Consider the following 72,089-nt stretch of genomic DNA (forward strand, 5'->3'; position numbering starts at 1 on the left):
TGTTTTAGAAAAGTTACCAATTCTCAGTTCAGTCACTGGATAATTGAGAGCCTTAAATGCAAATATATGGAATTCCTCTGAAATGGTAAATCCCTTAGACTATGAGACTTAAACAGTAAAAACATGAAAAATAATTTGTTTTTCTTACATGAGAGATGAGGACAATAATTTTATGCTCTTTTTCCCCTCCAATAAAGTGACTTAAAGGATGTTTTTTAATAGCTGTTTTTGCCTTGCACACCCATACATAAGTTTTTGCAAAAGATTCCCCATCAGAAAGAAACTGGAACAACCACTTCCTTGTATTATATATGTGCAAGTCTTTCTCCTTTATCGGATCATCAATTCCTATCATGGTCCCTGACCAGTTCTTGTTCATCATTGTATCTACTTCTGCCTTCCCAATGTCTAATGCATGGTTTACACTTAGTGATTACCAAAAAAAGTCCAACTATAAATAGTTTAAATTAAAATTTGGAAAAGAAGCTCCCAAAAGGTTAGAAATAATATGTAACTATTGCATGAGAAAAAATCCTGGTTTCTAAAAAAAAAAAAAAAAATCCCAAGTTCACTGACTCCCAGGGGTGTGTACAATAAACAGCCCTGTGCCTTTTGACAGAGGAAGACCATAACTGAGATTTGGAACTAATAACTGTTCCTCATGGCTGGAGAGGTTCTGGACCTCCTCTTGGGTGCAGATGAGGCTCCCATTCAAGGATAAGGAGAGAAAAGAAGTGGAAGCAGCTAGTGACTGTAATAACATGTAAGTGTGACTTCATCTGCCAAAGAGCTAAGGATCAGAAAAGTAGCTTCAGGCAAAATTAGCTGATGAGCAGGTACTGTACAGGTTCTTTACAAGCTCATGTCATGGAAGAAGATGATAAGAACTATGTAGGTTGATGGCTTAACTCAGAAGAGATAGAAAGGGAATTATGGAATTTCAATGCAATTTTCTGGGGTGTAAAAACAAAAGTGAACAATAGGATCCCCAAAACGGGATCACCAGGAACAAGTCATAGCAAATAACTTCAGTTTCAAGCTTGAATAGGATTCCAGGCTTGGAACATTGGAGAAATATCTAATCTATTGAATTAGTTCATAGTTGTTTCAGCAAAAGTCCCTTATGGTATCTTTGAGTTGGATGCCGTTTAAGATCCTACCTGCTCCTCCCAGGTTGAGCTGACTGTGTTCTCTTCTGTGACCTCTCCACTAGAGCACACTGGCCGTGAAGCTCTTTACCTTTTAACATGTTGATTGTTCCTAAACTGACAAAACTCAGCTAATTTCATTTTCCATCATTGCATCTAGCTTCGAATAAGGTATTCATTAAAATTTACAAAATGAATGAGTTAATAGAAATTCAACTATAAGCTTAAAATATTGAGACTGGATAGACTGTTACTGTGTTCTGTGTATGAAATTGTTCAGTTCAAGATTTTCATCATTAACTTAGGAGATGTTTTTATCATTAACCATTTAGCCTCATCTGCACTGTTTTTATCATTGACATATGATTATCTAGCATTCATAATGCAAGAGAAAGATAGCTAACCTTAGAAATGACAGAATCAAGATAAGGACAATCCTAAAAGATGTAACAATTTGTCCAGATGATGGAGTGAAATTTAATGGGAATGCATTAAAGTCCTGCATAAATGTGAACATCAAAGTCTTGAGTAAAATATGGAAGAGATTTGCCTTGATAGTTATCATAGGAAGATTGTCTGATGGTTTTAGTGAATCACATGCCAACAGTGCCATGGGAAACCAAAATAGATATTGATAACCTCAAGGTGCACTCATAGCATTCAACCTTCATGTCGTCTGAGGTCATGGTCTCTAAGACCATATTGGGAGCAGAGGTGTCAGTTCAAGGTTCTAGTCCTTATGTGAGAGGCTGACAAAATAGAGGGTGTCCAGAAAAAAGTGATAAGGCTGACAAATGACTCCAAAATCCCTGGCCTGATAGGAGTTGTTGAAAGAATTGGATATTTAGTTTGGATAAGAGACACACAAAATCATGTGATAATTGAATGGCTGATGTGCAGAGGAAGGAATATACTTGCTGCTCTGTGTTATATCAAAGGCTAAGAGTAGAGCTTTTGGGTAGGTAATTGCTAGATTATTAGCTGCAGGAAGACCAGGAGTGTGTGTGTCCTATTCACCAGTAGATCCTCAGCACTTAATATAATGACCAGTAGATAGTAGTGACTAAGTAAATCAATACTGAATAAACAAACAACAGTTTGAAAGAGAGCTTGACTCGGATCTCATTAGTCCTGAATTCAAATCCACTGCTCCATCTAGGAATTGTGCAACCTTGCACAAACATAGCTAGCCTTTCTGCAATTTTGTTTGCATGCATGCATGCTAAATCAATTCTGTCATGTCCGACTCTGTCCAATCCTTTGGACTATAGCCCGCCAGGCTCCTCTGTCCATGGGATTCTCCGGGCAAGAATACTGGAGTGGATTGCCGTGCCCTTCTTCAGGGGATCTTCCTGACCCAGAGATTGAACCGACGTCTCTTGCAGCTCCTGCATTGCAGGCGAATTGTTTACCACTGAGGCATCAGGGAAGCCTGCGTTTTTGTTTGTTGTTGTTGTTCAGTCACGTCCAACTCTTTGTGACCCCATGGACTGCAACATGCCAGGCTTCCCTGTCCTTGACCATCTCCAGAGCTTACTCAAACTCATGTTCATTGAATCGGTGATGCCATCCAATTCCTCTTCTCCTCTCACCTTCAATCTTTCCCAGCATCAGTGTCTCTTCTAATGAGTTACCTCTTTGCATCAGGTGACCAAAGTATTGGAGCTTCAGCTTTAGTATCAGTCCTTCCAATGAATATTTAGGACTCATTTCCTTTAGGATGTACTGGTTGGATCTCCTTGCAGTCTAAGAGACAAGAGTCTTCTCCAACACCACAGTTCAAAAACATCAGTTCTTCAGTGTCAGCTTTCTTTATGGTCCAGCTCTCACATACATACATCACTACTGGAAAAACCATAGCTTTGACTACACGGACCTTTGTAGGCAAAGTAATGTCTGTTTTTTTTAATATGCTATTTAGGTTAATCATAGCTTTTCTTCCAAGGAACACCTTTATTTACACATGCTTAAATAAGGATAACAGTAATTCAAGTGGTTCACATGATTTTTATGATTATCAAATCAAAAGTGATGGTGTGAAATCTTTTTAAATGTAAATAGCAAAGTGCTGGGTAAAAAGCATGTAACGATATTAAAATATGGGCTTCACAGGTAGCACTAGTGGTAAAGAACCTGCCAGTTCAGGAGACGTAAGAACTGTGGGTTCAACCCCTGGATGGGGAAGATCCCCTGGAGGAGGGCATGGCAATCCACTCCAGTATTCTTGCCTGGAGAATCCCATGGACAGAGGAGCCTGCTGGGCTACAGTCTATAAGTTTGCACAGAGTTAGACACAACTGAAGTGACTTAACATGTGCAGTATTAAGAAACAACCCTATTAAGTTCACTGTGAAGAAGGACATTCTAATTGCCAAATCTATCCAGCAGTGGAATGGGTCTCCTTAGGAATTAACCAACTCCTAGTCACTGTAAGTTGTCAAGCAAGGTTGGGTGACACCTCCTAAAAATGTGATAGAGGTCAAGTTTTGCTTCTATGAGATATCCAACTGGGTGACCATTAAGGTGCCCTCCAATGTTAAGATTTTGTTTCTGCATTATCCATCCTTTCTAGACTAACCTCGGCAATCCCCTCATTGTCCATTTCAAAATTCTAAGCATTCTGATTCTGCTTTGGTTGGATCCTGAGAAGATTCAGGCATACTTTTCTCAGCTGGTTTCATAACCACCATGTTCGTAGCAAGTCTCTTTTAGGACTTCCAAGTAATCAATTTGTTATGGGCCTCCCTGGAGCTAAAGTCCCTCACTTTTTCTAACACATCTGAGGCAAATGACACTCCTAGCAGTAAGAGGGGCTCTTTAACTTATTCAGTACCAGTAAGTACCAATGAAAGAAACACCATATCCTGATGAGCTAAAATGTTCCAATTAGTCTTACCACCTTATCCAATTTAAACCTCCCATGTTCAAAAGTTATTTGAATTATGGAAAGATTTTATAAAGATACCTCATATTTGTAAAGTGCTTTCTAATTTTTGTTAATTCTTTAATATATTTTGTCTCACGTGAGCCTTCTAACAATGCTCAGCGTGAGTATTTTTATCTTCATTAGATGGAGGAAGAAACTGAGGATCTGAGAGGTAAACTGACCTCCTCAAAAACACACAGCTAGGTAATAGGAAAGCTAGGACTAGAAGTGAAGTTTTCTGATTCCCTGTTTAAGTGCCCTCTCTGCTAGCACAGTTCAGCTCAACCGTGGACTTTTTTCGGTCTTCCTGGACCTTTTTTGGCTGTCCAGGAAAGCCTTGGAGATAACGAAGGCACTACCTTTTCCTGGGATGTGGTATCGTCAGAAGCAAACTATTTTTATCCTTTTTGCTTCTGATTTCACAGAACAAACTTTCCATTTCCAAATCACACTTAAAAGTTCACTGCCCTGATTAGGAACTATATTTGTAAGAAGTAATGTTGTGAAGTAAATCAACTGAATTCAAAAATTCCCCCTGTATATTTTTGTTGGCTTGGAACATAAGCTGTGGAAATTCCAAAGCTTTCATATAAAAAATTAGAAAAGCCTGCCTGTGATTTGCCACATTATAGCTAAAATTGAACTTAAGGAGAATATCCTGTTTTTGAAGACTTTGTGCCAGAAGAAATACAATAAATACTAAGTGGTTAAACTGTTTAAAAAGAAAGTTATAACAAAAATTTCAATGTCCTTATGGAAGTTAAATATATTTTCTATAAATTTCCTAAGTACGTTTTTTAAAAACCCAAAGGGAAATAAACAAGTAGGGAGAAATGCTGAATGTGAAAATGAAAGTAGATAGCTTTAACCTGAAAAATTTTCCACTTAAAGGATTTGGCCTCCTAGGAATCAGTGGGCTCCGTCTTTTCCTCTAAACCGGGACCGAGGCCATTTTTGCTTCAGATGACAATCTTCTTAAGCCAGATGACACTGGCAGCCTGACATTTTCCATGCCTCTCAGGATCCTGCAGGAGCAGTGATGAAATTGGCAATTTTCTTCTCAGGGATGTTCTTAAATTTTTTCAAAGAATTGCTACAACAACTTTTCCTTTTAGATTAGCAAACTGAACAGAATTTAGAAGTAATGGTGCTGTGTAACTTGTCTTCCAAGCAATCAATCCAGAAAGACGACTGTGAAAGTCTGCTGGACAAAAGTTTCAAGGCCATAAAGGAGAAGTTTGTGTTGGAAGAGATCTGAAAATCATCTCGTCCTGTGGTTCTCAACCAGAGTGGCGATCAGGTAAAGTGCTGCTCTTTGGAGATGATTTTTTAAAAAAATAGATTAGATTGGAGATAATGCCTATGATGATCATCAGGCTTACTCACTTGCTTTCTGAAATGCTTTCCTGATTGAGAGTAAAAAGGTGGAGTTACAGCAAGTTTCCTGTGAATTGCTTATAACCCACAGTCTATCTTATCTGCTACTGGTGAGTAAGACAACAGACATTCTGTTCATTATTATAGTTGTTGTAATTAGGGAGAAAAAAGGCGGGCAATCATTTTTCCTGCATCCTTGAAAAATATTTATGGATTTCTCTCAAGTCTGGGTTTGTGAAAATGAAAATCATCCATCCTATATTGTGGTGGAGATAAATTGGAGTCCCTCTGATGAAGTTCAACACCATCCAATGTTAAATGCAGGAAACAGTGACCACCAGAACCACAGATAGCACCTGCAGGACTGGAGTGGAACTCGAATTCTAAGTGAACTAAGGTCTCTGGTGACCTCAGAACATCTGCCTTTAGGATTGGTTGCACATTAGAAATAAAGTAATTTTGAGTAGTTCCATTGAATATCAGCAAGAAAAAGGAATGCATGACCATTTTGAGAAGTATATAAAAATAATTCTTTAAGGATCAGACATACAAAGAAAGCAAAAGAGATGATAAGTTTACAGAACTTAGCCATTTGATTCGTTGTAGAAAATAGAGTAACATCTAAAATATTACAAAGTGTAGTATCTTGTAGGCATAATGTATCCTTTCTCTGTGGCCCCTGACAAGTATATTGTCTCATTAATTCCCACATTATCTTTGGGCAGCAGGACCCATTTTATAGAATGTAAATGGTGGAGTGTTTCATTTTTCCAGAATTATATATTTGGAAGCAAGATGCTACTGCAAATCTTGATTCCACCACTTCTTTTTTGAGTAACCTGTGGGAAGTCACTTTGCCTCTCTAGGTAAAGCTTTCCCCATCTATGAAATAGGATAAAAAATCACTCATCTAATAGGATTGTCTCAAGGGTTACATAAGATCCTGCAAATAGAATTCATAACACCTTTCACAGCAAACAGAAAATGCTCAGTAAATACCGAGAGAGAGGGAGAACATATCTGAACTCTGATTTGTGACGTTTCTGTTGAATTCTTCTATAAACTGATGAGACACCATCCAAAATACACCAAGCATTTGAAATAATTTTCGGCCAAATTGTAAATCAGAGTGTCTACAGTTTTGAACCATGAAGAGAGGAAGAGTGGAGAAATTGAGTGACTGTACATGAATTTGCCCTATTCTCCATTTTCTGTGTTGATGGTGTGTGTGTGGTGATTATTACAGGAAAACAGTCTTCTGGAATCTGAACTAGAAGGTCACGATATCATCGCAAAGACTGCCCATCACACATTGTAACCTGGGGAGAGGTTGACATGGAGGGATCAGATCACTGCCTCAACACTGGGCAAATGATATTCTAGAACCCTGTAGTCCCAGACCAGCAGCAACACATCACCTGAAAATTTGTTAGAAATAAAGTTTTCATATCCTGCCCCAAATCTCCTGAATCAGCAATTCTGGGGGCGGAACTTAGCAATCTGTGTGATTGTGATGCTGCTAAAGTATGAAAACCACTGTTCTCCAAAAGAGTCCAAAAGGGCCCAGGACCATATCCCCATGGCCTGATCTGCTTCTTAGCACAGTGCCTCCATAGGTATCAATAGTTCTGTTCTGGGGAATATTAAATCATAAAAAGAAATGTCAAGATGACAAAAAACGTTATTTTACATACTTGATCCAAAAAATTAAAAGGTGAGGGCAAGCAGAGGCATAATAGTCTAAGTTCCTATTGTAATTTGACTTTTCCTCTAGGCTTAATACTTTAACAGCTTATGAACTGGACAACATCTTGGCATTTGTCTAGTCTAACTAAAGCCCGCCATCATGTGCCCAAATACATAAGACTGCTTAGAGTAAAAAGCGTAATTACTACCCAGGCCTCTAGCCTAAAATTAGTTCAGTTTTTTCAGTGGACTTTTTGAAAAATAAAAATATCATGGCATTAGAGAGAACTTAAGAGAAATTTTTTTCTGAAATTCTAATCTGGCCTATCCGTACACCTAGTTTCCTAGTGTTTGTTTTACAAGTTCTGTACAAGACATCTGCTCAAGTGACTGGTGACGCTGCTATTGTCCAAAGAGTCAGAGGAAATTTTCCTAAATTACATGGATGAATAAAAACCATTGAGTTCGAGATAAGAATCTCTTGGGAAAAGGATTACAGTGTTTAAAACCTTCAACTCCCCAAATACACACACTTGAATCCCAGGGGACTCTAAAAGACGCCTTCTCTTCCCTCTCCCTGAGTTGAGATTGAATCATTGCTCTTAAAGTAAGTCTCACTGGTGAATTATAGGATGTATTCTTCCTGGCGAGAGGAGTCTTTGATTTAGCATGAAATTCAAAGTCCCTGTTAAAGATAGAAATGTCCACTAAGAATGTCTGGAATGACTGTATCAGGTTTCCTTAGCGGCTGAGACCTCGCCTTGATAAGAGAGGTGTTGCAGTGTGCTCACTGGGGCTGCCACGGACAGTATCAGAAGAATGTGGCAGGTCTGTGCGGAATAACGTTAAAACAATATGTACAAAATGACTGAGTCAGCTACAAAATCTAATCGTTCTAACACTCAGATTATTATCACTAAGTATTTATGAAATACTTCTGAGAAAGACGGCTTTATTCTCTTTTCTTTTCCCAGTAGATTTAAACCTAGTCTCCCCCTCACAACCTGTGGTGTCAGGCTTTCCATGTGTCTCATATACAAGGGGTACTAATTAAAAAGGTTATTACCCTTTTTTGACAGATCTTCAGAAGTCAATCATCTTAATTATCTTAAAAACTCACCTTAAGACCTTTGCCAACAAGTTGCCTGAGTTTGACTGTCCCTGATTATAATACAGAGGCATTACTTCTAGCACACCAGGAAACAGTTAAATGAGTTCAGTTAGAGTTGCCTTCAGCCAAAAGAGAGATCTCCCATCTCTAACCTTGCTAATTACGGTATAATCACAAATGAGGGAATGTTAGACAGTCTACAGGAAATGTAATAAAACAAATCTAACCCACTTCCCCATTTCAGGATAGGACAAGTTTGTGGAGGCAATGTGACATGGTGCAAAGAGTAGAGAAGAACATTGTAGTCAGAAGAGAAAGTGTCACTCTTTACTCACTGAGTGACTGTAGCCAGCTCAAAATCTGGTCTTTGCATTTATTCAGCTGTTAAATGGTGATGATAATGACAACACCAACTTGACATGTAAGAAAAAGTGGCTACCAACCCCCAGACTAGAGTGTGTTAAATATATTCTAGCCTTATCACCAGCAATTCTACTCCTGGAGTAAAGTTAGAGAGTCCAAAGAGATTCTTACACAGGTTCTTAAGGATCACATACATGAACATTGACTTCGGCACCCTTTGGAGTGAGGTAACTAGAGGTAATCTGGGTGCACATCACTGAAAGACTGCATAGAGGAAATTCTTTGTCGTTAAGTAAATGTATCATAAGGAAAATGTACACATTGTATGGTCGTTGGAAGCAAGAAACTAAATAAACACATGGTACATGTTGTTGTTGCTCTAGTCTCTAAGTCATGTCTGACTCTCGTGGGTCCCCATGGACTGACTGTAGCCCACCAGGCTCCTCTGTTCATGGAGTTTCCCAGGCAGGAATACTGGAGTGGGAGGCCATTCCTTTCTGCAGGGGATCTTCCTGACCCAGGACCTGAACCCACATGTCCTGCACTGCAGGAGGATTCTTTTCCGCTGAGCCACCAGGAAAGCCACCACACAGAGTACATGTGAAAGTCACTCAGTTCAGTTCAGTTCAGTTCAGTCGCTCAGTCGTGTCTGACTCTTTGCGACCCCATGAATCGCAGTGCGCCAGGCCTCCCTGTCCATCACCAGCACCCGGAGTTTACTCAAACTCATGCCCATCGAGTCAGTGATGCCATCCAGCCATCTCATCCTCTGTCGACCCCTTCTCCTCCTGCCCCCAATCCCTCCCAGCATCAGGGTCTTTTCCAATGAGTCAACTCTTCGCATGAGGTGGCCAAAGTATTGGAGTTTCAGCTTCAGCATCAGTCCTTCCAATGAACACCCAGGACTGATCTCCTTTCAGTTGTGTCCAATTCTTTGTGACCCCCATGGACTATACAATCCGTGGAATTCTCCAGGCCAGAATACTGGAGTACCGGGTAGCCATTCTATTCTCCAGGGTATCTTCCCAACCCAGGGATCGAAGCCAGGTCTCCCACATTGCAGGCAGATTCTTTACCAGCTGAGCTACATGGGAAGCCCACAGAGTACATGGATGAAGAATCCTCCATATATGGTCCTGAGTAAAAGAAAATTGTAAAGTAAATGTAAACATAAAGCATGATATTATTTACATAAATTAAATGCAAGCAAAAACACATGCGTTTTACAAGAACATGTACAAACCGAAAGGTACATGTTGAATACAATAAAAAAATGTCTGCCTGTGGGGAGAAGGAACGGGAATGAGAAACAGAAAAAAAAAAGACAAAAAATAAAAAAGGACTCTTACTTTGAGCAGTGATGATAATGTGTCAACTGAGGGAATAATTAACTCATCCCCTGATGTCCAGAAAGGGAAAAATTATGTAAATAGAATTTGTTAAGAAAATAATTGTTGCTTCCTCTCCAAACTCTTCATCTCTTTCTTTCATCTCTTCATTGAAGAATTTTCCTTCTTTTGATCCTCATTCATTATCAGTTCAGTTCGGTTGCTCAGTCGTGTCCGACTCTTTGCGATCCCATGGACTGCAGCACACCAGGCCTCCCTGCCCATCGCCAGATCCCAGAGTTTACTCAAACTCATGTCCATTGAGTGAGTGATGCCATCCAACCATCTCATCCTCTGTCATCCCCAACTCCTCCCACCATCAATAATTCCAAGCACCAGGGTCTTTTCAACTGAGTTAGTTCTTCTCATCAGGTGATCGAAGTATTGGAGTTTCAGCTTCAGCATCAGTCCTTCCAATGAATATTCAGGACTAATTTCCTTTAGGATGGATTGGTTTGATCTCCTTGCAGTCCAAGGGACTCTCAAGAGTCTTCTCCAACACCACAGTTCAAAAGCATCAATTCTTCAGCGCTCAGCTTTCTTTATAGTCCAACACTCACAGGCATATATGACTACTGGAAAAACCATAGCTTTGACTAGATGGACCTTTGTTGGTAAAGTAATGTGTCTGTCTTTTAATATGCTGTCTATGTTGGTCATAATTTTCTTCCAAGGAGCAAGCGTCTTTTAATTTCATGGTTGCAGTCACCATCTGCAGTGATTTTGGAGCCCAAAAAAATAAAGTCTGTCACTGTTTCCACTGTTTCCCCATCTATTTGCCATGAAGTGATGGAACCAGATGCCATGATCTTACTCTTCTGAATGTTGAGTTTTAAGCCAACTTTTTCACTCTCCTCTTTCACTTTCACCAAGACCCTTTTTCTTCACTTTCTGCCATAAGGGTGGTGTCATCTACATATCTGAGGTTATTGATATTTCTCTGGAAATCTTGATTCCAGCTTGTGCTTCATCCAGCCCAGCATTTTTCATGATGTACTCTGCATATAAGTTGAATAAGCAGGGTGACGATATACAGCCTTGACATACTCCATTCCATATTTGGAACCAGTCTGTTGTTCCATGTCCAGTTCTAACTGTTGCTTGCTGACCTGCATACAGATTTCTCAAGAGACAGGTCAGGTGGTCTAGTACTCCCATCTCTTTAAGAATTTTCCAGTTTGTTGTGATCCACACAGTCAAAGGCTTTGTCATAGTCAATAAAGCAGAAGTAGATGTTTTTCTGGAACTCTCGCTTTTTTGATCATCCAACAGATGTTGGCAATTTGATCTCTGGTTCCTCTGCCTTTTCTAAAACCAGTTTGAGCATCTGGAAATTCACGGCCCACGTACTGTTGAAGCCTGGCTTGGAGAATTTTGAGCATTACTAGTGTATGAGATGGTCCATGTGTAGAATCTTCTCTTGTGTTGTGGGAAGAGGTGTTGCTATGACCAGTGCGCGTTCTTTTTAGCCTTTACCCTGCTTCATTCTGTACTCCAAGGCCAAATTTGCCTGTTACTCCAGGTGTTTCTTGACTTCATAGTGGATCCTCCACTGGTGCCAGGTCACAGACATCCAAGGTCATGAGAGATCTGTGGTTGTAGATTACAAATTTGAATAAGGTCTCATATAATCAAAGATACCACAAGAATCTGATTATCTTCTGTCTTTGAAAGTTGACTTGAATTAGAAGCTTTCAGGTCAAAGTGGATCCCATACCATTCTTCCCTAACAAACAGAAGGTTTATTCAGTGAATATGCCTACTTTAATCTATTAACCCCTTTGTGATTTTGTGAGTGGAGTGATACAGGAGAAATGAGGTACAGTCGAAAGACTTGAATATCTAGGATTTGGAAGAAACAAAAGACTGATTAATGTAAAATGCAGTTTACTGGATGCATTGTCCAGTTTGCTGCCCAATAAAATCTCTCCCACCAGGCACCCTCACACTGCCTAGTCATCTGATTTACCCTCATGAGGAAGTGAAGGGGTTACAGTGAGAGGCTCTCTTTTATATATTAACAAAAGGGCAGGTGTTTGTAGGTGTACTGTGGAGGAGGCTTCTGACGTTTCTTATTCTGTGGATTGTGTTTAACTTGTCACTTTGACATCTTTCTTTTGTGTTTCTTATGTTCCCCCTTTAACATCTTCACCTTGTTTTACTGACTCCTTTGTTCCGTGAGATGTTAAGGGTCATCAAGCTTTCATAGCCATTGTCAAGACATTGTCATTTTTCAGGAAAATCAGTCAATGCACTTGTCCCCTTCTACCTGGGTAAACTTCTTTGTGAAGTTTAAAGTTTTGAAGACACTTCTTCTTTGCTAAATTTTTATTACTTAGTCTCTCATATCTTCTAAGACAATGAAAGAGCATAATATCTGGCCTGTCCTTAATTTGGAATACATCTTCCAAAATATCTTCTCAAAATAGTTTACAGCAAGAGCATTGACATCTCTTGCTTTCTCTCTCTATCTTTTTTACTTAATTTAGGAGCATTTTTATAGTAATTATTTCACCAGCATGCTCTGTGACTTCCAAGAAAGATCCAAATATTGAGTAAAATAAACAATTTTAATACATTATTATTTATGGTATAAATACTATATTTATTGGTATTTTGACTGACTTCCCTACAGGCTTTAATTTTAGTCATTTGTGGGAGTTTAAATTCAGTTATGATGTCCAAATAATAATACAATTTCAACTATATTTTATTTTTTTCAAAAGGTGAATATTTATTTAGTAATAACATGATGTGAGAGATATATGAGTGCTAATATGGATAGGTTTAATACCCCTACACACAAAAACATATAACAAAGAAAGCAGCAAGACATTATGTCCACTAAACAAGCATCAACTATATTTCATTTGCCTGGATTTCCTGTGGCCTAGTGTTATAGAGCCACATAGAAGTACGGTGTGAAAATTCAACATAGAAGTACGTTGACCAGGATGGATGCTATTAAGCTGCACTAACCAGTCACAAGCCAGGGTTAGAAATTAAAGGCATAGGAGAGTCGTGAATTTTTTCCCTCTTGGTTTCTAATTTATGGGCCCAAAGGAAAGAATGAGATTCTTAGGTGAATGATATCTTGTACTAATAAGAGCTGGTGTTGGTCAAGGTACAGCTTTATCTTCTTATCTTTAGAAGCAGTTCAGACAACCAGCTTTCCTTAAATGCACATCTACTCTGATGCCTAGGCTGAAATGTACAATAAAGAACTCTTTAAAAATCCTATGATCAGAGCATAATCTTAATTGTCTCTTTCTCCTCAGAATGATTTGTCAGAAAAGAAGAGAGCTGTGTGAAACATATCACCAGAAAAGCAAAACACCATAACCAATAACGTCAATCACTTTCCACATGCTGAGGCTGTGTTGACTTTGGAATGTATCAACTTGGCTAGTACGAACTACATTGCCAAGAATTCATTTCTCTGTATTTCCAGTTAGACTTTTGTGCAATATTGGATAGTAGATGTGAAGTAACACTCAGATCATTTTGTTTTCTTGTTTGGTAGTTTTTGTCTTGTTTGTTTATTTTCTCAAACAAAAGCAAGATAACCAGGAACTGTTGAAACTCATAAGCATTGTCAGTTTGCTGGCTTACTTCATGGGCATCAAATGATCCAGATTCTCCAGCACCTCCTTCATCTTTTCTGATTCAAGAGCCAGATGTGTTTGGGTCCACAATGAAGCGTTCCAGTGTCTTACTGCCTTGAGATTGAAAGCAGTGGGAAATGACATGGGTTCCCATCCACCATTGCAGGTTCCAGCTGATGCTTATAAGTTCCAATTTTCCCTTGCTGTCTCTGACTTTACATCCACATTTCCCTTCTGACTGACTTCCTTACAGGCTTCAAACTCTAGCATCAGAAATGAAGACAACAGCCTTGCAGAGACAGTTTAACCAGCTCTTTTCCACTGTGTAGGCTTGAATCACTATCACAAATCCATTAATATAGAGAAATAGATATATTTCCTTCAAGTGATTCTTCCTGGACTGATACAGAGATCTAGCATGTTACAAGGAAAGGAAAAAGAAAAAGCAGTCCCCTAGGTGAAAGCATGACAAAATTAGCCAGAGAACAGTGTCAACTGTGGGGAAGAGGAATGATAAAGAGACAATGGAGAGTCTTGACACCCCTACTGGGATGGCTTCCCCACTCTACCCTTGTCCTTAAATTTACCACAAGAGAAACAGTTAACCTGGAATTTAACTTTCTCATGAAGGCTAGTGAATACTCCTAAAGACTGTGAGCTCACAGGCCCACTAACAAAAGACATTTGATACCAGGATTAAAAAAAGCAAACAGAGAAACTTATACCTGAAAAATAAGACTTAATTAGCTAGAGATTTAAAGTGAGCATTATAATCATCTTCAGAAAGATGAGTAAGATATTATTAACATAAAGAAAGAGCTAGCAGTTATATGGTATAACCAGATAGAAATACTATAGCATAAATAAAAATTTGAGATAAAGAACTCAATGCATGATATGATAGGAGAGTAAAGACAGTTGAAGAACAAGCTAGTGAGCTGAAAGGTAAGAATGAAGAAATCTTAGAAAACACTAGGAAGAAATAAGGGCTTCCCTGGTGGCTCAGATGGTAAAGAATCTGCCTGCAATGTAGGAGACCCAGGTTCAATTCCTGGGTCAGGAAGATCCTCTGGAGAAGGGAATGGTTACCCACTCCAGTATTATGGCTGGGAAATTTCATGGACAGAAGAGCCTGGTGGCTACAGTTCCTGGGGTCACGGAGAGCCAGATATGACTTAGCTACTAAACAACAAAGACCTTAAAGTAACTACTAAAAAAAAAAAAAAAACAAGTGAGCCTACAAGAAAGATAAAATGTAATTGCTAAAAATATAATAATTCAAAAGAAAGCCAAAAAAGAGGAAATATAAAGAACAGTGGGATTATACCATATACAAAAATTAATTCAAAAGAAACAAAGACATAAACATAAGACCTGAAACCGTAAAACTCCCAGAAGGATACAGGGGGAAACCAACAAAGGACTAGCATCCAGAATAAATATAAATGTGTGTGTGTATATATATATATATATACGTGTGTGTGTGTGTGTGTGTGTGTGTGTGTGTGTGTGTGTGTGTGTGTGTGTGTGTGTATTATGATCTAGGGATAGAATCTGCACCTCCTGCATTGGCAGACGGATTCTTTACCACTAAGCCACCAGTGAAGCCCAATGTTTTAGGGTAATATATACACATATTCTAAAATATATAAACATATTTTAAAATCTCCCCAAAATCAATAAAAGACCACCAGGAAAACAGCAAAAGAAATGTACAGATATTTCACAAAAGGGCCAGCTCCAATGATCCTAAACACAGAGTCCTTAAATATATGATAAGATATTCAACCTCACTAGTAATCAGGAAAATGCAAGTTAAAAACAATATGGAAAACAATTTTAAGCCATAAGAAAGGCAAATTTCTAAGTGAGACAATGTTACTGGTAAGCTGTTTAGTAATGTGGACACTTATCCACTGCTGGCGGGAGTATAAATTATTTCAACTGCTTCAGAAAATAGCTTAACTTTCCTTATAAACCTGAAAGCCTACATTTCCTGCAATCCAGCCATTTCATTAGAATACATACACTTTAGAGGAATTCTTGCACCCTAAGTTAATTCATACACGTAATTCAGGAATATGTAAGACAGTGTTTACAGAAATTTTGATCATATTGTAAAAACTGTAAACAGCCCAAATATCCACTAACAGTATATATATATCCTATATAAATAAGTTGTGGCAAAATCTTATAATGAATATACATAGCTAAATATAACAATATGGATTAATTAAGCAAAAGCATAATTTTGAGTGAAAAATAAAGTCACCATCAAATATACCATTTGATTATATTTAGGGGCTTCTGAGGTGGTGCTAATGGTAAAGAACTCACCTGCCAAAGCAGGAGACACAAGAGACAGGGTTTCCATCTCTGGGTTGGAAAGATCCCCTGGAGGGAGAAATGACAACCCACTCCAGTATTCTTGCCTGGAGAATCCCATAGACAGAGGAGCCTGGAGGGCTATAGCCCATGGGGTAACAAAGTGTTGGACTTGGCTAAAGTGACTTAGCAGGCATGCATGTAAGATTCAAAAGCTGGAAAACAAAACAATATTCTAACCTATATATGTACTGCATATACTGCAGCACACCAGGCCAATTCTACTTCTACATATATAAAGAAGTAGAATATATATGTATAAGGGCTTCCTCAATGGCTCAGTGGGTAAAGGATCTTCCTGCAAAGCAGGAGACACAGGAGACCTGGGTTCCATCCCTAGGTCGGGAAGATCCCTTGCAGAAGGAAATGGCAACCCACTTCAATATTCTTGCCTGGAAATCCCATGGACAGAAGAACCTGGCAGGCTCCAGTCCATGGGGTTGCAAAGAGTTGGACATGACTAAGAACACATATAGGTATAAAATCCCCAAAGAATGGAGGGAAAAGGTTAATGTACAATTCAAGATCTTGTTGAAGCCTCAGTAACAGAGCTGCAATCAATGAATGACATCTAAGAGGCTCTGAAGAACAGTAATGCTCTATCTCTTTGCTTTAATGGTACAGGTGTTTACTTGCTACCCTTTAACATGTCCATGTTCATCTTCATTCACTCTTTCTGTGCATACTATATTTAGAAATTTTTTTTTAAATTGCAGGTTCCAAAGCTACTAAACCAGGTATTTCAATTCAATAGGTTAGGATGGCCCCAAGATAAGTAAATACCTGTAAAGTTCCCATGGTAATTCTGATAAAAGTTATCTGTGAGGAGCACATTTCAAGTAGATATTATTTCTATGGGTTTGAACTCTCAGGTATTTGGAACTTGACATTACCAAAACAGTTACAACATGATTAAAGGAGGCAACTTGTAATAAATAAACACACAACTCTTTCAATTCCAGAAATCATCACTTTACTATACAAAAAACCCCCCAAAAACCCTAAACGTTTACAAAAGAAAATCAAAAGAAATTGCATTTTTAGACCACTTTGGAAAATTACACGAGTCTGATGAACAAACAGCAAAAAATGTCTCCGTACCGTGTCAGTACCACCCAGAGAAATCCAGTTAACCATTATACCATAGATTGAAGTGTTTAGTACCTGAAAGTCAACCCAGTGCCCTCTTGGTTTATCGTTTGCCTATGACAATATAAAACCCTGGCATCTTCCCACAACATGAAACTGTTGCCTATGAACTTTATAGGAATAAAATTTTGTTACAGGAAATAAAATATTAAAAAGATGACATAGGTCAGCTGCCAGTTGATATGAAGATGCATTAAGTTATAACAATCAGTTCAAGCAACATTTTAATAATTTTAGATATATTGACTCTAGTGTGCTGATATTCCAAGCAACCTTGCTACGGCATAGTTTTACATATATACAAATCATGTTATTGTATATACACATCAAGAAATTAGTCCAGTCACCTCAATGGCAGTGCCTAGTTTTTAAGCAGAAATTTTCCTTTGGCTTCTTGTTTACAGTAAGGGCCACAGGCAGCCGTTTCTTTCCAAGCGTTCACTGCATTCAAGGAAGCCTGAACTCCCAGTTTCTGTTTTCCTCATGGAATGATGAGCAGTATCGAGGATCTGAACTGACAGTGTCTTTGGTAGAACGTTTCAAGCATTAGCTACGCTTTTGTTCTCTGTGCTTCTACGAGACTGTACGACCCTGTCATGTTAGCTCTTCTAGCAAGGTAGGTAATCATTCCAATGGCAGTTAATATTAAGGCGGATGCAGAATAGAGCACGAGAAGTTCAGGAGAAAAATAGTCCTTGGAACTTTCTCTTCCTGGAAAATAACAAGATGATGCAATTAATGTCTGGCATGAAAAGAAATTGTTTAATAGTAACAGTCACAAGTTTTATTTTAATAGGACCACTAGTTTTCTGAAGAAAAGTGAATTAAACCAGTGACAAGAACCAACAGGACTCAAATGCACATTTCTCTGAATTAATCAAATCATAGTGAGCAGTTGTTATGGTCATAATGAATCTAAAGATGCCACCTGTTGACTTCCACAAACTTAGATTCACATAGATGCAGGTCCAATAACAGGATGGAAGGAAGGGTGCGACTTTTTAAGGCTCATTTAGAAGAGTAAGAATGGGACAAGAGTGTTTGCTTTGGGAAATAAAAGTATGTACTAAAGAACTAGGACTCAGATTATTAATGAGTTAAAATAACTCACCAATTCTCCAAGAAAGGTCCTGAAATACCTACAGTGCAACCATTATAGTCAAACATCATGTATGAGATAGTAAGAGAAAGAATTCTTGCCAATGGCCTTTTTAGAAATATATAGAAAATTTTATATTTTGTATCTCTGAAGTAGGGCATCTTAATACATAATTCCTCTTCAGCATTTATATCATTTCTTGACAATATGAAGTTCTCTGGATAGCTTTATATTTTTACTTAAGTGTTACTTCCTGAAAGAGGCATTCTCTGACCTGCATTTCCACCAGCCTAAATTAGGAACTTAACATACAGGAGGAGAAGAGGGCAATAGAGGATGAGATGGTTGGATGGCATCACTGACTCAATGGACCTGAGTCTGAGCAGGCTCCAGAAGATGGTGAAGACATGGAAGCCTGGCATGCTGCAGACCATGGCATGCAAACAGTCAGACACACAGAAGTGACTGAACAACAACGATGCGCTTTTTCCCCTGTATACTTTTATAACCCACTACATTTTCCCTTCACAGCCCTCATCACCACTTATAGTTAAACATCTGTGTGTTTGATTATCTATTAATTTTGGTTCCCTCCTTCAGACTGAATTACATAAGGGCATGTATCTAGTTTCTTTTGATCCACCACTCAATAGCTAGTAACTGGCTCACTGCTTGAAGTAGCTTGCATCCAATAAATATCTTTTCTTTCCCCAATAATATCTTTCGAATAACAATATATATTGTTTTCCTTCTACATCCTGTCATTGTCATTTAGTCATAAACTGAATTCATAAAATAATAGTGTCACAAAACTTTTAAATTAATACTCTTTCTGCTGCTGCTGCTGCTGCTAAGTCACTTCAGTCGTGTCCGACTCTGCGACCCCAGAGATGGCAGCGCACTGGCTCCCCCGTCCCTGGGATTCTCCAGGCAAAGAACTCTTAGCACTCTTTCTACTACACTAAAAATCGTCTGACAGTTACAATAGTATTTAACATTTTAACCTTATAAGAACATCTGAAGAAGACAGCATGATATTTGCTGGCGATTCATCTCTATTTATATTTATTCTTGCACAGCACAGTATGACCTCATAAATAGTAAGTTTCTTCAAGAGGCTTCTATATTGTTTTTGTTCTAGAAGAAATGAATGATTTGACATTGATAATCATTGCTTTACTTCTAGAGGTTTCTAATCACCAGAAGTCAACCAAGAAGAAAAGAATCACTAGGGTCAGATGAAGGGAAGCTGATTTTTGAATTATTGAAGTTAAAAAAACTTCATCATAAACATAATGATAATTACCCTATTTTTCTACTTTTCCTTACTAGGGTAGAACTAAGAGTATGAGAGTAATATTTTAATGACATTCATTATCATAATTATGCTTAGGCATCAGTATTGATGACATGGTAGGCAATGGTATTTCTGATCCTATTGTTTTCAACTTAATAAGTATTATACTGTCTTTTGCCTTTGGTTTTTCCCCTCAGGCATCTGCAGTAAAGTACAAATTTGCTGCTGAGTTGGTTACCAGGGCAACCTTCAAATATAGTTTTCTATTAACCGTATCAATACTGAAAATTCTAAAGACTCCCAAACATTTTTATCATTGAAATATATTTGAGCAAATGTATTTCTAAAGCAAAACAAACCAAAATTAGTTTACAATCTCAGCTAAATGCAAAGGATAACTAGTTCAAAATTCCCAGGAAAACGTCAAATTTTGTTTCCATTCATTTGTAGTTAGTTGAAACCATATTTAGTTTGGGGGTTCTAGCCGAGTACCCACAATGTGCTTTAATTGTTCATTTAAGTAATGAGTGAAAAATAGCAAATATGTAAAGTTATCAACTTAATAAAGCAATTAGAAAAGACAACAATGTATGAGAAACTTAAAAAGAGAAGACGCTTTGATACGTCTTTAAAAGAGAATCACTGACTACAAAAAGAATAATGAAAATGTTAGGAATCCCTGATGGCTTAGATGGTAAATAGTCTGCCTGCAGGAGACCAAGGTTTGATCCCTGAGTCAGGAAGATCCCCTGGAGAAGATTGGCAACCCACTCCAGTATTCTTGCCTAGAAATCCCATGGATGGAGTAGCCTGGGAGGCTACAGTCCATGGGGTTGCAAAGAGTCGGACACGACTGAGCGACTTCACTTTAGGAATCCAAGTCCCTGGAACCAGGCTTAATTAAAGGTGGTCTGGAGACATCAAGGATTAAATAGCAATAGATGAATTTCAACCTACTCATAACTGAGATCTCAATCATCCAGAAATCTGGAAGCACTGATTATATACACTCCTGTGTCATTTTGAGTGACATGATACAGGGGATATTGTTGTGTTTCGAGGAGGTATTGTGAAGACAGAAAACAAGGGAAAGCTTGTAATCTTGAGAGATTCGATGAGATGAGTAAAATTTGAACCCAATTTCTGACCCAGATTTAAATTCTCTTTACATTGATAGTTGTTATCTCTGGGAGCCCAGTGCCAAAGGCTCTTAAGAGTTGCATTTGTTCACAATCATGTTTATTTCAAGTTTGGCTTCCAGTACACAGTGGGAGCTCCTTACCACTCAAGGAGTGGAAGACTGAGCAATAAACGCTGACACTTACTACTTTCACAGATAAGATCAACAGATCCTACTGTGAGTTCACAGATGGACTGAAATTAAGCTGGCCCCTGAAATTCCTCTGCTGGGGGCCGTGGCCCCCTCCCTCCCTTTCTCCATCAGAAAACAGCAGGATGGACTAGGAGCTTAGATATTCTAAGGAATAATTCTGTAGTCTATAGACTCCTTTACATTGTTCAGCATTAAGATCATCATTCTTAAATCCAGAAAAGAGTTAATCTGGAAAATATGCAGTCACTTCTTATTCAGAGAGTGACACGCTCTTCGGGTAGGAAGGAAAAGGGTCTAGATAAACCTTTCTTTTTCCATGTGCCAATTCTACTTCTTTAGTTTCCCTATAACTCCCAAAGAAAGGTTTTGAAAATACATTTAAACACACAAGAAATGAAAGACCTCAGAGACCAACGATGAATTGTCAATGTTTCAAGTAGCAAATGGCAATTCAACACTGATTTATGATAAATGTCAACAACCTGGCTAAACTCCTTAGGACAGAGAACCTGTACATGATTATTTTAGGAAACACTAAGAAATAACCATAATCGACATGGAATTCAGTTCCGTTTTGCCAACTCATTCATCTAACCCTTGAAATTCTTTACAATCCACAAAGCTTCAGACCTGTTATTAAATATAACAAGAAACAAAAAACAAAAAAAAAACCCAAACTAACCTTTAACATCAAGTGTTAGGCTTCTTAGCTGTGAGCCAACTTCATTTTTGGATTCACATTGGTATACTCCCGCATCCTCTAACTGAGCCCTGTGAATGGTATATGCACCATCTGTAGACTGTAGCACTGTGTAGCCAGTCTCTGCTTTTTTCTTCAAAATTATCAAAGTTGGGGGAACATTCCCACATATACAGGAGATAATGACAGTGTCTCCTTCCTTGACACTCTCAGAGGGAAAAGCTGTAAGTTGTATATCTTTTGGAGCAACTGTGGAAAGAATTTAAAGATACCTCTGATTGAATGAAATATAAACACATTCCATATTAATTTAATGACAGCAACAATAGTTGTCAAGATGGTATTTGTGCTTACTGTTTGCATTAAATATTTAGAGGGGCAATTAAAGAAGTCAAACATTTACTGGATTCTTATAAATGGTCATATTTTTAATAAAAGAAGACATCTCATGCTTCCTTCATGTCCCTTATACAAGGGTGCCAAACCCTCAGGCCATGGACTTGTACCAATCTGTGTCCTATTAGGAACCCAGTCACAGAGCAGGAGGTGAGCAGCAGACAAGTGATGCTTCATCTATATTTACAATCCCACCCCACGGCTACCACCTGAGCTCCACCTCCTGTCAGATCAGTGGCAACATTAGAGTCTCATAGAAGAATGAACCCTACTGCACTTGAATCACTCTGAAATGAGCCCCCTCCCCAACCCATGGAAAAACTGTCTTCCACAAAACCAGACCTTGGTGCCAAAAAGTTTGGGGCCTCAGCCTTAATGTAATTCTTACCCATCCTTAGCCAATGAATGGGTGTTTAAAAACAGTTGGCGATTTCAAATGTGGAAAATAACATTTTTGGGGGGTTCACTAAATTGTGCAACTATTTCTTGAAGTATAAAAGGCTTCTGAGTTTTGAGCTAGACCATTCCAGATCAAGAAATTAAGCTGTGCAGAGATGGCTCTTACAATCCTTAACACACCAGTTGTTATCCTGGGTTTAGTATCTGACATACAACATCTCTGTTAATATGCAACCTGTGGAGGGAGGTACCACATCACCATTTTATAAGTGAGGTTCCCATTAAGATTATTTGCTTTGTGACTTGATTCTCTTTCCTCAACCAAAGCTACATCCTAAGAGCTTTCTTCAGGGTAGTGCATTGCTCTTCCAAGTTTCTTCCTTTCCTTTAAAATACAAATAATTATTGTAACAAGGTAACAAGACAGTCACTAACACCTTAGTGGAAATAATACCAAGGGATAAGAGAAGAACTGACAGCCCTAGTGAAGAAGAGGACCTCAAACCCCAAAAGGGAAGGTATGAGGGAAATCCAAATTGACTACTTCATGACTTTGCCCAAAACTGCCTAGAGCTTCAACCTGTCAACTAGAAATTATTTTGTTCTCAGTTTTGCTTCTCCAACCTGAAAAGAATGGGTCTGGATCTCCTAACTTAATCCATCCTAGTGATTCTATGCCATTAAATTGATGAATCGGAGTGAAAGGTCACTGCTACTCAATCTCAGAATTTATAAAAGATTTAAGAGCCTTCTTAGGCTTCTAAGCAATCCCTAGCAGTCATTTTACGAGATCACCATGAGGAATTTAATCCAGTTAGATAAGTTGATTTTGTATGCTAGGTGCTAAGTTGTTTCAGTCATGTCCAACTCTTTGTGACCCTATGGAGCATAGCCCGCCTGGCCCTCCTGTCCATGGGATTCTCCAGACAAGAACACTGGAGTGGGTTGCCATGCTCTCCTCCAGGGGATCCTCCACATCCAGGGATCCAACCCACGTCTCTTACATTTAACCCACATTGTCAGGCAGGTTCTTCACCACTAGTGCCACCTGGGCCCTAAGTAATTCCAAAATATGTATATACATCTTCCTATCCTTTTTTCAACACCATAATCAATGCTTCATCATAACTGTAACTGGAACTCTTGGCATAGTTCCTGGAGATAGCCTTCCACTTGAGGTTGAAAGAATTTTAGGATAAGTGACTTGGAATGGTTCATGAAGAAGTACTATTCCAGATTTCCATGCAGAGCTCTTCAAAATGTTCAGTGCATTTTGTTTTAGAAAATTTGTTTTAAAAGGACTTTATTCAAAACCAGTAACATAACCAAAATAAGAATAGTGCTAATAACTCATTTAATCACTTTAGCTCACCTTGGATAATTAATTCGACTTCTTTTCTGCTTATTCCAGCCTGGTTAATGCCTTCACAGACATAAATACCAGAATCTTCCATTTTTGTAGACGTGAAGGTGAGAGTTGCATTCTCAGAAATAAGCTGTAGATCCCCATTACTTAACTGCCTGTGCCACAGGATTTTGGGAGCTGGAAGGCCATCGCTAGCACATGTCATATTCACAGAACTACCTTCCTCCAGGATGGAGGAGGGACTGACCAAGATGGTTGTATCCCTGGGAGCAACTGAAAAGGTAGAGACACTTGTTAGCTTGGCTGTTTACACCCCGAGTTCCAAAGAGTTTTTATCAGTGTTGCAAAACTTGGCTATGTATTTGTGGGTTAGAACAGTTTATAAACCTTGATAACTTTACCAAAGGAGTTTTCTGCCCTCATTTACTTTAGCAGATACAAAATGATTGTTTTTGTTGTTTAGTCCCTAAGTCATGTCTGATTCTTTGTGACCCCATGGACTGTAGCTTGCCAGGCTTCTCTGTCCATGGGGTGTCCCAGGCAAGAACACTGACGTGGGTTGCCATCTCCTCTCTTGGGGATATTGCCAACGCAAGGATTGAGCCCAGTCTCCCGCATTAGCAGACAGATTCTTTACCACTGACCCACCATGGAAGCCCTATACAGAATGATCCAGAGTAGAATATGAACATATCATGGATATTTTTTAATGGAAATAAAATCTATAGAGACATTCTTGCTGCCAAAAAAATGGATGGTCAGTGATAGTGTGTATTGACATTTATAGTACATTAAACATGAACATGAACTATGAAAAGGTAGACTCTATTTTTCTACCTCTTGAATCTAGGCTGTCCTTGTGACTAACTTTGAACAATATACCCTAGAAGAAGTAACTCTGTAGGACTTTCAAGCTTAGGCCCCAAGAAGCCACCTTCATTTTCACTCTCTTGAAGCCCTGCACTCTTGTGACTAAATCTATGCTACTTCTCTTCAATATGAAGAAAGGAAGGCCCAGGCACCCCCAGAGAAGGCCCAGGCTTGGAAGTGAGGCTACCTGAGACCATCCCCCACTGAACTTCCAACAGACTGAAAATGAACATGTGTGTTCATCTGATACCATATTGAATAAACTGCTCATCTGACCTCTTCCCAAACTACCAGCTTAGAATCATAAGCAAATAAACAGTTGCTTTAAGTTTGAGGGTTTTTTTTTTAATATGAAATCATTATTTTGCAGTTTCTTTTCAATTATTTCATTTCACAATGGTTTTAACTATGAACTTCATGTTAACTATTACCTGTAAAACATGATCAAAAAAAATTCACATTAAATTGTGGATACATCATACATGTACTTACCATTAACATAAAGTATCTGTGTACTCTGCCTTTGTTTGGGTTCAAATTCCATTTCATCAATAGGTAACTGAGCCAGACAAACAAGAACATTTCCAGTATCTTCAATGGTGGGGATGAAGGTCATCTCTAAACTCTTGGTCTCTAGGGCTTTCTCACTTAAATCTTCCAAAAAGATTTTATTCATCATAATACTCTCCCCTTTAAACAATTCAATCTCCAGCCGGTCCAAAGGATATACATTAGGAACCTTGCAGCTTACAGTGACTGGGTTTCCACTCACTAACGGACCACTCATTTCAATTTCTGGATCACTAGGGAAGGCTGCAAATATCAAGCAAAATATGAGGTTTATACGTGACACTAGAAGAAAAACAGAGCTAATCTTTATTAAATGCAAAGTTCTCAAAGTGAAGGTTTTAATTCACCTGGGATAAAATGATCACTAATAGATACATCACAACATTAAATATAAATATTTATAATATCAATATAAATAATGCTGGAAACAAAAAATACCTAGCACATCAAATCATCAAGAAATAAATATACTTCTTACTCTTCACTCCTTAGTGATACAGTCTTGCTGACAGCTAAGGACTAGTCTTTTCAAAGGACATATCAGCTTCCACCATCTTACTTAGTATACATACATTTTAAACATTTTAAATATTTTCCATGATGTATTGGATGTTTATTATGTGCTAGTCACTTAATATTTACTATCTCAGTCTTCAAAACAGTGTAATCTAATGGGTATTAACTTATTTTAAAGCTAGAAAAACACACAGAGAATGTATTTGATAGCTAGGGAGACTTATTAAACTTATAAAGGTTAAGAGTCTGCCATTTGACATCATATCTAGTAAGTCACCCAGCTGAGATCAGAATTCCTATTTCCTTGAGCTCAGAGCCCAGGCTTGGTTTCACAGAGCCAAGCAATTTAGACATTTTAATTTCGAATGGCCAGGTTTAGGCAGAAAAGTTTTAAATGTTTCTTGAATAATACTTGTAGTTCAGAAAAAAAATATAAGAGATTCAGATTCTAAGTAATATTTATAACACATCTTGATACAAATCAACAAAAGTAAGATGAGAACAGTTATCAAGAGCAATGCTAAAATTTTTTTCTCCTGAAGCAAAATGTTGTCAAGTGACAGATTCTCTAATGTTTCCACATGACCACAAGGCTTCACTGCTGGTTCTCATTGCTGTTGGGAGTATGCTGCATCAGCGGCTCCTGGACTCTTGGTAATATGATAAAGCAATAAATTAACCTGTCTTTTGAGAGATTCAAATCCCTTTACAGACATACTCTAACTCATTTTGAGCAAAATCTTGAGGGGTAACACAAGTTTGGCAGGATTTCTGGAGGAAAATATCCACAATTGTTCTCTTGGATTCTGCTGAATAAAAACAAGGCAGAATGTGTGTGCTGTGTGCTGTGCTTAGCCACTCAGTCATGTCTGACTCTATGCAACCCCATGGACTATGTAGACCCCCAGGCTCCTCCGTTTGTGGAATTCTCCAGACAGGACTACTGGATTGAGTTGCCATTTCCTCTTCCAAATGATCTTCCTGACCCAGGGATTGAATTCGCATTTCCTGCATTGCAAGCAGATTCTTTACCATCTGAGCCACCAGGGAACTTTCTGATCACTTTGCATATCTTGTCCTCATTCATTATAAACTGAGGAATTCCAGCAATGTCAATTCATAGAGATTTGAAGCTCTATGATTTTGTTAAGGTGACAGGAATAGCAAGAAGAAGTGTAGTATATGTATGTGGTATAAATCAATACTCAAATCTAGTGCGATCTTCTGGTGCTTCTTTTCACCTGAGTTGCTGCACTAACCATCCCTGGTGATCATTCTAACTCCCAGGTTTTCTCCTGCTCACCATTGCCTCATGTCTCCATCCTGCTAATCAGCTTTCAAATGTACCTTTAAAACAGTAGTTTTGGGCCTCACCCTCCAATTCGAATAATTCGTCATCCCACCCCATTATCTGAATGGGCACTGTTTCTACTCTTTGCATACAACCATCTCTGTACACACCATATACAACCAGAGTAGGGTGGGTAGCAGGGGACATGCAGTATGTTCAAGTCCATGATGAGAGAGTATAGACAAGACACAACCTAAGGATCAGGGATGCTGGATTCATGTGTAATATTTACTATGAAATATATACATCAAAGTTGCATCAAAATCTTTGGTTTGGAGATTTGAGAACCATTCCCAATGCTAAATTCCCTTCCTAAACACAAAGACCTTGTCGTGTATCACAGATTTGCATTTTGCTTCTTTCAATGGAACCGGGAACAACAACAACAACAACAACAAAAACAGTAAACAATTTTGAAATCTACTTACAGTAGAGCTCCACCTGGATTCCCCTTTCCAGTTTCCTTTGCCCACACATCACAGTGCACAGGTAGAAATGTTCGTTCTCAAAACTCACAGGGCTCAGGGTCAACGTGGACTTGGAGCCCTCGGTCCTCACCTTCCCGTTCAGGGGGCTGTCTATTTGCGTTCTCCAAGAGAAAGATGGGGCATCGCAGTCCCTGACATCACAGGTCAACACAACTGAGTCGCCAATCTGAGCAGCAATCTGGGGTCCAGGAGAGATCTCAACAGTAAACATTTTCTCTGGTGGGGAGAAAAGAACAAGACAAAAATAAAATTCTTTCACCAAAGTTCAACATACAGTTTTTTTTTTTCTGACTTCTTTTTAGCTAACATCTGTGCCAAGAATATACTACTCCTTTCCACATTGGGGCTTTCAGGAAGGGAACCACATCTTTTAAGAACAAACATACAAGACGCTGTGATTCATTCATTCAACAGAATGAACAGGGATAAAAATGAGTCAAGACAGAGATTGGCACCTTTTCATAACAAAAATTCATTCTCCACTTAAATGTGTTTATCATATTCTTATAACCGAGGGACAAAAGCTCAAAAATATAAGATTCCAGTGTGTCAAGCACTGCTTAAACCACATTACATATTTGAATATTATCTCATTTAATCCACACAACTTCAGGATCTGGTATCATTGCTTCTTCTTCTTGACTCTCAGTGTCTCATTCTACTTTTCCTTATTTTCCTTCCCTTCCTCCTTTTCCTCCTCCTCCCATTTCTTCTTGAGGAAAAATAACTTCATCCAAACGGCAAGTGGCAAAATTAGGACTTGAAACCAGGTGAGTCTGATTTAAGATCCCAGCTTTTCACTTGAACAACTAAACCAAAATATCCTCAGGTGGACAGAAAACCAAATCTAAGGAAAGTACTGAAAAAAAGCTATATAAATATGGCTTCTGATTAGAAACAATACCTGTAACAGACCAGTATTTAGAGCTTCTGTATCAACAGAACAAAGTTGTAACATGAAAGTCACATAGAATCCCACTGAAAACACATACTGAAATCACACTGAAAAGTATGATTTCAGAATCACACGGCAAAGTCAAAATCTAAGCATTAAAGGGGTATGCAAGCCACCTCTTAAATTTGCTTAATACAACATAAAGATACTTTACAATTATTTCAATGGCTGAAATGCAGGGCGAAAAATCTGAAATATCTAGCAAAGTTCTTTGACTGCCAATGCAATCCCCGCGGGGCACCCCAGCTGCTTTGGGATGACTACTGTCTAGGGAGAAGACGAATTTTAAATCTTGACTCTATTCCCCTAGCAAAAGTGGGAGTGGTTGGGCGCCTCTAAAAGTGACAGATGAGACTTCACAGAAAACTCACTAAAACTCGCCCTTGTAAAGAGCTGGCTAGAGATAGAAAAAAGAAATCACAGCATATACGTAATCCAAAGGCACTACATTTTGAAGGGTTCTCATCCGTGCCAGAAGATTTTTTTCAGTTTGGTTTGTCTAACACGGCCATTATGGTATCTTCCAAAGAATGCTTCCCTCAAATTACCATAACAAACTGACATGCTATCAGATTTTTGAAGGAGAAAGTTCATTTAGAACAATAACCAGTGTTTCTGAATTCCTTATATGCTAGTGTGAGAATGGAGAACGTAAAGATCTGCTTCCTGCCTGTGAACAGTCTCAGACTGTGTTTTACCGTGGCTGCATATGTTGCTGTGTAAACTCATGACTCCTGAAAGAGTAACTGTGAGATAGAAAAAAAGTGTTAGTCGCTCAGTCGTGTCCAACTCCTTGTGACCCCAAGGACTATAGCCTTCCAGGCTCCTCTGTCCACAGAATTCTCCAGGCAAGAATACTGGAGTGGGTAGCCATTTCCTTCTCCACTTCTCCAGAAGATCTTCCAGGTCTAAGATAACTGAAGTTCAATTCTCTCTTCAGCACTTAAGGTTGCTAATGTCCCGTGATGCAAAATGAAAAGCAGCACTGCCTAATCCCAGAACACGTTTCCTTTTCACATTGAAATGGGATACAGCTAATCATGGGGTAGAAGTTATTCCAGATCAAAGATTAGCTTTACATGCTTTTATCAGTGTAATGTTTTCCCTGGTTTCTTGAAAAATGCTGACCTAAAAGCAAACGGGTTCATCTTTTGAGAGAGTTTGAATTGTATCTTTTTAGCCATGCAAGTTCAAATTCCATGTTTTCATATTTCAAAAGTATGTTTTTTAATTTATGTTCACAAGTTATTCATTCAGTATCTACTGAGCACCTACTACATGGCAGGCACTTGTAAAACACACACACACCCACACACACCAGTCCCTAACTTTAAGGAGTTGCCAGTCAGTTTAGTGGAAAGACACACTTACCTAAGTATTGGCTCTTACTAAAAATATTTAAATTATCTATTTATACATCTGCCAATCTCTAGATTATAAGTTCCTCTAGGGTAATCACTGTGACTTTTTATGTCTGTACCCCCAGTACCAAGCACAATTCTTCGATTCTTGGACAAGGCACCTTAGTTAATACATGTTAAACTGAACAAAAGCACATACAAGTTCATAAAAAGTGTTGAAGGTACATGAAGGGATCAAAAACTAGCTGTGCCTAACACAAACTGGAATTGGGAGGCTGACATGAGCTTGATCTTGACGGATGGCTAAAACTTTGCCAGATAAGGAAGGAAAGGACACTCGAAGCAGAAGTTATAGCATAAACAGACACAGAGTCAACCACAAAGACGCAAAGGTCATTTCTGACTAAATTCTGAAGAGTTTTATGCAACTACTTTAGGAAATGTGGGTTTTAATTTATATGCAATTAGGGTCAAGTTGAAGTCATATGAAACATGCAGTCTTCTTGTTTCAAGTAGATAACTCTGGTAGCAGTACATAGGATTATGCCGGGGGACAGAATGATAGTAGGGCGACCATTTTAAAACAATTAGCCATGGTTAAAAAATCATGGAGTTTGGAGGCTAAATGGGTCCATGTTAAAATCACAGTAAATGCCATTAATGAGTTATGTGACATGGCAAGTTGTGAACTATTCTGAGCCTGAGCTTTCATTCACCTCAAAAGGTTGTGGCAAAAACTAAAGTGGTAGCATTTATAAAGTAGCAAGGAAACTCCTGGCAAGTATTAGATGTACAATAAATAAGGGTCATTATTAATCTCTGTGAGACACTATTCTCTCAGCACTAAAATGAATACAAAGTACTTACTCCTTAGTCATTTCTTAAAGATCACAGGAAACATATGTAAAGTGCCTGGGATATAGCTGATGGTCAGTGAATGTTATTTAAGAATATCTTTCAAGAGCCCAAAGGAGAGATGATGAAGTAAAGCTATGGCAAGAGGTTTGAAGAATAGAGGTTAGATTCTTGGAGGGATCATTTTGAAGTAGAACCAACAGGTTTTGATGATATGGAATAGGAGCACAAATTTCAGAGTAAACAACATATATCAATAATACATAGCTCAAATCTTGGAAGTGACAAGGGAGGAGGACTAGACATGGGAAACAGAATACTAATATACAAGGGACAGAAGGAAGAGAGAAAGCCAAGGGTTGAAGCAATGAAAGAATGATGAGAAATGAAAAGGAACCAAAACAGCAGAACTAATGGAAGCTCTGGCAGGAAAGATTTCATCCAAAAAGCATGAGTAAGGTGAGTATATAATTGTGCTACAGTACAGAACAGTCAAATGGATCATCGTAAAACATAATGAGGGTTCCCCCGGTAACTCAAATGGTAAAGAGTCTGCCTGCCGTGTGGGAGACCTGGGTTCGATTCCTGGGTTGGGAGAATCCCCCAGAGAAGGAAATGCCAACCCATTCCAGTACCCTTGCCAGGAAAATTCCATGGACGAAGGAGCCTGGCAGGCTACAGTCCATGGGCTCGCAAAGAGTTGGACAGAACTGAGAGACTTCACTCACTCACTCAAAACACAATGAAGTATTTCTGGCATTGAAGTTATTTCACTATTGCTTAAATCTGAATGATGGCACCTTTTTCAATTTCTGCTTACCTTGAACAATTAATTCCACCTCTTTTCTGTCTTTCCCAACAGGGTTATCTCCTTCACACACATAAATCCCAGAATCTTCTGCCCTCATAGAAATCAAAGTGAGAGTTGCATTCTCAGAAAGGATCTGTAGATTCCCATTGTCTAATTTCTTGCTCCAGAGAATCCGGGGAGCTGGTAGACCTGCACTGGTACACGTCATCGTCACAGAGTCGCCTTCCTGCAGCCTTGTGGATGGATCCACGGATATAGCTGTGTCTTTGGGTGAGACTGAGAAGGCAGGGCACAGAATTAGTCATTGCTAAGCATCATAATGGTCCCACAGGGCCACTGTGTTTCTCTCATAGACTGTATTTACAGCTTTCTCAATTGGACATACTCTGCCAAACTAGCATAAAGAATTGCTGAGTCATAAAAATTAGTCAGTCCAGTTTCTGACTGATTTGATGGAGTTACTTTTTTTGATGTTTGGTGTTTTCAGGTGGCCATAGATACTCAGAAATTAAGAAAAACCCTTAGAATTATGTGGTTCAACCTCCCAGGTAAGGTATAAATTCTAGCTCAGCTTCCTTGCCAAATGTTCATGCAAGTCAGCTTTAACACTTTCAGTGTACAAGACAATCTACTGCCTTATAGTAAATATTGTCCATTTGATTTTTGGACAGCTCTGATTATTAGAACATTTCCCTCTATTGAGCTGAAATCTTTCTCTTTGTAACTAACTTCTATACACTGGTCATAGTTCAGTCCTCTATTGCTAAGGAATAATCCAAATCCCACTTCTACATGACAGTCATTCAAATACTTAATTATAGCCCTCATTTCCAAGTTTTATATTCTCTAGGAAAAATATCTCCTATTTCTGACTGTTCTTCTCAAAACATTGATAAAATCCTTTCCATCTCATTCTGTCTCAGCTAGACATACTGTAGAGGCAATGTTCCTTTTAACTATGGTGTCCAGAGAAGACAAGAGCATTTTAATCTAGAACAGAGCACAGTGAGTCACTCCTACACACACTTTGGGATTACAAGACTGCCTCAACTCCCCCAGCCATCTCCGAGAGAATGGAGACAATCAAATCTCATCTCCTCTCTCCCACCCCATGCACACGTGTCCAGGTATGCACACACACATACACTCACACACAGACTAAGTGCTGCTTGTAAAACTTCTATACCTTGATATTTCAAGGCATGATATAAGAGTTTACAAAACATAATTTAAAACATTTTATCACTTGAGCCTATTATTTCTCACTACCCAATCAGGTGGCAGTGATTTAATCATCAAGTCGGGTCCGACTCTTCTGATCCCATGGACTATAGCCCACTCGTCTCCTCAGTCCATGGGATTTTCCAGGTAAGAGTACAGGAGTGGGTTGCCATTCCCTTCTCCATGGGATCTTCCCAATCCAGGGATAGAACCCTGGTCTCCAGCATTGCAGGCAGATTCTTTACCGACTGAGCCACCAGGGAAGCTCCCCAATCAGGTGGTATTATCATTATTCTCCTTTGCTAGACTGAGAAATTAAGTGACTCTAATTCACAGTTAATGGAGACAGAATTCAAGCTCAACTTTTCTCAACCCTAATTGGGTGTGCTTTTTTTTGAATTATGCAGTTTGACAAGAATTATGCTCTCAGTGAATCAAAATGGTATAAAAACTACAAACTTGTTTCTTCTTGACTGTAGCTGCTCGGTTTATTGCTGTGTGCATCCAAGAGTAGATTCCCATAGACAGACACAAGTACTTACTGGAGACTTCCAGTTGTTTGGTAGTTTTCCTTACTTTGGGTGGAGAATCATCATCATAAATGTGTAATGTAGCTTGACAAGCTAGAGCTTTCCCAATATCCTCAGTAGTAGGTGTGAAGATCACTTCCAAGCTCTTTGTTTCCTGGGCCTTTTTTTCTGAAGGCTCCAGAAAATCCTGTATTTTCATGGAACGGTTGCCTTTCAACAACTCTATCTCCAGCCTTTCAAATGGGTAAACATCAGGCGCCGAACACGTGACTGTGACTGGCTTCCCGACCTCTGGGGAGCTACCCAAATGAATCTCTGGATCCTTAGAGAAAGCTGCAAAGGTCAAACGAGTACATGCATGTGGATTTTTTGTTCATATTGTATAAAGTCCCTTACTGATTTAAATCAATGTAATCTGAGTCTAATATTTTTTTTTTTTTTTTTTTTTTGAGTCTAATATTTTTGTGAATACAATCTTAATACAGCAGAATGAATTGTTTAAATACCCTTTCATGGTTTGGGGTGCATTCAAAATCAGAACAACCTGTTAAAGAGTTCTTCAGTTCTGATCCTGCATGTACAAAGGGTTGCATGTTGCCAGAGTAAAAGGAGGGAGAAGAAACTTATGTTTATTGAATATTGCTATGTGCCCATCCCTGTGCTATTCATTTAACATTGATGACTTTATTTTATACTCACAACAACCCTAAGAAATAGATACCACATTTCATAGATTATGAAAGCATAGACTCAGCACATTTGCATAACTTTCCTAAGGTCACACAGCTAGTAATGGTGATGCTGGGATTTAAACTCAAGACTTTTATTATTCCATATGACTACTGGGACTTTCATTATGTTATATCACAGTCTTTTATCATTATGTTATATCACAGGCTTTTATTTTGGTCAGGGTAGATATACTTCATCTTACAGATAAGGAACCTGAAGCTTAAAATATCATTGCAAAGAATAATTATTAGGCAAGATATGCTAAGAAATGAAAAGAGCAACTCTAAATAATTGGCTTTTGAACAGGCATTCATCCACCAGAAACATACATCTGTTCAATCTTTAAATTATGGAAGGCAGATTTGCCTCCCAAAATGTCTAACTCAACATCTAACTAATATTCCACTTGAAATTTTTAAAGTCAAGGAAAGCACTAGTTCAACGAGCCATTGCTTTCTTTGCAAGGCTTCTTTCCATTGCAAACCGCCATGATGATAACATACTGGCTTGATTCAAGACTGTGAAATAAGAAGAATACAAAGGTCCCAACTCTAAAAAATATTACAATCAAATGTGGAATGGAGACAGGACTATTAAACATAATGAAAGACAGACACTCTTAAAGGAAAAAAAAAAAAGAAATTTCAGGCAAGATAATTAAAGCCAGAAGGGCCTTGATTTTCATTCTTAAATCTTCAACTATTTGGTTCCTGCAAGGAGAGGCAAAGGAAGTGGCAAAAATTTGCTATGTGAAGAAACAGTACTTCTCATTTTTCCACCAATAATTTTGTCCCTTGTATTCTGAAAGAAATGCGCCTATAATCCACAAAGTTTGCTGTCACATAATGTAAGAACTGGCTACTTTCCCCTGTATTTACATAAGGGAGCCTTTCATGGAGCTCAGAAGGCTTCACAGACATAAACTCTGCATGTACAACCAGCATAATTGAAAGCAGCTGGCCAAGCACAGTTTCTTGAGAAGCATTAGCTACATAAGGGATTATTGAAGAATCAGTTAAGATTATTGGACCAAGTTGAGCTCCACAATAGCAAAAGAAAAGCAACATAATTAGAAAAGATATTCAAATAAGGTCTTCCTAAAGAGATGACTATCAAGGATTCCTGTTTTCTGTCAGGAGCAGTAACCAGAATGCAAGTGATGTATTTCAGGTTATTTTTTCACTCCTTTTTGCTAACTTTCTTGCTGGATTGAGAATGGATTGAAATACATTTTGGTGGGCTAGTAAACAAAGGCTATTCATTCACATTCACTAGGCAAATCGAGTTCATTTTCCAAATATCCTTGAGGTTAAGCTGTTGAGCATTAAGACTTAATGGCACCAAACAAAAACAGAAATAAAACCTTCTAAATTTATCTCAGCCGAAGTCAAATGAGTGAAAAGTTTGCAGATATTTTTCTTCTGTCTAAGGGGGAAGATTTTGTACCAAAGCCCAGTATTAAATTATATATCTCCTCCTTAAACTTTAAACTAATTTTAAGTACCAAATTGCATAAGAATAAATAGAAAATCCCTGAAGTATGGAATTCATAAGTCATTTGACATATGGCCAAGTAAACATGTAAGAAACCAATTGAATCAACTTAAACACACACACACACAAATAAAATAAAAAGAATCTTAAAGAACTTCACTTTATGTTTAAGAAAACTGAAGCCTAGAGAAGTTGAACCTCACCCGTGGTCACCATATTCGTGGCAGAGTTGGAAACAGAAGCCAAGATCTGGGTCTCTAGTCTGGTGGTAGATTCAGCTGTTTTCTAGATTTCTTGCTGCACTCTGTCCCCTAGCCAAGAATCTGGACATGAGTATCCTTTTTCTTTTTTTTCCTTTAAAATTATCCTTTTACAAAATTTATTTTAAAGCAAAATGGAGAGAAAATCAAACATTAGCTGAAGTACTCACAGTAGATCTCCACTCGGATTGCTTTCTCCAGTTTTACAGCCCCGCAAATCACTGTGCACAGGTACTGGTGTTCATTCCCGAAACTAACAGGATCCATGATCAGCGTGGATTTGGTCCCGTCATTTCTCACCTTCCCGTTCAGTGGACTGTCCATCTGAGTTCTCCAAGAAAATGATGGGGACTCGCAGCTTTCTGTGCTGCAAGTCAGTGAAACAGAGTGACCAATCTGAGCAAAAATTTTAGATTCATCTGGGAACATGTCCACTTTGAAAGCTTGAGCTGTGAAGGCAAAAAGAGAAAAGCAAGCTTACCACTGGTTTGTTTAGTATTCTACTTCTCCTTCTCTGTTCTAGTATAACACCCAGATCTGACTGATCTCTTTCCTAAACTGCTTTTAAGTAACGCAGGGCAGCACAGGAGTCACTGCCAAAAGAAGTTGTTAAAATCATCTTTGCTTCTGAGAATTCTCACTTCTGACCTTGATGCCCATTTATTAGTTGTTTTATCACTAGCCAAGCTTTTCTCATTATCAAGTTCAGGAAACTAAAGAGAAAGACCTTCCTAGAAACAGAATCCAATTACTCACGCAACATTGAAAAAATCCAAAAAACAACAACTTTGCTGCTTTAACTATGACAATATAATGGTACATATTAATAGCAGTAGTCAGTAGCACATTAAAAGTTAGGCTAAATTAAGTTTTCTTACTCTTTAAAAATCCAGGGCTTCCCTGAATGGCTCAGATAGTAAAGAACACACCTGAAATGTAGGAGGACCAGAGTTTGATTCGTGGGTTGGGAAAAGCCCCTGGAGGAGGGCATGGCAATGCACTCCAGTATTCTTGCCTGGAGAAACTCCATGGACAGAGAACCCTGGTGGGCTACAGTCCATGGGGTTGCAAGGGGTTGGACACAAATGACGAAGCACACACATTGCCTTTCTTTATTATCATAACAAAGTGACTGAAGTCAAAGTCAGGGCTAAAATGGAATACTAGCATTTGGAACAAATCAAGGAGAACTTACAAACTGCAAACACCATCCAAAGAATATTTGAGACGCCAAAGATCACAAACATCTTCCTAGGCATTTACGCTGCTGTTCTTATGAGAAAATAATGATTCCAAAACGCTTCTTTCTGTTCCTCTTGAAGGTTCCTGGGAAGAGTCTTGAGCTCCTAAAGCCAGTGAGGTTCGGTGAGGAATGAAATAGAAAGTCAGCTCTTTATATAGGGTCTTGTTGCAGAGATGCAGAAGCAGAGGAAAATCCCTTCAAGGGGAAACCTGGAGCAGAGCCAGAAAAAAAGTTTAACTGACACCCTGCCAAGTTCAGCATTAACCCCTTCCGTGGCACTCAGTACTGAAACTGCTCTCTCCATCATAGAAAAAGAAAACACTCCGAAGGCTAAAAATTAAAACTTTACCTCGCTTTTCTTTCCAAAAGGATATTTTTGCATGAAGCTAATTTTTTTTCAGAGTGAGGCTTTCTGAATCCAACTGGGGAGAAGAGAGTCAGAAAGAGTAAATTACACTCTAGTTCTTGAAGTGGCTGATCAAGCACTATGTCATGTGAACTGATTTTTCTCCATTATGGAGATATGTTTGCAATTCAGAAACAGAGACTATATTTTCTCTTGCAAGAAAAAGGAAAAGACACTTTTTCCTTTTCTTTTTTGATGTATTATTTTTAAAAAGGGAGACAGCATAGCTTCTGAGTTTCATACATTTTATTCACAAAATAGTTTTTTGGGCAGCAAAGATCAAGTTTCTGAAATGATTTTCTGGAGTAGAGAATAATGGGATGCTACCAAAAGAAGAGAAAAATTTTCTTCTTTTGTTTTAGAAATGTTATTAATTCTCGATTCAGTTGCTGGATAATTGAGAGTCTTACATGCAGACTCTCATGCAAATGATGGAATTCCTTCGAAGGGGTAAATCTCTTAGAATGTAAGACTTAACCACAAAAGGTTAAAACATGAAAAATAATGTGTTTCTCTTATATGAGATGAGGACAACAATTTTATGCTCTTTATTTCCCCTCTAAAGAAGTGACTTTTTAAAAGGTATTTTTAAATAGCTGTTTTTGCCTTGCACACATGTACTTCAGTCTTTGCAAAACACTAACCCATCATAAAGAAACCAGAACAACCACTTCCTGGTATTATACATGTGCAGGTCTTTCTCCTTCATGGGATCATCAGTTCCTACCATGGTCTCAGACCAGTTCTTGTTCATCATTGTATCTACTTCTCCCTTCCCAAAGTCTAATGCATGTTTTTACACTTAGCAGTTACCAAAAATAATTTAAATTAAAATTTGGAAAAGAAACTTCCAAAATGTTAGCAATAATATGTAACTACTGCATGAGAAAAAAATGTCGGATTCTACAAAAAAAAAAAAAATTCCAAAGCTCACAGACTCCAAGGGATGTGTACAATAAACAGCCCTGTGCCTTTTGACAGAGGAAGACCATAACTGAGATTTGGAACTAATAACTGTTCCTCATGGCTGGAGAGGTTCTGGACCTCCTCTTGAGTGCAGATGAGGCTCCCATTCAAGGATAAGGAGAGAAAAGAAGTGGAAGCAGCTAGTGACTGTAATAACATGTAAGTGTGACTTCATCTGCCAAAGAGCTAAGGATCAGAAAAGTAGATTCAGGCAAAATTAGCTGATGAGCAGGTACTGTACAGGTTCTTTACAAGCTCATGTCATGGAAGAAGATGATCAGAACCATGTAGGTTGACTGCTTAACTCAGAAGAGATAGAAAGGGAATTATGGAATTTCAAGGTAATTCTCTGGAATGTAAAGATAAAAGGAAATAATAGGATCCCAAAATGGGATCACCATGAACAAGTTATTGCAAAAAACTTCTGTTTCACACTTAAATAGGGTTCTAAACTTGGAACACTGGGGAAATATCTAATCTATTGAATTAGTTCATAGTTGTTTCAGCAAAAGTCCCTCATGGTATCTTTGAGTTGGATGCCATTTAAGATCCTACCTGCTCCTCCCAGGTTGAGCTGACTGTATTCTCTTCTGTGACCTCTCCACTAGAGCATACTGGCCGTGAAGCACTTTACCTTTTAACAAGTTGATTGTTCCTAACTGACAAAACTCAAATAGTTTCATTTTCCATGATCACATCTAGACTAAAATAAGGTATTCATTAAAATTTACACAATGAATGATTGAATAGAAATTCAAATATAAAGATAACATATTGAGACTGGATAGAGCATTACTACTGTATTCTGTATTTGAAATTGTTCAGTTCAACATTTTTATCATTAACATAGAAGATGTGATTGCTTAGCATTCATAATGCAAGAGAAAGATAGCTAACCTTAGAATCAAGATGAGGATGATCCAAAAAGATGCAATAATTGTCCAGATGATGAAGTGAAATTTAATGGAATGCATTAAAGTCCCACATTTAAATGTAGAACATCAAAGTCTTCAGTAAAATATGGAAGAGATTTGACTTGACGGTCATCAAAGGAAGATTGCCTGATGGTTTTAGTGAATCACAATGTGTACATATGCCGGCAGTGCCATGGGAAACCAAAATAGATATTGATAACCTCAATGTGCACTCAATCAAGACAGCATTCAAGCTTCAAATCGCCTGAGGCCATGGTCTCTAAGACCATACTGAGAGCAGAGGGGTCAGTTCAAGGGTCTAGGCCTTATGTGAGAGACTGACAAAATAGAGGGTGTCTAGAAGAAAGTGATAGGGCGATAAATGACTTCAAAATCCCTAGCCTGGTAGGAGCTGTTGAAAGAATTGGATATTTAGTTTGTATAAGAGACACACGAAGGTCATGGATAATTGAATGACTGATGTGCGGAGGAAGGAATATACTTGCTGCACTGTGTTATATCAAAGGCTAAGTGTAGAGTTTTTTGGTAGTAATTACTAGATGATTAGCAGCAAGAAGATCAGGAGTGCATGTCCTATTCACCAGTAGATCCTCAGCAGTTAATACAGTGACCAGTAGATAGTAGGGGGCTCAGTAAATCAACACTGAATGGACAAATTAACAATTTGAAAGAGATCTTGACTTGGATCTTATTAGTCTTAAATACAAATCCACTACTTTATGTAGGAAGTATACTTTGTACAAACATAGGTAGCCTCTCTGCACTTTGTTTATACATGCTCAAATAGGGATAATAGTATCATTTCAAGTAATTCACATGGTTTTATGGTTACCAAATCAGAAGTGATTGTGTGAAATCTCTTTAAATATAAACAGCAAAGTGATATGTAATAATACTTAAATACAACCCTATTAAGTTCACTGTGAAGAAGGACATTCTAGATACTAAATCTTTTCAGCAGTGGAATGGGTCCCCTTAGGAATTCATTAACTCTTAGCCACTGCAGGTTGTCAAGCGAGGTTGGTGACACCTCCTAAAAATGTGGTAGAGGTCAGGTTTTGCTTCTATGAGATATCTAACTGGGTGACAATTAAGGTGACCTCCAATATTAAGATTTTGCTTCTGTGTTATCCATCCTTTCTGGTCTAACTTCACCAGTCCCCTCGTCCATTTCAAAATTCTAAGCACTTTCTAATGCTACTCTGGTTGGACCCTGAGAAGTTTCAGGCGTACTTCTCTCAGCTGGTTTCAGAACCACCACATTTGTAGCAACTATTTTAGGACTTCCAAGTAATCAATTTGTTATGTTATGGGCCTCTCTGGAGTTAAAGTTTCTCACTTTTTCTAACACATCAGAGGCGAGTGACATTCCTTGTAGTAAGTGTGGCTCTTTATGCAGCCACACTCACCAAGGTGAGAGGAGGAGCAATTCCTTTTTGGGAGGGCATCTCAGAATGAAAAGGGAACCTAAAAGACCCCTTCAGTAGATTTTGCTATGTCAGTTCCTCCCCACTTTGAGAAGTACTCTGGATAGCTAAAAAAAAAAAAAAAAATCAGTGTCTGTTACTCCATTAGGCCTATGTAGTAGGAGTCTCTCACAGTGATTTAACGAATGTGAGAGCCAAGGATATGCAGTTCAAAGCTGTTTCAGCTACTTTAGAAAAACTTTGAAAACCAAGATTTCTTCTAGTTTAAGGGATTGTCATCTATAACTTGTCACTAACCCTCGTGATCATAGGACAGCTGCTTCATCTCCAAACATCACATCTGTATTTCAGGCAAGAAAACCAGAGAAAGGCAAAGGGGCAGACAGAAAAAACCATTGGAGATTATTCCCTTTTAAAGAGCTTTCCAAGAAGTCCCAGGGAGTGACTTACAGTTGTATGTCATTGAAAAAGCTGAAAGATTGAATATTTTAACTGAATATATTGTTGCCCCAAATAAATCAGAATTATGTGTATAAGAAAAAGAGAATGGATAATAAGAAGGCAATTAGCAATGCCTGTCACAGTTTCCAAATTCAGCTCAATTCAGAAGATGTTTACCGAGAAACACTATACAGGCACATGCTAGCCCTGGGGAAATATAAATGAAGGTGAACGTAATTCCCATGTCAGAATGAATAACTGCACTGTATTGTTCTTGCCTGGAGAATCCCAGGGACGGCGGAGCCTGGGGGGCTGCCGTCTATGGGGTTGCACAGAGTCGGACACGACTGAGGCGACTTAGCAGCAGCAGCAGCAGCATCAGAGAAGAACTTCCACATAATTGAGAGGCCACTTGATTATCTTTGTCTATAATTAGAAAATAGAATGTGGGATTCCTTGGTGGCTCAGTGGTAAAGAATCCGCCTACCAATGCAGGAGATGTTGCAGGAGACCAATGCAGGGTTCGATCCAGGATCTGGGAATATCCCACATGCTCCAGGGCAACTAAGCCCATATGCCACAGCTACTAAGCCTGTGCTCTAGAACTTGGGGGCCACAACTACGGAAGCCCTTGTGCCCTAGAGTCCTTGCTCTGCAACAAGAGAAGCCACTGCAATGAGATGCCTGCGACCCACAAGTAAAGAAAAGCACACACAGCAATGAAGATCCAGCATAGCCAAGAACAAATAAATAAAAGGAAAGAAAATAAAATATATTTTAGCAACCTAATATAAGTTTGACATTTTCTGGAAAACAAACTACAGGAAGGATCATTGGTTAAATTCTACTTCATCACGGATTTATTGTGGCTTCTGAAATTTTGAGGAATCTGTTACTTATCATTAAGAAATATCTGTTTAATGAATACATATACCTGATAAGAGTGACTTACTGAATTTTTAACCTAGCACTAATTATTGGACAAAATACTGATAGGAAGAAGACTGCCAATATAAATATTATTTCTTCTTTTCCTTTCATAAGTACATATCACAGAATTTAGGCTTTAATCATTTATGCTTTGACTATCCCATGCATTTAAGTTTAACATTTCACACAGACAAAGGTGTCTTTGTGTATTTCAGTTCTACTGTTTGGGATAACTTTCCTCTACTCCCTGCTAATTCCCACCTCTGACCATTTTTGAAGGCTAAGTACTGGAACAACTTTTGCTGAGCCTTCAGAATCTGCTGCAGGTGTAGAAGAATCAGAAGCATGAGCAGACAGTACGGGAACACATTGTTCAGACTGGCTTTTAGTTTCCTATTGAGGTATAATTGACATTTAACACTACATTAATTTCAAGTGTACAACATAAGGATTCAATATTTGTATATATTGTGAGACTATCACCACAATAAATCTAGTTAATATCCATCACCATGTATAGTTACAAAATTTTTTTCTTGTGATGAGAACTTTTAAGATCTACTCTTTTAACAACTTTAAAATACACAATGCAGTATTATTAGCTACAGAGACTATGTTGCCTGCAATGCAGAAGTCCCAGTTTCGATCCCTGGGTCAGAGAGATTCCCTGGAGAAGGGAATGGCAACCCACTCCAGTATTCTTTCCTGGAGAATTCCATGGGCAGAAGAGCCTAGGAGGCTATACCCCATGGGGTTGCAGAGTCAGACACGACTGAGTGACTAACAATTTAAGGTTTGACTAAACTCCGGGAGTTGGTGATGGACAGGGAGGCCTGGCGTGCTGCGATTAATGGGGTCGCAAAGAGTCGGACATGACTGAGCGACTGAACTGAACTGAACTGAACTGATGCTATACATTGCATCTCCATGACTTATTTTATTTTATGCTTTATTGAGGTATAGTTGAATCATAACATTTCAGGTGTGCATCAAAGTGATTCAGTTATAAACACACATACACATATGTGTGTGTGTGTGTATAATTCTTTTTAGATTATTTTCCATTGTAGGTTATTACAAAATACTAAATATAGTTTCCCGTGCTATACATTAGGTTTTTGTTCTTTATCAATTTTATGTATAGGAATGTATACATGTATTCATTCCAAATTCTTAATTTATCCCTCCCTCCTCCCTCCTTTGGTAACCATAAGTTTATTTTCTATGTCTATGAGTCTATTTCTACTTTGTAAATAAGTTCGTTTGTATCATTTTTTTATATTTCATATGTTAAGTGATACATGATATATGTCTTTCTCTGGCTTACTTCACTTAGTATAATAATCTCTAGGTCTATCCATGTTGCTGCAAATGGCATTATATTATTCTTACTCAGCCATAAAAAGAATAATATAATGCCATTTGCAGCAACATGGATAGACCTAGAGATTATTATACTAAGTGAAATAAGTCAGAGAAAGACATATATCATGTATCACCATAGGGCTTCCCTGGTGGTTCAGAGGTTAAAGCATCTGCCTGCAATGCGGGAGACCTGGGTTCAATCTCTGGGTCAGGAAGATCCCCTGGAGAAGGAAATGGCAACCCACTCCAGTACTCTTGCCTGGAGAATCCCACGGACAGAGGAGCCTGACAGGCTGCAGTCTATGGGGTCGCGAAGAGTCGGACACGACTGAGCCACTTCACTTCACTTCACCAATGTACACATTCCCTCTGTATATATGTACCACATCTTCTATATCTCTTCATTTGTCAATGAACATTTAGGTGGCTCCCATGTCTTAGCTACTGCAGTGCTGCTGTGAGCACTGGGGTGCACAGGTCTTTTCAAATTAGAGTTTTCACCTGTGACTTATTTTATAACGGAAAGCTTATACCTTTTGATTCCCCTTTATCCATTCTGCCCACCCTTCACCCACTCAGATTCACTCTTGGGGGCTAAGACTCTAACTTCAAAAGAGGAATTCTCTTTGTCTCTTGTTGGATTTTAGAAGGAGAATTAGAGCCCCTGAGCATCAAAACACACTTCCTAACCATTCTTGGAGCTGCCTCCAGTCAGCTTTAAGTGGGATTTCCTCAGAAACCAGTACCATAAGACTGTCCCACCGACTTCCTGGCCTCAAATGATTCTAACTCCATTCTTCATTTGCAACATGAGCAACACTAAGGAATTGAGGAGATGAAAATATTCAAGTCTCTATCTGTTCCAAAATTGTTATGAAACATCTGTTTACACTGTAAGGGGAGACTTGGAGAGGGCATTTCATGAGCTTACAATAGATAGGGACAAATAAAAACATGAGAAAGAAGAAAAAGCAAATTCGACAGGAGAAAATCACTCTAAACCAAAATATATTAGATCTATAAATAAATTACATATTTAATGTGGTAATGGTCAGGATTTACCATGACCAGAGTTTTGTATAAAAACAATAAAAATATTTTTCTCTCATTTGACTAGCATATCTATGACTAGCTTAGATATTTTTCCCCTAAAACACAAGAAATCACCCTTTAAAACATAATTGTTTAAGTTTATGTGCTGAAGTTCCCATATTCTTAAACAACATACAAGATTTTTTTGTAACTTAGACCCATTTTAAGAATTGTAGCTCAGCATTGCACTACACTGCTTAGGAAGACATTTTAACAGTTGTAGGATGCCATGAAGAAAATGGGCTCCTCTGGTGACTCAGGGATAAAGAATTCACTTGCAGTATAGGAGCAAGGGTTCAATCCCTGGGTCAGGAAGATCCCCTAGAGAAGGAAATGACAACAGACTCCAGTATTCTTGCCTGGGAAATTCCATGGAAAGAGGAGCTTGGCAGGCTACAGTCCATGGGGTTTCAAAAGAATAGGACACGACTTAGCAACTAAACAACAAGAAACATGAAGAAACAAGAAGTAGTCAGGAGCAAGGACACCTGGGTTTTGCCTCTATAAATAAAGGTGTAATCTAGAGACTGAGACTTTACTTCCAGGGTCCAAGTTTTTTCATCTGCAAAACAGAAGGGAGCAGGATAGATGGCTTGCAAAGTCCTTCCCTTTCGTCATGATTTCTAGGCTATAAATGAGTAGCTAAAGAAGCGTAGACATGCTGGCCAAATATTTGCTTGCCCAGGTTTTATGAGTCTAAGTAAACCAACACAGATCATTTTGCAAGGCACATATTTCCTTGCAGGAACCTCAAGGAAATCTTATTGCATGGCATTTTAAAAAATGGACGCTATTGCTTTTTTTTATGCCTTAAACAGACTTTCTGCTGTTGGCTGAGGCTCTGGGCTCTTCTATTTACTCTGCATGTCCCAATATTTGTACTTGAACTCCTGGAAATAAACATGTCTATTTCCCCTCCACAGCTAAGGTTGGTGACAAAAGGAATAGACGGATAGTGAAAGTGTTAGTGGCTCAGTTTTGTCTGACTCTGCAACCCCATGAACTGTAGCCCATTTGGCTCTTCTGTCCATGAAATTCTCCAGGCAAGAATACTGGAGTAGGTTGCCATTCCCTTCTCCAGGGGATCTTCCCAACCCAGGGATCAAACCCAGTCTCCTACATTACAGGCAGATTCTTTACCATCTGAACCACCGGGGAAGGAACAGATTGCCCCATATGTGCCAAACACTGTTCTAGGTCCTCAGGAATACAGTGATGACAAAGCAAATAATATCACTGCTTTCTTTCGTGGAGTCCACATTCTAGTAGAACTAAACAAAAAATATGAAGAGAAGTAAACTAGCAGAGGGAAAGTTAGAAAAGACAGAGAAACAAAGCAAACCCCAGGTGAAAGTTACAAAGTGTTTGAAAAGGATGGTGAGTGTCTTTCAGAAATCCCTCCTCTCATTTTCTTTTATCTATTAAAAAAAGGTGTGAGTAGCCTGAGATATAGAATATGGTGTGAAATGAACATCTTAAGAAATCACATTCCTAAAAAAGTCACTGATTTTGCCCCAACCAGGTTTAGCTTCAGCAGTGCAAATTCTGCATGGTGTAATGTTGGAATGAACAAAGTTCAAGATTTGCCAGGTATGGACGATGGAGAAAAATAAGGACACGGGAGGTGACAGTGAATCTGGAATACAGTATATGGTAGCAATAAGACAGAATCAAAGAACTATTAAATCTGGATTGTAGACAGTAAGTGAACTGAAGAAAACATAAGGGGTTAGTGGTCAGAAAATGGGAATCTTGGGACTTCCCTGGAGGTACAGTGGTTGAGACTTTGCCTTCTAATACAGGGGATGAGATTTCAATCTTTGGTCAGGGAACTGAGATCTGACATGCTTCAGGGTCAAAAACATAAACATAATCATAGAACACAAGCAGTATTGTAACAAATTCAATAAAGACTTTAAAAAAAATGGTCCACATCAAAAAAAGAAACTTTTAAGAAAAAGTAAAGGGAATCTTGATACCAAAATTTCAATTAGGAATAGTTTGGATGATGACAAGTTTTAGAGAATGACTATGAGAGGGAATGACTAAGGTTTGACAGAGGCAATGATTGCTATGGGCAAAGAGGTCAAAGAATTCAGAGGTCAGGTCCATGACGGTATTCAAGCTATTAAGTTAAAAGTAGGAGTAATGGAGAGGAAGAGATTGAATCAGGTGTCAATATAGTTAATGAATAAAGTAGGCTCATCAGAAGTTATCAGGACCTTAAAGAAGATGGACCCTGAGAAGTAGTGGAGAAGACTAATGCTTGAGAACTGGCACTGAGAAGAAGAAAGATCCTTAATCTCAACGTAAGTTCAGTGGCGTGTCTTGGTGATCATCTGTCAGGACTCCAATGGAAAGAGTGTTATCAAACCAAGCCAGTTTTATATTGTAATAAAAAGATGGAAAAAGGCTTAGTGAACGTAGAGATTATCAGAGATTTTGCAGATAACTAATCTTAAATTCTAGAGATCACAGTGAAAGTCTTGGAAGACCAATAATTGGCACAGAATAAGGGAATCCTAGGGAACTGGAATGTCAAAGTAGAAAGTCAAGAGATACCTGGAGTGACAGGCAAGTTTGGGCTTGGAGTACAAAATGAAGCAGGGCAAAGTCTAACAGAGTTTTGCCAAGAGAACTCACTGATCATAGCAAACACCCTTTTCCAACAAAACAAGAGAAGTCTCTACACATGCACATCACCAGATGGTCAGTACTGAAATCAGATTAATTATGTTCTTTGCAGCTGAAGAAGGAAAAACTCTACACATTCAGCAAAAACAAAACTGAGAGCTGATTGTGGCTCAGATCATGAACTCCTTACTGCCAAATTCAGACTTAAACTGAAGAAACACTAGGCCATGCAGGTATGACCTAAATCAAATCCTTTATGATTGTACAGTGGAAGTGACAAATAGATTCAAGGGATTAAATCTGGTAGAGAGTGCCTGAAGAGATATGGATGGAGGTCTGTAACACTGTACAGGAGGCAGTGATCAAAACCATCCCCAAGAAAAGAAATGCAAAAAGGCAAAATGGTTGTCTGAGGAGGCTTATAAATAGCTGAGAAAAGAAGAGAAGCAAAAGGCAAAGGAGAAAAAGAAAGGTATATGCCCATCTGAATGCTGAGTTCCAAAAAATAACAAGGAAAGATAAGAAAGCCTTCCTAAGGGAGTAATGCAAAGAAATAGAGGAAAACAATAGAATGGGAAAGACTAGAGATCTCTTCAAGAAAATTAGAGATACCAAGGGAACATTATAATGGCATCTGATCCCATCACTTCATGGCAAATAGATGGGGAAACAGTAGAAAGAGTGACAGACTTTATTTTGGGGGGCTCCCAAATCACTGCAGATGGTGATTGCAGCCATGAAATTAAAAGATGCTTACTCCTTGGAAGGAAAGTTTTGACCAACCTAGGTAGCATATTAAAAAGCAGAGACATTACTTTGCCAACAAAGGTCCATTTAGTCAAGGCTATGGTTTTCCCAGAAGTCATGTATGGATATGAGAGTTGGACTATAAAGAAATCTGAGCGCTGAAGAATTGATGCTTTTGAACTGTGATGTTGGAGAAGACTCTTGAGAGTCCCTTGGACTGCAAGGAGATCCAACCAGTCCATCCTAAATGAGATCAGTCCTGGGTGTTCATTGGAAGGACTGATGTTGAAGCTGAAACTCCAATACTTTGGCCAGCTGATTCAAAGAGCTGACTCATTTGAAAAGACTCTGATGCTGGGAAAGATTGAGGGCAGGAGGAGAAGGGGACGACAAAGGATGAGATGGTTTGATGGCATCACCAACTCAATGGACATGAGTTTGGGTAGGCTCCAGGAGTTGGTGATGGACAGGGAGGCCTGGCGTGCTGTGGTTCATGGGGTTGCAAAGAGTTGGACAAGACTGAGTGACTGAACTGAACTGAACTGAAAGGAACATTTCATGCAAGATGGGCACAATAAAAGACAGAAATGGTATGGACCTAATGGAAACAAAAGATAATAAGAAGAGGTGGCAAGAATACACAGAAGAACTACACAAAAAAGATCTTAATGATACAGATAACCACGATGGGGTGATCACTCACCTAGAACCAGATATCTTGGAGTGTGAAGTCAAGTGGACCTTAGGAAACATCACTATAAACAAGGCTAGTGGAGGTGATGGAATTCCAGCCTAAAAGATGGATTCTGTTAAAGTGCTGCACTCAATATGCCAGGAAATTTGGAAAACTCAGCAAGGGTCACAGGACTGGAAAAGGTCAGTTTTCTTTCCAATTTCAAAGAAAGGCAATGTCAAAGAGTGTTCAAACTACCACACAATTGCACTAATCTCACACGCTAGCAAAGTAATGCTCAAAATTCTCCAAGTTAGGCTTTAACAATACATGAACTATAAACTTCCAGATGTTCAAGATGGATTTAGAAAAGGCAGAGGAACCAGTGATCAAATTGCCAACATCTGTTGAATCATAGAAAAAGCAAGAGAACTCCAGAAAAACATCTACTTCTTCATTGACTACTACACTAAAGTCTTTGTGTGAATCACTACAAACTGTGGAAAATTCTTAAAGAGATGGGAATACCAGACCACCTTACCCTCCTCCTGAGAAATCTGTATGCAAGTCAAGAAACAACAGTTAGAACTGGACATGAAACAACAGACTGGTTCCAAATTGTGGAGTACTTCAAGGCTGTATATTGTTACCCTGCTTAGTTAACTTAAGTGCAGAGTACATCATGCAAAATTCCAGGCTGGATGAAGCACAAGCTGGAATCAAGATTGCAAGGAGAAATATCAATAACCTCAAATATGCAGATGACACCACCCTTATGGCAAAAAGCAAAGAGGAACTAAAGAACTTCTTGATGAAGGTGAAAGAGGAGAATGAAAAAGCTGGCTTAAAACTCAGCATTCAAAAAACAAAGATCATGGCATCTGGTCCCATCGCTTCATGGCAAATAGATGGGGAATCAATGAGAACAATGACAGACTTTATTTTATTGGGCTCCAAAATCACTGGAGATGGTAACTGCAGCCTTGAAATTAAAAGACACTTGCTTCTTGGAAGAAAAGCTATGACCAACCTAGACAGCATATTAAAAAGCAGAGACATTACTTTGCTGACAAACATACATCTAGTCAAAGCTATTGTTTTTCCAGTAATCAAGTATGGATGTGAGAGTTGGACCATAAGAAGGCTGAGCACTAAAGAATTGATGCTTTTGAATTGTGTTGTTGGAGAAGACTCTTAAGAATCCCTTGGACCACAAAGAGATCAAACCAGTCCATCCTAAAGGAAATCAACCCTGAATACTCACTGGAAGGACTAATGCTGAAACTGAAGTTCCAATACTTTGGCCACCTGATGCAAAATGCCAACTCATTAAAAAAGACCTGATGCTGGGAAAGATTGAAGGCAGGAGAAGAAGGCAACAACAGAAGATGAGGTGGTTACAAGGCATCACTGACTCAGCGGACATGAGTTTGAGCAGGCTCCAGGAGACAGTGAAGGACAGGGAAGCCTGGCATGTTGCAGTCCATCGGGTTGCAAAGAGTTGGACCAGACTGAGGAACTGAACAACAACAACAAAGGAATTCACAGAGAGTTATTGACAGTGAAGCTTGGACTTATTAAGAAGGACATAAGAGATGGGATTCATCTTACTGGAAGGTCTATGATCAGATCTGATTATCACCATCTTCTGGATGTGGTTTCATCTTTTGGATTTGGCAATTTGTAGTGGTAAGACTAAGATGAGCAGGGGAGTGGTGGTCTTTCCAGGAGGTCACTGAACTTTGGAAGAGCAGAATGAAATAATGAGGTCCTAACAGTAATAATGCAATAGTTTTCCTTTAAATCCTATAGCAGAATCAAAAGATTGGTATAGCCACTAAAGAAAGCAGTATGGGAGGTTCCTTAAAAAACTAAAAATAAAACTACCATATGATCCAGCAATCCCACTCCTGGCCATATATCTGAAGAAATACATGGTTCAAAAGAATATATGCATTCCAATGTTCATTGCAACACTGTTTACAATAGCCAAAACATGGAAGCAACCTAAATGTCTATCAACAGATGAATGAATAATGAAGATGTGGTACATATATACAATTGAATACTATTCAGACCTTGGAATGAAAGAGCTCGTAAAGTATAAAATAGTGTAAATAAGAAAAAACCTGTACCTAAACATCTCATAATAAAATGTAAAAAAAGTTAAGAAAGGAAAAAATCTAAAATATTGTTGGCACAAACCACAGATCACCTATAAAGAAGTAAGTATAAAGGTAACATCAGATTTTCTAACAGTAACTGGAATGCAAGAAAACAACAGATATTATTTTGAAAGAAAAGAACTTCGCTTTTGTACTTTCACAATCAACTAAGCTATTATTGAATTGTGATTGAAAAACACATTTCTTTTTGGGCATTTTAGGTCATAAGTTTACTATGCAAGAACCTTTTTTGAAAAAAACAAAACAAAAAGTCAAAACCCTTTTGGAGGCACTTGCCTGGTAGTTGAGTAGCTTAGACTCTGAACTCCCAAAACAGGGAGCCTGGGTTCAATTCCTGGTCAGGGAATTAGATCTTGACTATGGTGACAAAGAACCCACGTGTCCCAACTAAGACCTGGTGTAGCCAAATAAATAAATAAAAATTTAAAAACTAAAAAACAACAACAACAAAAATAAACCTTTTAGAGAAAGTGATTTAGCAAAATCAGCAAAAAGTTCAGAAGGAAGCTATAAATTATATAGTGTTTCAGTTACCCAGTACTGTATACCAAATCATCCCAAAACTTAGTGGTTTAAAGCAGTAGCCTTTCTTTTGCTCACTAACCTGCATTAGGCGGGCAGACTCTCTCTGCCCACTTCCCACCACCGTTTATCAGTATGACTCAAAGGCTGGTATTGAGTATGATCTGAAGATTCACTCTCTCATGTGACCGGCACCTGGGCTGAGGAAACTCAAACCACTGACAACTAGCACAGCTGGGACTCCTTCAGTATCTCAAATGTAGACTCTCCATGTAATCTTTCCAGCCCACAGGCTTCAAGGTAGTCAAACATATAGCATATCGACTCAGGACTCCCAAGGCATGTGCCTCAAGAGAATAAGCCAAGTGGAAGTACTTGTACTTGTGTTTTCTAACCTAGACTATTCAATTTTTCTGTCAAGAACTGTGATGAGTGTGAGCATTTACATTGCTTACAAGCTAACAGGTTAACCTGCCACATTTTCATATGCTGGCAGAAGACACAAGACTCCCTCCTGGGTCAAAGACAGAGGATAGTTCATTAATTGCAGTAAAAGCAGTAGACGGAGAATAAGCATTCTCTCCCACTAATGCCGTGAGCCCCAGTTTCATAGGATGTTGCATAGATGGTCAAGCTCCTCACACACTGGGTTGCATTTATAGAACAGGAGCATTGAGCTTTGGAAACCCAAATATATTTTACTGAACAATAAACATTTTTATACTTCACTCTGGAGACAGACACTCTCTATTTTAAGACTTTAAGCAAACCTGTTCTTTGCCCCAGAGGGAGATATTATCTTCTAGGTCAGTTAATTACCTAAATATCCTTCAAAAGTTAGTATAGAAGAAATATGGTCAATACCTCTGCTTGGAAGACATGAGGAAATGCAACAGACGCATAGAGAATTCTCTCTCAAGAGTCTCATTTCTACTACATTCTATTTGTTAGAAGGATAAACATTTACTGAGAGATTGAGGCACAAGGACTTTTGCTTTCAACAAAGATGGAATAACAAGGGCCAGCTTTACTCTCTAGTCTGAAGCCCAAAACTGGACAAAATATATGAACAATGGATTTCAAGACATTGGAATTAGAAAATGAGTGATGGTAACCCCCGAGAAATGGAAAACAAACAAGTAAACTCTATGATTCCTCACGCTACTGACTTGAGAGAGTTTTAGGACCTTGACTGGGGGAGAGTGATCACAAACAGAGCTCAGAAAATTCCCTGATGCTAAGCTGAGAGTCTGGGGAGATCAAGGTGGTTAAAGTTCTCAGGGCAGAGTACAGGGGAGGAGAGAGCAATACCCAGAGATAGAAACACTGGGCTAATAAGCTTACTAAAAATTATTGTTGCTCTTTTTTAAAAAAAAAAAAATGGCTGCACTGGGTCTTTGTTGTGGCATGTGGGCTTTGCTAGTTGTGGCACATGGGCTTCGTTGCCCCACAGCATGTAAGATCTTGGTTCCTTGGCCAGGATTGAACCCAAGTCTCTTGCATTGGAAGGCAAATTCTTAACCACTGGACCACCAGGGAAGCTCCTTTAAAAAAAATTTTTTTTAAGTTATTGCTATCTTTGAAGAAAGAACCAAAACTAACAAAAAATCCAATGCTCAAGATCATTTATACCAACCCAGAACTAAAACAGCAGAAAATAATAACAGGCAAAAGTTAGAGACAGGGGACAAAAAGGAATTTTTTAAAGAGATTAAAATGTGTTAAGATGTTTGTCTGCTTGTATAGAAGGGAAATATGAAGGATAATAAATTGATAGATGAAAGTTTGTATAAGAAAACCATCTAAAAAGAAAAATAGAATATAATTTTTAAATAACCAGAATATAATTTAATACACCCAAACAGAGGCAGGAAAGGATTATTTGTAAGAAAAACAAGGTGTTCATAATATATTAAATGAGCTAGCAGAAATGTTTTAATATGGGTAATTAAAATAAAATATATGGATAAGCTTAATGATCATAAGAGGAGAGTCTTAGCTTATGTTCTCAAAACCAAGACCAGGAGTAAGTAGTTTACAAGAATCAACCAGCTATAAGAAAAAGATAAAGTTGAAATTAAAGGGAGAAAAGACTAATATGAACCAAAAGAAAGCCTGGATAGTAATTTTACTATCAAAATACATTTGAAAATAAAAACATCCTAAGTGTTAAAGAGGGGTGTTCTCTAGTGCTGAGAAAATGAATAATAGTTCAAGAAGCTGCTACTGGTAATTGGAAATACTAACTCATGTCTCAGAAAGTGATACGTGAAGCAGAAATTTTCTTGAGTATTAAAATTAATTAGCTATGATAAAAAGATCATGGGATTTAATATCAATTCAAATTGCCCTCATCCCTATTAAGTTCCAGTTTCCATCTCTATCTACTAGCCTTGCTCCTTTCAACAAGTCACTTATCTTTTTTTGGTCAGTACCCTCCTCTTGACCACAGGATACACAATATCTAGCTAACCAACTGTGTGACTTTAAGCTTGTCTCTCTGATTCTCAACTTCCAGTTTCTAAAAGTGAAGTGAAGTCACTCAGTCATGTCCGACTCTTTGCGACCCCACGAACTATAGCCCACCAGGCTCCTCCATCCATGGAATTTTCCAGGCAAGAGTATTGGAGTGGGTTACCATTTCCTTCTCCAGAGGATCTTCCCCACCCAAGGATCGAACCCAGGTCTCCCACATTGCAAGCAGACGCTTTTACCATCTGAGCCACGAGGGAATTTCTAAAGTAGATATTTAAAAATACCTGCTATGCCAAACAAGGTTGGCAAGAGAAAATGAATGTAAAGGATTTGGTGAAATGTGATGTCCTATAGATATTATTGTTGTTTTTACCATTATAGCAGCAATTTTCTCACTGTTCAAAAATTTAGAACATGGCTTCCCAGGTGGTGCAGTGGTAAAGAATCTGCCTGCCAATACAGGAAACCAAAGAGACTTGGGTTTGATCCCTGGGTAGGGAAGATCCCCTGGAGAAGGAAATGGCAACTCACTCTAGTATTCTTGCCTGGAAAATTCCACGGGGAGAGGAGAAGCCTGGTGGGCTACAGTCCATGGGGTCGGAAAGAATGAACACAGCTGAGCGTGCACACACACACACACACACATGCACATCATTATAACAATTCACTCACTGTTCAGCTGTACTGTTTGAAAAATTAGAACATGTCAATATAGTAATATTATCATGTATGTACACAAAATGCATATATTTTCACACTATTTTTCACCACCCAATTAGGTGTTGCTATTCCCACTGTAAGACAATGACACTAATTCAGAAAGGTCACAGAATTGGACAAGGATCATTCAGCTAGAAACCTACAGAGCATGTATTGAACTCATATCTTTTGGACACCACTATTAAAATGTGACACTCTATTTGCCAAGTAAAATATACATAACAAGCGTTCTTATCAAACAGTGAAGAGACACTTTGGAATGAGTTAAAACTAAGAAAGGAAATGGCCTCTTAGTCCTTAAAGAGGTGTAGAGGCGTAAGGAAGTAATTAGAGAAGTAGTCAGCTTTCATTGCACCTCAGAGCATGACAGAAACCAGTGTCATAAACGCAGTGAGGCGTCCAGTTCTCTGGGTCGCCAGCCAATGAAAGCCGAGAATGGCAGAGAAAGCCTCATACTGTCAAGTATTCCACACGCCCCTCTATTTCAGGGGAAATGCATAGGGATCATTTCTTCTACACATGGCATCTTCTCAGAAAGCACAAAATGAAACCAGATGCTGAAACAAAGGAATGACCTTTCTTAGCAGCAGCTGAATGCCCTGGATTCTTTTCTTCTTTGCGTAGTCAACAACATCCAGGAACTCACTGCCTTTCTAGGCAGAGAAGAGCAATCCACGTATGAGCAATGGAGACAAGAGGGGAGGAAGAGTCTCATTGGTGGCGTTGTTTGGGAGACACCCAAGTTGTCTGTCAAGTACTTTCTCAGTGTTAGTAAAAGGTGAGACTGGGTTAAAGTTGTGAGGAAGCCACTGTAAGTCCTCTCCCCTCCCCCAGTCCACATTTCAGAATCTTCTTGCTGGGAAAGCCCCGTTTCCCTTTCCCCACACTAGCCAGCTTTCTCCTACTTCCTCATTGTTCTGACTACAAATCTGTTTTTTTGTGTGTGTGTTTTTTTTAAGCATTTACACCTAAGGTTAAGAACAAAAAGCATTTGCTCTGGGCACACTTGCTCTTCAAGCTTCATCTCGTCGTTGACGGAGGGAATCAGTCACCTCATCGAGGCAATTTTGAGGAGAAAGAGGAGAAGCTCTGGATGGAAGAAGCTGAGGGTCCCTCCCTGCCTGTGAAATCTCAAAGCTGAGGTGTAGGCTTACTCCTAAGATGGCAGGGCAAAGCAGTGGGCAATTCCCTTTCCACTTGCCAGCTACAAGCTCCATATTGCGCCATTTATTAACCAAGGATTTTGAGGAAGGAAATTTTGTGGCCACCTTGGTCAGTGAGGGAGAAAAAATTCCACCAGGGGTAAGTGGGCTGTTTTATGAACCATGAAGAGGAAATTAAAATCCTTTCCCATCACTTCTTGGCCTTTTGGCTAGAATCAAGTGTAGTTTCTGTTCTTGTCAGTTTGATATCTTTTCCCACTGAAAAATGTAGCTCTGCTATGTTGGGGCCAAGAGTAATTAAACCAGTGTTAGAAGGAAAGAAAGTGAAGTCGCTTGGTTGTGTTGGACTCTTTGCAACCCCATGGACACCAGGCTCCTCTGTCCATGGGATTTTCTAGGCAAGAGTACTAGAGTGGGTTGCCATTTCCTTCTCCAGGGAATCTTCCCGACCCAGGGATCGAACCCAGGTCTCCCGCATTATAGACAGATGCTTTCCCATCTGAGCCACCAGGGAAAACAAACACAAATTATGAGATTTTCTAATCAAATAGCATAGCTTTCCAGGTGACTCAGTGGTAAAGAACCTGCCTGCAATGCAGGAGACTCAGGTTCGATCCCTGGGTGAGGAAGATCCCCCGGAGGAGGAGATGGCAATCTACTCCAGTATTCTTTCCTGGAGAATCACATGGACAGAGGAGCCTGGCGGGTTACAGTCCATGGGGTTGAAAAAGAGTTGGACATGAATTAGCGACTAAACAACAATTAAATAACACACTTCAACCTTTGATTTTCCAGCATAAAGTAAGGCTTGAGAAAAAATGTGGCCTTAGGTTTTTTACCTTTAACGATAAAAGTTATCCGCATTATGAACTTCTTAGGGAAAACTAGTTAACCAGAGCCTAACCTGCTGCGATATTATCAGAGTTGAATTGATCTGAGGGAAGAACATTATCTGATTCCAGTCACCTCTAGCCTTCCATGTGAATATAGGAAAATACTCAACCCCAGCCTGTTCTAGTCATTCTGTCTGGCCTAAAGCAGGGAGTGAAAAATGAGAAACACTTCTGAAGTTCCCACTCCAGAGGCACAGGCTCATTAAAAGACCGAGACCTAATCAGAGACTTTAGAACACTTCCCCTTCCCCCATACCTCACCACCATATTGTGAAAGGTGCTTTGACAACATTTTCTCTCACCTGGTACATCATGTCTAGCTACCAAGATACAGCAAGGATGTGGGGCCACAGGAGTTCTCATACATTACTGGGGGGAATGTAAAATAGCACAGCTACTTTGGAAGACAGTTTCAGAGTTTCTTAAAAATTAAATATACTCTTACCATATGACCCAGCAATCACTCTCCTAGGTATTTTCCTAAATGAGTTGAAAATTTTGTTCATTGTTGTTCAGTCACTAAGTCATGTCTGACTCTTTGTGACTCCATGGACTGCAGCATGCCAGGCTCCTCTGTCCTTCGATATCTCCCAGAGTTTGCTCCAGTTCTTGTCCATTGAGTCAGCGATGCTATCCATCTCACCATTTGCTTCCCTCTTGTCTCTTTTGCCTTCAGTCTTTCCCAGCAACAGGGTCTTTTCAAATGAGTCGGTTCTTTGCATCAGATGGCCAAAGTATTGGAACTTCAGTTTCAACACCGTTCCTTCCAATGAATATTCAGGGATGATTTCCTTTAGGATTGACTGGTTTGATCTCCTTGCAGTCCAAGGGATTTTCAAGATCTTCTCCAGCACCACAATTTGAAAGCATCAAATCTTTGGTGCTCAGCCTTCTTTATGGTCCAAATCTCACATCTTTACATGACTGCCAGAAAAACCATAGCTTTGACTATAAGGACCTTTGTTGGCAAAGTGATGTTGAAAACTTATGTCCACACAAAATCCCACCGAGGGATAGTCACAGTGAAACAGAGCAAGACCCTATGGTCCTTTCCCACTGCGTCCTCCACCTGACTTTGTGGAAAAACCTTAACCAGAGGATAAGTTTAATCAAAGAAATGAGAAAATGCAAAAACAAAGGCAAACAGTCCAATAAGACTAAATAATAATAGTTTAGTCATTGAAAGTGAAGGATAGTGAAAGTGTTAGTCGCTTAGTCACGTCCAACTCTTTGCGACCCCATGGACTGTAGCCCGTTATACTCCTCTGTTCATAGAATTCTCCAGGCAGGAATAGTGGAGTGGGTAGCCATTCCCTTTTCCAGAGGATCTTCCTGGCCCTGCGATTGAACGAGGGTCTCCTGCATTGCAGGCAGGTTCTTTACTGTCCGAGCCACTAGGGAAACCCAGTTTAGTCATTAAGCATAGTCAAGAATCTTAGTTCCTTCTCAAGGACTATAGATAATATTCTAAGCCATGTCCTGTGAGTTTTCTTATAGATACTGAAACTCCTACCAGGTAGAAGTTAACTACATGATGATCAGACCTTAGCCATTAAAGAAACTGCCACAATTCCCAGAACTGGCCTCAAAGAAATAGGAACACATCAACCCTGGAATTGAAGACTGACATGTCCATTATCAACATCCCCCATCAGAATGTTACATTTTTAACCTCAGATGAAGTTATTATTATATTGACATCTCATAATTATCCAAAGTCCTAAGGGCTCACTCGATGTTGTACATTCAATGGGTTTGGATGAATGTATAATAATATATGTTGTTGTTGTTTAGTTGCTACATCATCCCTGACTCTTTCGCGACCCCATGGACTGCAGTCTGCCAGGATCCTCTGTCCATGGGATTTTCCATGCAAGAATATTGGATTGGGTTGCCATTTCCTTCTCCAAGTAATCTTTCTGACCCAGAGATTGAACCTGCAATCCAGGAGACCTGGGTTCGATCGCTGATGGGGGATGCTGATAACGGTGGGGGCAATGCATGTACAAGTATAGGGGATATATGGGAAACCTCTATACTCTTCTTCCAATTCTGTTTTTAAAAAGTAAAGTCCTTTAAAAAAGAAAGAACCATTTAGCCATGCTACCTCAGTGTGTGACCACTTCCACAACAAACAAAAACAAACAAAAACTCCCCTAAAGCAAAAACCCTTAAACAGGGGAGTAGGCATCTCTTTTTAGCACCAAATCTATGTGTAAGGTATGCTGTTGTTTAATAACAGTATAGGGTGTAGCTGGAAAGTCAGAGCTAGTGGTAGAACTCAAGGTAAGTAAAGCCCACACAGAAGCTTTATTCACAGCTGTCTGCTTATAAAACTTCAAAACCATAGTTTTATAATGAGCATTTAGTGGAATAAAACTCACGCATCTCAAGATTGTTATTAATTTCAATTATTTGTGCTTATTGGTCCAGTCTTGCTGGCCTGTCACCTGGAGACTATTAATTAAACAACAGCAACAGCAGCATGTGGTGATGTACTTCTAGTGTGCTCACCAAAGATATTTTTTGAGTAATTACTTTGGCTACAAAGTTCAAACCAACCACTTTCAGGTTAGTAGGTCTTTGGGTCACATTTGGAAAGGCAGAGATTTCCTGTCAAAATGTGGACAGAAAGAATAATCTTCCTCTATCTTTACTTCAATTGCCAAGTAAACTCCCTGTAAGACATTTAATTTATTTATTTTCAACAAAAAGATGATTGATTGCACCCAGATGAAGAAGTGGATTCAGGAAGAGGAAAAGATAAATGGGCATTCCTCTACCCAAAGGAAACATTCAAACTCTTATGTTTAGGCCACAGGACACGTCTGTTCTCCACATGCTGGCAGTCTTGGGGTCCAGTGGGGAGCAATTATTAAACATGTGTGCACATAGCATAAACCATGGAGCCCCAGTGCCCTTCATTGTAACCAGGATGTATGTAATGTCCCTTAAAACAACAATATCACAGTAACCATTCTCACACTGCCATGGGACCTGATTATATGCTGGAAAAGTCTAAGTTTTTATGCTTCAACCACTGCCTGGATATGGAAAGGGAGAAAAGACAGAAAAGAACTGATAATGAGGGAGTGGAGGTAGGGGTTGTGAGGAGATTTGTCAGAAAAGATTTCACAGAAAAAATATCTCTTGGACTAAGACTTACAAGATGAGTGTATAGTCTTCTGGAATTCTGGAAGAAGGGACAATCTGAGTAAAGATTCAGAGATGAGAAACAGCCAGGCATAACACACTCATGTCTTCTGCACCTCCTCATCTTTTGGTATGAGCTCATGACTTGGGATCATAGCCTGCACTGTTTATTTGAATTTATTTATTTTTAATTGGATGATAATTGCTTTACGGTACTGTGTTGGTTTCTGTACTGTATCAACATGAATCAGTCATAGGTATACATATGTCCCTTCCCTCTTGAATCTCCCTCCTACCTCCCAACCCATCCCATCCCTCTAGGTTATCACAGAGCACCTGATTTGAGCTCCAGACATCATATAACAAATTTGCACTGATAGCCTGAACTATTTAAACGGTTTTTCTCTCCTGCTCTCTTCCCAGTGTGTGGCATATTAGATCCATTCAAAGGAGTCTGACCATAGGCAATTTGCAACCTCAGAGTTTTAAGGCAAAGATAGCATGAGGGCAGGGAGGAGAATGAATGGCAGATCCATTTGGAATTAAATGTAATAGCTCAGAAAAAGAAAGAAAAACTGCTAGCCTGAACTCAGGGCCAGACTAAGATACATGGGGAACATCAGTTGTCTAACTATCTACCCCCATAAACCAGTGTTTTCTCATATTTGCTCCACATTTGTATAGAGGAGCTGGGTGCTAATCCCCACTCAGCAAACACCTAGTCCTGCATTACCCACAACCCACCTGCTTCCTAAGGCAGCTTAGAGACCATCTGCTGTTACTGAAGCAGATTTCATGAAGGTCTCAGCCCTCACTCCAACTAGTGCAGAGTCGTCCTTAAAAAATTATCAGTATAAACAAAATTTCCAATAAACTTTAAGCACCTCTTATAGACTAGCATTCCAGCTTTCAGGCTTGACATACTCCTTGGTCTGTCTCTGCTTAATTAAATCATAGCAGAATACTTAGGTAGGAAAGGATTGATACAGACACTACTAAAAAGTGGAGTGAGTTTTGGGTTGACATGTATACACTGCTGTATTTAAATCAAAATGCCCTTCCATGAAAAAAATAAGTAAAGTGTGACCTGGCAGCTGAAAAGCAAGAGTTAAGGCAGAGGGTAAAAGTCAGTGGTGAACAACAGGAAAGAAGAGCTGGAAAGGTAGGAAAAGAAACTTGAAATAAGTGAGTCTTAAAAGCTGTGTTAGGGTTGCATGTTGTTGAGTCACTAAGTTGTGTCTGATTCTTTTGCAACCCATGGACAGTAGCCTGCCAGGATCCTCTGTGCATGGGATTTCCCAGGCAAGAATACTGGAATGGGCAGCCATTTCCTTCTCCAGTAAATCTTCCCAACCCATGTCTCCTGCAATGGCAGGTGGGTTCTTTACCACTGAGCCACCAAGAAAGCCATTTGAGTTGAATAAGAGCCCCCAAATCACAGAGGCTTGACACAGAGGCTTAAGAAAATCCAGTGTGATTCTCGACACAGGAAGGCTCTCTGGGGAGGCTTTCCTCAAGGTGGTGACTCAGGCTGTTTCTTCCTGGGTCTCTGCCTTCTCGTGGTTTTAAAGTCGCCCTGGAGTTAGCCTGCCAGCAGGTGTTTAGAGGATCAATTCAGAAGTGACATATCACTTCCTCCCACATTGTTGACAATAACTAGTCATGAGGCCCACTTTGACATAAACGGGACCAGGAAATGTAATCTCTATCTGGGTGATGCTGTCCAGCAACTCTACACTATGGAAGAGGGACCTTAAAACGATCATCTCCCAGCCAACTCTGCCACAGACACCAAGGGGAGACCAAATTCAAACAGTACTTGATAAAAATATTCTTTCTTCATCCCCAAAAATGAATGGATAAACAAATGTGGTATATACATAATATGGATTATTATCCAGCCTTAAAAAGGAAGGAAATTCTAACATATACTAAACATGAATGAACCTTTAAAATATTGTGCTAACTAAAATATACTAGTCGTGCCTTGCTAAGTTACTCGATCATGTTCAACTCTTTGTGACCCTTTGGACTGTAGCCCGCCAGGCTCCTCTGTCCATGGGGTTCTCCAGGCATGAATACTGGAGTGGGTTGCCATGCCTTCCTCCAGGGGATCTTTCCAACCCAGGGATCAAACCCGAGTCTCTTACTTCTTTTGAATTGGCAGATGGATTCTTTACCACTAGCACCACCTGGGAATGTACATGTATGGCTGAATTTCTTCGCTGTCCACCTGAAACTCTTACATTGTTTGTTAATCAGCTATACCTCAATACAAAATAAAAAGTTAAAAAAATCTAATAGATGTGTATTGCCTTTAAAATCTGTTAGTCTAAAAGGCAGACAATTCTCAGGTTCTGAGACTGTTAGTTTTCTTAACTTTGGGAAAAAATTCTTCCAGGGTATATGCAATGGTGGATCTCTGAGATACACCTTCCCCCGCCAAGGTTTGTTTTTTTCTTTATTCAAGAACATTTGACACCCTCTAACTTGAATAGATTTGTATTTTCCCTGGTGACTCAGACGGTAAAGCATCGGCCTACAATGTGGAAGATCCGGCTTCGATCCCTGGGTCGGGAAGATCCCTTGGAGAAGGAAATGGAAACCCACACCAGTACTCTTGCCTGGAAAATCCCATGGACGGAGGAGCCTACAGTAGGCTACTGTCTGTGGGGTCGCAAACAGTTGGACACGACTGAACAACTTCACTTTCTTTTTTTTAAAACTTGAATAGGCTTAATTATATGCTGTAACTTAACATTTCTCAGAGGACCAGAAGATAAATCTCTTGCCAAGGAACACGCCACATAAACAACTTCCTCTGGGATTTTAACCTTTTTAACAAATAGCTCTGTCACAAAGGGTACAGAGGAAGTGACAGGATGTCCAAGTAAAATATACAACACTGGCAAGAAGTGCATATGTGAAACTGCCCCCGAAGTCCTGACAAACAACATTTGTGCTCTCTTTTCCTCTTAGTCTCCATTCTTCTGACCCTCTGGTTCTGATTTTCTTACTTGCTTGTCCTTCAGTCATCTCTGCAGCATCCTTTAAGACAGTTATTGGGCAAAGGAGAACGTGAACTCGGTGCTCATAAGAACAAAGTGACTGGTACAAAGGAAGCACTTAACTTTTTTAAGGAGCTAAGATTGAAGATTGCAAAGCAGCCATTTCATTACAAATGCAACGTGTGTTTTAGTCACTCAATAGTGTCCAGCTCTTTGTGACCCCTTGGACTGTAGCCTGCCAGGCTCCTCTGTCCATGGGATTCTCCAGGCAAGAATATTGGAGTGGATTGCCATTTCCTTCTCTAACAAATGCAAAGTCTGGCTAATTCTTCAATATAGTCTTGCTATTGGTGAGACTTTGATGGGGCCAAAATTGTAAATCCTTAAGGAGGAGCCAAAGTAGAGTGATTCAATTTCATTGCCTTTTGAGTAAGGGAAGAAATTCACCAGCATGTTTTGTTTTATACACTTTCATAAACTTTAAGGTACATATAATTTAAATACAAAACTTTTTGCCTTTCTTCTCAGATTTGGTCACACTTTTTTCTTTTGTCACTTTTTTAAATTTTTATTTATTTCTAATTGGAGAATAATTGCTTTACAATATTGTGTTGGTTTCTGCCATATATCAACATGAATCAACCATAAATATACACATGTCCCCCTCTTGAAATTCTCTCCCCCTCCCACACTATCCCACCCCTGTAGGTTGTCACAGAGCTTTTTAAAAACATTTTTATTGGAGTATAGTTGATTTACAATGCTATGTAAGTTTCACATATACGGCAAAATGATTCAGCTATATATGTGTGTGTGTGTGTGTGTGTGTGTATATATATATTCACTCTTTTTAAAATTCTTTTCCCATATAGGCCATTACAGAGTATTGAGTAGAGTTCCCTGTGCTATCTGTGCGATATATTAGTAGGTCCTAATTAGTTAACTATTTTATATATAGTAGATTGTATATATGTCAGTCCCAATCTCCCAATTTATTCCCCCCTCCCTTGCAACCTGATAGCCCTATGTTTGTTTTCTACATCTGTAACTCTATTACTGTTTTGTAGATAAGTTCATTTGTACTCTTTGTTTTAGATATGAGTAGCAGCTCATCTCCTCCAAGACTTCTTAGGGTCCGGAAGGGTCAGAATGTTTTTTTCTAGCCTTCCTTATATCATTTACAGAGTTCAGCATTTCACCAGGCATGTAGTAGTTGCTTACTATATGTATATGTTGATTTGATTTTTTAATCAAGGATTATATGCACTTTTCAAACACAGTGATAACAAAAATACTTAAAAGACTTTCACAGAAAACAACGGCAGTGCAGTCTCTTGTACACATCCTCACCCATACTTGACTTAAGCAACTACTTTGAATTCTCAAGCCATTTCTGCTGGCACTTTTTCCATCTTACTTTTCCAAATGCCTATTATTGTTTGGTTTATCTCCCCTGTTGACTTTTTGCATTGATAGAGGATTTAATATCATTAAAACACCACTACTCACACATTCAGTTCTCTTCTCTGCTTGTCTCAAATAAGTCATATCACAAGAGTAAAAGAAATACTAGATATATTGCAAAGATGATGCAACTGTTATTCACTGATGAGACAGCATATGCAAGAATTACATTTTTCTATATTAAAAATCTTCTGTTTCACTTTCTTTTATCATTTGTACAATTTTCTGTGTGACTAATGATTCCATCATATTTGCTAAATGTTTGTCTATGTTCTTTCTCAAGAGCTCTTTCCTTTCCCCTAGAGTTTTCCACTCTGGATTTCTGCATCCTTCTGCCCAACATCATTCTGGGACTTCCTTACCTTGGCTCTTGTTCCTTAGCTAGCTCTTTCTCAAGTCTTGTCATTCTCAATCCAGATTTACCACCCTCAGTAAATCTTGCCATGACAGGATGCATGGAAGTTACATCTTTTGATATCTTGTATGCATAAAAATTAATTATTTTTCACACTTGACTTCTGAATAAAAATGAGCCAATAAGTGGGAAATGGAATAGCATGTTCAAGGGCCCAGAGGCAAGAAAACATGGCACATCTGTGAAACTATAAAAGAGTCATAGGCTTGCACCAAGCAGATGAACAACAAAACACTAGATTGCAGCAGCATTTTTATAAGAAGATAATTTCAAATGAGAACAGAAGAAATAACTTCAGCTGACTATTAATTTAATAACTTACAAAAGCCAAGAATCATCTGGAGGAGCACAGAAGAGTCTTATTTATATAGTTGGACAGAATTAGAGACAATACCATTGATGATTTTACATTCTAAAACAAAATTCTAACAGCAGCAAGTTGTTGTGGAAACAAGATGATTCAAGGAAACGTTTTTCTGCTGCCTTTTAATAATTTCATCTGCTTTCGAATGAGATCATTATGGCTATTTAGTCATTATAGTGGTTCCCAAACCTAACTGTGTATCAAAATTACAAGGAGAGCATTAAAACAAATCAAGAGAAACCCACTTGGCTAGAGTTTAAAAATAAGGGGTGAAGAGAAAAGAAACTGAGAGTATTGTGGATTAACAACTAATGGAAGTTCACCTGTCTTCCATGCTCTCAGGGTGTCCAGTTACTGTCCTATTCAGGGAGCAAAGCCTATGCCTTATACCTTACTTTATCTCAGTGCCCAGAACTCTCTCTGGCCAATGGCACACACTCAATAAACCTATGTTGGATAAAAGAATCAGTGATACTCTTCACTTTCAACTATAATTGCTGATTAACTGCCCCACAACCCTACCACCCCTAATTAGCCTGCAAGATACTTGAGCACCTCAGTGATATGTATTATATCAGCCTACCTAAATAAAATATCAGAAATATTAATACATGAAAAAATAAATATAATAAGAAGGAAGTTATTGAAATAAAGAAGTTATATAGTATATAAACTTGATAACAGCTTTAACTGATTATTTTTTCTGATATCAAAGGGACAAGTCAAAACATGCTGTATTTTGTTGTTTCTTAAAAAATATGTAAGCAAAACTAAAATTTCAAGATTGGAGATGAGGCTTGGAGGTGCGGAGAACAGGAAACAGCCAGAGACCTCTAGGAGATTCTTCTGAGCGTAGGTAATATTGAATTGGACATAAGAGTCCTATTAAAAGGAAATCTTGCAATATTCTTATTACATAGCTGTTAATTAGCAGCATATAATTTCTGTTGGATTTTTTGATAAATAAACATTTACGGCTTGTTCTCTGTCTAGCTGTGACCGGCTGAGGAGGCGCGGCGGCATAGGGACGGTACCCTTGCCGGGCTACTACAGCACTAGGGTGTCAGTTGGTCCCTCCCAGAACGCTTCAGTTCTGCCCTGGAAGGATATATTTAATAACTGATTGGTGTGTCCCTTGAATACAAGAAAATGGAAACTGAACAGCCAGAGGAAACCTTTCCCAACACCGAAACCAATGGCGAATTTGGTAAACGCCCTGCTGAAGATATGGAAGAGGAACAAGCTTTTAAAAGATCTAGAAACACTGATGAGATGGTTGAATTACGCATTCTGCTTCAGAGCAAGAATGCTGGAGCAGTGATTGGGAAAGGAGGCAAGAATATTAAGGCTCTCCGTACAGACTACAATGCCAGTGTTTCAGTCCCAGACAGCAGTGGCCCCGAGCGCATATTGAGTATCAGTGCTGATATTGAAACGATTGGAGAAATTCTGAAGAAAATCATCCCTACCTTGGAAGAGGGCCTGCAGTTGCCATCACCCACTGCAACCAGCCAGCTCCCGCTCGAATCTGATGCTGTGGAATGCTTAAATTACCAACACTATAAAGGAAGTGACTTTGACTGCGAGTTGAGACTGTTGATTCATCAGAGTCTGGCAGGAGGAATTATTGGAGTCAAAGGTGCTAAAATCAAAGAACTTCGAGAGAACACTCAGACAACAATCAAGCTTTTCCAGGAATGTTGTCCTCAATCTACTGACAGAGTCGTTCTTATCGGAGGAAAACCTGATAGGGTTGTAGAGTGCATAAAGATCATCCGTGATCTTATATCAGAGTCTCCCATCAAAGGACGCGCTCAGCCTTACGATCCCAATTTTTATGATGAGACCTATGACTATGGTGGTTTTACAATGATGTTTGATGACCGCCGTGGACGTCCTGTGGGATTTCCAATGAGGGGAAGAGGTGGTTTTGACAGAATGCCACCTGGTCGGGGTGGGCGTCCCATGCCTCCCTCCAGAAGAGATTATGATGACATGAGCCCTCGTCGAGGACCTCCTCCACCCCCTCCCGGGCGAGGTGGCCGGGGTGGTAGTAGAGCTCGGAATCTTCCTCTTCCACCACCACCACCACCTAGAGGAGGAGATCTAATGGCCTATGACAGAAGAGGAAGACCTGGAGACCGTTATGATGGCATGGTTGGTTTCAGTGCTGATGAAACCTGGGACTCTGCAATAGATACATGGAGCCCATCAGAGTGGCAGATGGCTTATGAACCACAGGGTGGCTCTGGATATGATTATTCCTATGCAGGGGGTCGTGGCTCATATGGTGATCTTGGTGGACCTATTATTACTACACAAGTAACTATTCCCAAAGATTTGGCTGGATCTATTATTGGCAAAGGTGGTCAGCGGATTAAACAAATCCGTCATGAGTCGGGAGCTTCGATCAAAATTGATGAGCCTTTAGAAGGATCCGAAGATCGGATCATTACCATTACAGGAACACAGGACCAGATACAGAATGCACAGTATTTGCTGCAGAACAGTGTGAAGCAGTATGCAGATGTTGAAGGATTCTAATGCAAGATATTTTTTCTTTTTTATAGTGTGAAGCAGTATTCTGGAAAGTTTTTCTAAGACTAGTGAAGAACTGAAGGAGTCCTGCATCTTTTTTTTTTATCTGCTTCTGTTTAAAAAGCCAACATTCCTCTGCTTCACAGGTGTTCTGCATTTGAGGTGTAGTGAAATCTTTGCTGTTCACCAGATGTAATGTTTTAGTTCCTTACAAACAGGGTGGGGGGTGGGGGAGGGTGTGCAAAAACTAACATTGAAATTTTGAAACAGCAGCAGAGTGAGTGAATTTTAATTTTTGTTCATTGTTGGTGGTTTAAAGAAGTCCCCCCATGTAATTATTGTGAACACTTTGCTTTGTGGTCACTGTAACATTTGGGGTGGTGGGACAGGGAGGAAAAGTAACAGTAGTCCATATGTCCCTGGCATCTATTCAGAGCAGTGTGCAGAATGTAATGCTCTTTTGTAAGAAACGTTTTATGATTTTTAAAATAAATTTAGTGAACCTAAAAAAAAAAAAAAAACATTTACAATCAGGAGCTCTATCTGGCTATTATTTGCAAGAGATAAAAAAAAGCTGCCTAATAACATCTTTAGTGCAGACACTGAAAACTTCCTCACTCAGGAAGATGATGCTTAAAGGGTAGGTTTAACCAATGACCGGCCAGTGTGTGAAAAAAAGAGTCAAATAATTACAATAACAAGCTTCAAACCAATTTTCCTAAAAATTTGAAATTCAAGAATTGAGATTTTAAGTCACCTAAATCTAGCAAATCTTGAAAAACCATGCTGCATAAATGTTCAGAAGTCCCCAATTTTGGGGGGTAAGTCTTTTACAAGGACAAATGTTGTGGTAAGAAATTTTCCTACTTTTCCTTTGGGAAGAAATAAAAACTCCATCAGAATATTCTATGGTCATTTTCTTTCCTTTCAGCTTTTAAATTCTTTCTGGTTATTAAAATAATATGCATCTACCTGTAAAGTACATGTAAGTAGGTATCTTATTTTTTTTTTTTTTTTCTTACACAATTGAAATATAGTGTGTACGTTTAGAATCTTGACTTTTCCATTTACTGTATTTGTGGATAAAATTTTACTTATTTCTGATTGTTCTCATGTAATACATTTATAAAATAATAAAATGTGAACACTAAGGATTTTAACATATATAGCCAAATTGCTTTTCAGAAATTTTGTACCAATATACTCACCAAAATTTGATGGTAATGCCCATTCTATTTCACTCTATATTAGCACTGGATTTTTAAAAAAATTATTCTTTGCTAATCTGAAAGACAGAAATGTAGCTTCTTTTTTGTTTAGTTTGTACTTACTTAAGCACTAATAAAGTTCTTTATATTTTCTGGTTAGTTATATTTTTCTTATGCAAATGAGAGGTTCATATTCTTTGCCTGTTTATCTCTCAAGGTATTACTACATTTATTACAATTTTGTATGACTTCTTAATATGTTAAGATTATAAAGCTATCTATCATGTTTCATAGAAATACTACACTTTCTTGATTCTAAATTGCCATTGATGGAAAGACATACCATTACTTTAATAACAGCTTTAAAGAAAAAAATGAAATGCTACACTTATAAGATGTTGATTATAAGACATCTTGATTTTAGAGATGTTAAGGTACAGGTAATTTTAAAATATTAAATTGAGGAGAATATTAAAATACAAAGTTGGTTCCAAAAGGAGGATAATGACTTGTGTGTCGTTTAAGAATTTATGTGCTAAGTTGCTTCAGTCATGTCCCACACTTTGCGACCCTATGGGTCCTCTGACCAGGGGGATTCTCAATACAAGAATATTGGAATGGGCTGACATTTCCTTCTCCAGAGGATCTTTCCAACCCAGGGATCAAACTCCCATCTCTTATTTCTTCTGCATTGACAGGAGTGTTCTTTACCACTAGCACTACCTGGGGAGCCCCTTAAGAGTTTATATTTGGGTACGAATACTATTCAAAATGTAAGATAATGGTTGATATCTCAGCAATATGATTTGAGATGGTTATTGGATATCTTGCTTGCTGTGAAAATAATAACTACCTTAACCAAAGGCTCTTTGGAGCTATTTGTCAGGGCAGCCACCAACTAAAGCCTTTTAGTGAAGGAGCTGTTCCTCCCAGTCTTGAGGAGCAAACCAGTTCCTTGGGGTCCTCTGGTTGCCAAAGCGAAGCTCACTCCAGTCTGCACTCCAGAGCACAAGATGGAGTCTTGTGCTCCATCTCTTACCTGGAGTGATGGGAAAATGCAGTGTTTGTTCCCCCACTGGCCTGGGGATATTTTTCCCTTTACCATGGGTCCAGAAATGACAGGAGGGAGCAATTATGCATGTTTTTGTTTTGCTCACACCTGTGAACTTCTGTTTTCTGAGTAAAAGGTCATTTTGCTTTTAGTTGGATTTTTTTAAATCTGCCTTTAATTAGCCAGCATGACATAGTCTGAATCACCTCACTGTTATCCCAGCTCTATTGGCTCCTGTCTTAATTTAAAATTTTAATACCTTATTCATCATGAATATTTTTGCATTAGTTTTGATTTTTTCCAAAATATGGCATTAAAATATTACTTCTCTTGATTACTGAGTGACTCCCTTCAATTCTGTACCTGAGATGAATACCCTGCTCACCCCACCCTAGTCCAGATCCTGCCCTGAATGACTGTGTGGAGCAGAGTCCATCTACCAACCACATTGAACTGGGAGTAATAAATGTTCGTTGTGCTATAACAACTGAAGTCATTTACCTTAACTAATATAATTTATTAATTTATGTGATTAATTTTCCTGGATATCCAGCAGATGTTTCTTAAACTTATCCTTTATTTAACAAAGACTTCTATTTCTATAATATCCAAAACTTGTCTTGTGGCTAATTCAGGAGACATGCTGATGATTAGATTCTGTTATCATTTTGGAATCCATTAAAAACCTTTTATCATTGGTTCCGCTCAGAATAGTCTCCCAGATCTGATACTCCTCCAGTGGATCTTCTCAATCTAGGGATCAAACCTGCATCTCTTTTATGTTCTTGTGTCTCCTGCATTAGCTGGCAGGTTCTTTACTAGCACCACCAGGGATGCCTCTGAGGGCATACACATTCAGGTATCTTGAGCAGCAATATAGTACAGTAGTTATATGCACAGACTGTGGGATCAGATATTCTGGATCTGAACACAAATTTGGTGGACTGAGTAATCTTAGATTTGATAGTAACTTCTTCAAACCTCAATTTCTTCGTTTATAAAATGAGGCATGTAATAGTACCTGTCTCACAGTGTTGTGTGAGGAAGACTTGAGATAAGACTTGGCATATAGTCAGCAAATGAAAATTATTAGTAGTTATTCTAATTTTCTTTTGGGTAGAGGTCACTTTTTACCTCTCCCATTTTGGTATTTGATGTAAATCTGAATTGAGACAATATTATCAACTAATGGTGCCTGATTTGTTTTAGCAGAATCATAGATGCTAGACAAAAACTTAATACTGAAATTTAAAAAGCTGTACAGGAAAGATGTCCTGTGCCAGTCCTATTGCTGGGAAAGCAGTGGAATGGACAGGCAGGAACTGCCACAGCCCGGAAACTCAGGTGTCAGACTGGCTCCAAAGAGCTTGGGTTACCACCCATAACGGGAGCTGGCAGCAGGGGAGTTATAAATAAGTGTGGAATCTCCTCTCCCATTGGATTAAATTCAAAATATGCAATAGCAACTTGAATTATGATATCTTTGCCAAAAAGAAATCAAAGAAAACAATGGACTTCGGAATTTTCTCTTGAAATCAGTTTCCCAAAGGGACTTTTTTTTTTTTTTTTTTGCTTGCTTGCTAACTTGTTACCTTAAAATGTCTCGATTCACAGGAAACAGTTAACAGAAAAAAAATTCATAATATTACCCCATATCTCAATGGCAATTCATAGAAGAGGAGATTAGATAAGAAAATTGACTTTTTATTTCAGTTTACCGAAAAGATTTGTGTCCTGGGTTATGGACTCATGGATTCATTGAGCTTAAAGCCATGAGGGACCCTTGAAAGCACTCGGACACCTCCTCCATCTCCTACACCTCCTCTTTCTTCTTGTTCTTCTCCTCCTTCTCCTCCTACTTTTTCTTCCTCTTCTCTTCATTCTTCTTTTTCTCCTTCTCCTCCTTCTTCTTTGCAGATGAAGAAACTAAGGCTTCAAAAAGAAGGAGAAGCTAGGTCCCCTGACTTGATCTAGTGCTTATTCCGTATGATTCTTCACCTGCTGTATGTTGCCTAGTTTTTCTTAAAAGTTCTACAGTTGTACAAAAGCCCTGCAAACACCTTCACTCTGTCCAAAGACTTCAGAGCAGGATGCTAAAAACATGATAATATTGGTAAATTCCAATTTCTTTTTAAAGTATTTAAAATGGAAAGGAATGGTTTTGAAACCCACACTAAGGTCTCTTTCAAAGGGCTGAGTGTTACATTTTAGTTGCTCAGGGCTGGGACAACAGACATACATCTGCTCTTTTGCTTGGAATCTCAGGCCTTCTCAGACAAGATTTAATAAGATTTGTGTTTTGGTAGAACACAGAGAAAAGGAGGGACA

The 72,089-nt window shown here is 38.9% G+C and overlaps 2 protein-coding genes and 1 pseudogene across 2 annotated transcripts; 2 read left to right on the forward strand and 1 right to left on the reverse strand.

Moving 5' to 3' along the window:
• Positions 1 to 16,945: 16,945 nt before the first annotated feature.
• LOC122436632 (vascular cell adhesion protein 1-like) lies at positions 16,946 to 37,133 on the reverse strand. Its single transcript, XM_043460516.1, has 9 exons — positions 36,938 to 37,133; positions 35,913 to 36,191; positions 33,269 to 33,589; positions 31,515 to 31,781; positions 27,464 to 27,739; positions 25,091 to 25,411; positions 23,735 to 24,001; positions 21,550 to 21,816; positions 16,946 to 17,849 (listed from the first exon to the last, which is right to left on the reverse strand). The coding sequence occupies exons 1-9, from the start codon at positions 36,999 to 37,001 to the stop codon at positions 17,689 to 17,691; spliced, it is 2,223 nt and encodes a 740-aa protein (XP_043316451.1). The 5' UTR covers positions 37,002 to 37,133; the 3' UTR covers positions 16,946 to 17,688.
• An 18,723-nt stretch (positions 37,134 to 55,856) lies between these two features.
• LOC122437577 lies at positions 55,857 to 56,066 on the forward strand (annotated as a pseudogene).
• A 9,878-nt stretch (positions 56,067 to 65,944) lies between these two features.
• On the forward strand, positions 65,945 to 68,023 carry LOC122436634 (heterogeneous nuclear ribonucleoprotein K-like). Its single transcript, XM_043460519.1, has one exon. The coding sequence runs from the start codon at positions 66,114 to 66,116 to the stop codon at positions 67,506 to 67,508; it is 1,395 nt and encodes a 464-aa protein (XP_043316454.1). The 5' UTR covers positions 65,945 to 66,113; the 3' UTR covers positions 67,509 to 68,023.
• The last annotated feature ends 4,066 nt before the right edge of the window (positions 68,024 to 72,089 follow it).

Source organism: Cervus canadensis, chromosome 2 (assembly GCF_019320065.1).
Source record: "Cervus canadensis isolate Bull #8, Minnesota chromosome 2, ASM1932006v1, whole genome shotgun sequence".
Taxonomy (NCBI): domain Eukaryota; kingdom Metazoa; phylum Chordata; class Mammalia; order Artiodactyla; family Cervidae; genus Cervus; species Cervus canadensis.

Coding starts and splice junctions, on each gene's coding strand:
- LOC122436632 (XM_043460516.1), bottom strand. CDS start 37,001: ATGCCTAGGAAGATGTTTGTGATCTTTGGCGTCTCAAATATTCTTTGG. Junction 36,192..36,937: donor TTGGATGGTGTTTGCAGTTT/GTAAGTTCTCCT, acceptor TTGCCTTCACAG/CTCAAGCTTTCAAAGTGGAC. Junction 17,850..21,549: donor CCTAACACTTGATGTTAAAG/GTTAGTTTGGGT, acceptor GTTATTTTCCAG/GAAGAGAAAGTTCCAAGGAC.
- LOC122436634 (XM_043460519.1), top strand. CDS start 66,114: ATGGAAACTGAACAGCCAGAGGAAACCTTTCCCAACACCGAAACCAAT.